General features: G+C 36.4%; 1 long non-coding RNA gene across 1 annotated transcript; it reads left to right on the top strand.

Annotated features, from left to right (window-relative positions):
* Window positions 1–3,438: 3,438 nt before the first annotated feature.
* LOC134508609 (uncharacterized) lies at window positions 3,439–47,044 on the top strand. Its single transcript, XR_010069104.1, has 4 exons — window positions 3,439–3,518; window positions 28,711–28,801; window positions 43,687–43,778; window positions 46,327–47,044. It is a non-coding gene; the product is annotated as an uncharacterized LOC134508609 (long non-coding RNA).
* The last annotated feature ends 25,045 nt before the right edge of the window (window positions 47,045–72,089 follow it).

A 72,089-nucleotide genomic window follows, 5' to 3' on the forward strand; every position in this document is an offset into this window, starting at 1 on the left:
TTTGCTTGGATATTTTGCCTTTCTGTGAATTGCTAGGGAAGCAGCAGAGACCCCTTCTTTTTTGACACATTGATTTAATGGGAAAAAAAATTGTCATTTTATCCTCCTTGATCCCCTTGAAAGAATATGTATAAAATCCATGTTGGGTTCTGTAGCCATGCCATAGATATGGGAGTGACAATCCACGTAAGTCCCATAGAGTATCTGTAAAATGCATCTGCATTTTTGTTCTATCTGTAGTGATCTAGCATAAGCGTCCCTTCCTGGTTCTCGCTCATGTTACAAGACAGATCCTCCAGGAGTCGTTCATTCTTGGAAGTGGCAGAAACACTTCAGTCTTACATCACTGATCTTTGAGCCACTGAATACTTCATCATGGAAGTAGCTGGTCAGTGTGTAATGTATAGTGAGATAAAATGAAAAAGTTTCTTGGCAGAAATCATTTATTTACCCTTATATCTCTTCCAAGATCCAACAGAGCCAGGTAGCCCATCTCGTCCATAGATTCTAAGGGTCACCAAGCCAGGGAAATACAATACCATCTCCCTGTACCGTCTAATTAAACCTCTGAGAAACATTTTAGCTTGGATGCCCCCCTGTCATCCAGTAACACTGGACAGAAAAATTTCCATCACAACATTTTGAAAACCAGTGCCATTTTCCAATTATTTTGAGGGAAAACTTATTTTCAGCAAGTAATGGCTGAAGAAAATATGAGGATTAAATGTCTGAGATCAATGGAGGTCACAAAAAATAATTAGCCATGAATGAAAACAGTTCACGTGAAACTTATTGGAAATTCTGTATTATTTAATTGAGTGAGGGGGTTTTGCTTGTTATTCTCTTTATTTTCCTTTCTTTTTTTTTTTAATATTAGTTTATTTCAAGGCTAGTAGAAGTGGAATTCCTGCTGGGGGTGGCCAACCTCACAGCAATGACAAAGGTTAAGGAAGTCTCGCTCCTGGCATACCTCTTTTTATATTTAAAGAAAATGTAAATATAATCCCATTGAAACATCATGCTTATCTGAAGCAAAACCACAACCTTTGGAACAATGTGATTGAGAATTTAAAAACTGACAACCTCTATTAAAACACAGTAGGGCTTCAGGGAGGCTAAAAAGAGAGAATATGAAGTCCACTTTATTATTTTTTTCTAAAAGTTAGAAGAAAAGCATTCAGAAGAGAGTCTAGAAGGGAAAAAAGTCTGTAGTATTTTATAAAAAAATTCTATCTAATTCACAAACACAGCTTTTGACTTAAGTTGTTGGTTTCTTTTTAAATTTAAGTCCTGTTTAAATTTTGCAAGTTACCAAAAGAAGCACACGCATTCTTGCCTTTAACTCTTGTATAGCCTTTTCTTCTAATTTTGAAAGGTGTGATAAACTCTTTTTTTGCCCTAACTGAGCAAGGCTACCTTTCAGCCATCCACTGGCAGAGTTGCTTTTAACTCTAACTGTCAGGGGAATTTGTATGGAAAAATCTTACCTTTCAGAATTTAGGAATTAATAATAGAGAAGTGTCCAGATGCCCAGTAAACTAATCCTATGATCCTTTAGTTTGACACAAGATATACACTTGCTACAGATGTGTGAATGAGTGCAATGCACAGACTAGTTGTTTGTCTTTATGCGTAAAACGTAATGCACGTTTCACTTCCCAGGAGAGCATGCACATCTGTAGGCAGGAATTTATTTAGAACGTTTTACAATGTACGTCCATGAGTGTTAAGAGTGATCAGGTATTCCCCACAGATAACACATTTTGTAAGATTAATTTTCATTTCATCTTCTTTTTCTTGAGTATATGCCATGATTTTGCTGTAATTAATTTCTTCTTAGAGCCAACAACTTCAACAAGTAACAAGGGACTTCAACAAAAAGGCCACGGTTAGGCTATTTTAATCATGTCATAAATTAAGAGGTAACAAAAAATTTAGCTTCAGACATCAGACATCATCTAAAATATTATTAAGTTTTAAAAAATAATTATTATTTCTTTTATTTTATTTGTCAACATTACTATTGTTTGCATTACTGGTATATAAAAAGTAAAAACCGGTATATAAAAAGTAAAAACACACCAAAAAAAAAAAAACCCTTTACAAATAGTTACTTGATTCAGTAGGAAATTACCGCATTGTTCATTCACTGGGAACATATCAAAATTGCTGCCTGTTAGTTATTTAGTTTTTGCAATTTTTAGTACATTTTGAGCCGTTGCTTTAGTACGAAACTCCCTTCCCTGGTGAAGTATTTCCAGTCTGATACTCTAGAGATTCAATTTTAAATTAATCAGTGTGATTATAGTTTGACTCCAAAGATTAAATGAAAATTTAGCTGAGATTAAGTTCACCAGTCTGTATTTGAAGGTAGTTTCCAATGAAGTGCTGAAAATAGCTATTATTGTTCCACTATTCTAAAATGCTGGATGGGTGCTTAGCAAGTTCTGTTAGAAAGTTCACAATTCTCGTTTTCCTTATCTCTCTCTATAATGCTATGCAGTTCATTGTGTTGCAGTTTATTGACAGGCATGGTAGCTTTGACCAACTAAATCAATACCAAGTGCTGGATCCAGGTATATATGGGCAATTCAGAGACTTCTAGGAGTTTTCTAGTAAGAATTTCCAGAAGGTTTGCAGTATCTTGATAACTAGAAACAAATCCTATACCTTAGACTTATCCTGACTCTAGGCAGGAGGAACTGGACATATGCAATAATAACATCTACTAAAGTATTTTGGACCAGAGAAGTGCACATTGTTCTTACCATACCTCCAAATTTTCTTCCTCTGCCTGTCTCTAGGCTTGACATAAGAATTTTTATTTCTTTTTCAGGGGAAAATGCAACTTAAATTGCTGTTTCTTCTGTATGCCAGAGTCCTTAGGTCAATGCTGATGGCTGATCCAAAAGAGTGCTTTACTTCCAGAATTTATGAACAACCACAATGATTTTTTAATCCTTTGCACAAAAGGAAGCAAAGGGTCAATACAAGAAATATTTTAATACTTTTTCTTTTTGGTAGATGGAAATAATTCTTTTTTTTTTCCCCCTTCTAGGATAAAAACAATTTAATGAGATAATTATCATTGACATTCGTATTTCATTTCCATAATTATTATAAAATATGCGTAAGCATGTAAGTGAATTAACCTTGAGATTGCTATGATTTGCTAAAAATCCTTAAAACTTTTAAGGCAGAAAACCTTTCTGTGTGAGAAGATATTTTTGAAGAAAATAACAATGCAGAGCAAAAAGTGGGGTAAGCACAGCGAACTCAGCTCATCTAGCCATAGCAGCTAACCATAAACCAAAGGTAACGACCTCTCTGCTAGGAGAAACCCACAGGGAACCAGAGCATGAATATGCAGGTGACCTCTGATCACAGCCAGGTTATCGTATAGCTGATTCCCGGACGCACTGGGTCATTTCAGTTGCCCACACCTCCGAGGGCGAGAGGAGAGCGTGTGAGCAGACAGTCCTGAAGGAGACGGAGGGGCTTTCCCGTACGATATTCAGGTAAGACAAGGATCACCAGGGGAAATTGGTTGAGATTCTGGTTTAGGTTCCAACTTTAGTGAAAAATGGATGAAGAAAGGGAAAGTCACAAATCCCTGATTTCAGTAAGGAATATGCTATTAATCTAAACTGTATAGTGCAGTAGATATATTTTTTTCCATGTTTTTCTCCATCACACAATTAGCAAAATTATGGCCATCTTTATCCCACCTCACAGAATTTTTTTTTTCACTGGGGCTGACTGAATAGAAGGCTACTTCAGTGAAAATAACCTCATTAACTCTGGATTTTGAATTGTCCCTCTGTTTCTTTGTTTCCTCATGGAGAAAAAACAGGTGCTGAGCCTGGATATCTACATTTGTAGTTTCCCTGGTAGATGGTACTTTCTGTCCACACAAGTGGCTTTTTCACATCATTTGTCTCCGGTCTAGTAATATGAGTTCATATTTAAATTACTAGTTTTTTTTTTTTTTTAAGTGTCTGCAAAAGACAGTAGGCTCCTCAGTGCTATTTGAATGCAACTCCAAACTTTTCAGCAAGGCTGCAGACTTGTGCTCTGTTTCGGCTGCAGCTGCTCCTCACTGCTCATCCTTCACCTTCAGATTTTCTTTTGAGCTTTTTGTTTGTTTGGGTTCCTCACTAACACTAGAATTAGCTGTGTCAGTTTTTAAGCTCTTTGCATTAATCACATGCACTTCGGGCAGAAAGTCTTCAGAAAATTACTGCAGGGAGCAGCCTGTGAGGGTTAACTTCCACCAGCAGGCAGTGAAAACCACTTGGACTGGCAATTTCAAAATTTGAGTGATATTGCTGATCACGTCAAATGCAGTTGGCATGTAAAAAAAATCTGCAAACTAGATTTTAAACACAGGCAATGAATGGAGATTCTATGAACAGGTTTTGTGAAAATGGGGTACCGAAATCTCTTAAGAGTAACTTCTAGATGTTAAGCGAAGTCTAATTTTATGGCGTTTGTATAGTAAAAGAAGCCTACGTTTCCTTAAAATTGGCTTCTGTGAAATGTCAAGTTACTAATTCAGTATTAGTGAATGCAAGGAAAATTAAAACCCGTGAAACTACACAGTTTATGATAACATTTTTTCCAATGAGGTCAGAAAAGTCATTGAATCAGACTTTGTAAATATTTGCAAATATTCCATTTGAGACAAAAAAAAAAAAAAAAAAGAAAGAAAAAAAGAGCTCCATAGAATATTTTTAAGCAGTTAAAACCAGAACTTCGTAGTGAAAAAAGGTAAACATTCTTAACTATACGTGCTCCATTATATTAAGGTATTTTGCTTTTATACTGTCCTTTTTATAAAATGTATAATAGAAGCACATTAATTTCTATTGGTTTCAGGGTTACAGTCAAAAGTTTTATTGCTGTAATTTTACAATGCATTTTTAACAATTATAGTTGAAGTATAGGACCCTTTATTTTCCAGACACTGCATTTTTTTTAATAAGTGGTTAATTTTTTGTTGTGACCTGAGTTAAGGGGGGAGGGCAAAATTTACCACTATTTTTACTGTAAATCTCATCAGACATTCTGTCAGCATATATTAAATATACTGCAGCTTTTCTACTGAAGAGATAAAATATTTCCCAAATATTAACCTGCTGCACTGCAAAATAATGACACGTAGAAAACAAAGTTTCTGACCTGCTGAATTGTGATGGCTTTGAGAGACCTAGAATAAGTGATGGCATTTTCTGTGTTTATCTTGGGACAGCAGGCGCCATATATGACAAAATGAATAATCATCAAAAGATTGCTTTGCACTTCTATGGTTTTGATTTAAAACTAGAGGTTTGGGGACAGGACGTTAACAGGAAGGGACTTTGACTTGGAAAATCTTGTTTTCATTTCAGCCTGATTGCTTGGCTTTAATGATGGCTAAAACTGTCTTCTATGCTTTTGCATGCAAGTTTTCAAAATCACAAAGAGAGAGAAGGTCTTGGGGCTTGTTTCATTTTTCTGCTGTGTTCATAATTTTACAGTTTTGTACTTGGGAGTCAAATTTTACTAAAGATTTATATGCCTGATGACATCTAGTTTTAAAATATTTACTTTTCACACAGATAAAAGGGAAAAAAATAATTTTTGAGCCAAAGTTGTACCACTTACCGGATTCCTTAAGGCCCAAATTTTGATCTTTCCCTTGGATAGAGAGCCCAAAGTGATGAGTTCTGCACAGGAGTTGCAAGCTTAATTCTGATGGCAAATCATTCTAAAATTGTATGTAAAGCAGCTAGACAGCTGTAAATTAATGTTCAATGGGAAGTGACTAGCTTCTGAAAACCATATATATCTCTTTTTCATAGGAGTTTACTGGAAAAATACAGTGGAAAAAAAGAACACTTAGCATAAATCAATTTCCTTAAAAGGATGACCTAAGTGATGTCATTTTTGGCACCTGTCTATTGGCCAGAGACTGATTTTTTTTCCCCTCTAAGGAAAAGTTTTTTCATAATATTAAGCAATTTAACTAAATCTATGATGCATTTCTGTTACGTCCAGATGGACTTGATACAGGAATCTTCATTGTCTAGGGATATTGAGATGCCAGGATGATATGCAGAAGATGCAAAACCAAGAAAATAAAAAACTTCAACCCACTGTGCTCCATAGGCTCAAACTTAATGGAGCCTATTCTGTGATTAAACAGAACTTTTTGTTATTCTCCAACACAGAATTTACACAGATTGTGAAGCTTTGCCAACAAGCTGGCCTCTGAATCTTAACTTGCTTCCTCATGGCAACCTATTTGTTTGAACTTGTCATAGAGTCCAGAATTTATCCTTGGTTAAGTCATTTATCTACTGCTGGCCACATATCATGATACCTTTTTCCATTCTGAAGAGGACAGTTAGTAATGCAAAAAATAATAAATGCGTGAGAAAATACAGACTTTATTTTAAAAAAAATTCTTGAAAAAGGTCTGGGTTTGTTGCAACTTCCTTTCTTCTACTGTCTTCTACCTTCTGATCTGAAATAAAAAGATAAAAATAGTTAAAGTCACTGAAGTGAAAAAGGGACACAGTCCATCAGAAGCAGAACGTGAAATATTAATTGTAAAAGATAATGTGGAAAAAGAAAAACTTTAAGCAAATTCCGTTTTTACATGGATGAAACTGCTGTCCTCAAACAAGATTTAATCTGAGTAGCTGTGCTGCTTTCCTTTCCAAACCTGAAAAATAACTTTGCAGAGGATTCAAATACTATTAAGGCTTTTCTTGATGGTCAAGTTATATTTGTTCTTTCCTTGGCTAGAGAAATTTGTATGGTAACATATTCCACTTGCTGCTTGTGCAAGAGAAGGGAAGGGTGGCAACATCTGTGTAAGGAGTGAAAAGCTGCAAAGAAACGAGCTCGGTTTTGCAACAGAAAAAGGCACAAGGTACAAGACAAACCTCTGCTAGATGGTGAGTGCTCTCTGCGTATCTAATTATTTATAAAATTTCCCATCCCTTTTTGGTCCCTTGGGAGGTGGTTATATAATTGCTGAATGTTCATGAATGAAAATTATTTTTTACTTCCTTCTTAAACTAATAAGTGATTGCTTCGTCTGCCACGTGTTTTATGAATATTAAAGAGATTTGCTCCCAATGTTACACTTCATTGAAGTAAGGAACACATACGGGTCCTTTACTCTGGGTTCATGTAATTTTAAATTTTTTTCTTTAATTACTTTGGAAACTCAACAATTCTGTATGACTACTTCAAAATGAAAAAATGCTTTTATGTTTTTTATCAGTAAGACTTAGCCAACTTGAGAGATCAAATGAGTCATAATCTGGAATTTAGTAAAGGGTTTTATTTTCTTTCTTCTTTTACCATAACAAGTAATGGAAATTTGTGTCTGTTTGGCTAATGAAAAATATATTTGAAAAGAGTAAATATTCATTGAAGTAATATGATTAAATGCATATAATAATTTAAAACAAGTCATGAGGATTGAGGTCTAACATTACAAAGGACTGCTTCCCAGCTTACTAAACAACATTGTTCAAAGTTAACTCTTGTCTATGGTTTCAATATAAACCTCCATTATTTTCGATCAGTGTAACTTTTGTAGCCACACAGACAATTCTTTTTTGGCAAAACTTTGTACTTCGTGCATTCTTATGTTATATATTCAATGTTATTTACTTATTAGTTTTCCTTGTTTGTGTTGTTTTGATTTATAAACAATACTTTATGTGTTTTGCTTGGCAGTTCACCCAGATGCTATTTCATGGCGATGTTTCAAAGTCCACTTTTGTATTAGCTTCCCATTTAACTACTGAGGTAAAGTAGTTTGCTAGTAGCTCAATTCAGCTGAACCGTTTGGTGTGAAGAACTTCCTTTAGGTAGAGATGTGTACACCACACTTCTGCACAGTTTCAAAGCCATAGATGGGTTTGGCGGTCATTGACAGAGGCACATGGGCCACTCTCAGTGGGCGCTGAATTTCCTTAAAACCCTTAGTTAGGTCATCCCTGCAATGGAGGTGTGAGGGCATATAGTGCCAATATGTTCTATTTTATTTTCATGAATTGAGAAGAGTGAAATGGCAATTGAGAGGTCTCAGTGGAGTACATGGAGGAATTTAGGTTTGTTTGCTCATGTATGATCTCCAAACTGTAAGCATTTTTTTCACAACTTAGTATTAGGAATTGGGGCAAGATATAACATTTTCACCCCTCAGAGTCACAAAAGTCATCAAATTAATTGTCTACCTGTTCATCCAGCACTGCATGTTCTGTGGTGGAGGTTACCCACATAAATAAAAGTTTGATCAGTAGTTCATATTCTTTTAAGAAGTCATTCAAAAACTGCGACAGTCAAAAAGAACACATGGCGCTCTTGACTGCATGCTCTCAGTAAACTGCATTATTTGAGCATGTTATCTAATCTTTTGAAAAAGCAAAAGTATATTTTAATATATACTGTATGTTGGTCACCTCTAAGCATAATGTTATTTGTGATTATGTACATGATGATAAGCCAGTAGATTAACAAGGTACTGAGATAAGATAATTTTCATATGGACTAAATAGTTGATATAATTTCTATATAGTTTTAATAAATACCATTACTTGAGTCTTAAAAAAGCGTAAAAGCCACAGGGGAGAAAACAGGAAGGAATAATTACTGATGAAAAATGGTGGGAAACTCCTCCAGAATGACAGTTTAATCATAAAATCATAAAAAAAAATATATGTTGGAACAGAGACTCTCTTGGGAAGTGGATAAAGCATGCTTCATATCTTACTATCTTATCATTTGCCTAATCTTAGGGCCATCAAACATACCATAAAACATGATATGAGATGTAACCAATGTTAACTAACAGATTGCTATCAAATTATGAAAGGTTCTCTCTTTAGACCAACCACAGGCTACACAAAAATGACTTAATTTTTTCTTTACACTCCATATCCTAAGAAAATGAAAAGCAAGGTTCTACCATAGCAGCTGTCCAGTCATTTGAAAACTCCCCTTAAGTATGAGACTATCCCACACCAGCCATTTAAACCAAGTTTAAAGCTAATTTTTAGTGCAAGAAGCAAGGACATTCAACCTTGAAGGTTGGATGCACTGACTACAGACAGCAGAAAGCTCTCCCTGCCTACTGAAAAAAAATGAGACATGTTTTTTTGTTTATTTCTTTTGATTTAAAAAAAAAAACCCAACACATTTTTTTCTATAATTCTTTGTGTAGTGTAACCACAATCACTTTCTGTGAAGATTTGCATAATCTATGATATATAGTCCATATATTTACCTTATAGGCATGTACATAGACTTAATTTTCAAGCAAAGTTTCACTAGTAAATTTACTTTTGTCCTGATATTTTAGTTTTTTATACACAATAAAACTGTGTCGAGGTTCCTCAGACTGACAAAAGTCTCTTTTTGTTGATTTTTTGCTGACACCTTACTAACCATTTGTCATGAAACACAACTAATTATGACATGCTTTTTGATGGACACAAAAATATTTAGACAAAGGTTTTGAAAATGTTCATAATCACTGATGAGTTTTTATTCATAAGTAATACTATGCTATGCTTCTGTTATTTGCAAGATCATTATTTTTGTGTATGGAATCATGATCACATTACCTTTGGAAAATACATAATTTAAAATGCATAATTTACAATTTCTTACTAGTTAGAGATATTTATTCAGAAACACATTTCACATATGTGTTTAAGGAATCAAAATTATAATCCCCTGTAAATTCAGAAATTTCATGTTAGTTCCCTTGATATTAATTTTATCGATGTACTGGTGGAGTACAGTAACATCAAGTTTTAAAGTGAAAAGCTTACAAGCAGAACGAAAGTTAAATTTCTACCTATTAAATAAATATATTAATGATACTTCTCTTATATTTGCTGAACATTTTGACATTCTCAGTTCAGTAGGAAAAATAAGGTGTTCTCATAGTATTTATGAGTCATGATATTTTTGCCTCTCAAATTTGGAGAAAATATTGCCTGAAAATTGTGCTGTATTTTGTATGGAGAACTCAGAATGGTTCTATTGCACTCAGATGTTATTTAACAAGACAAGACTTGTATCAGGAAGTCATATCCCCAGGAAGAAATAGGCCCTGTTACCCTAGCTGACAGATTTGAGGAGGGAGCCCAAAATCATGACTTCAGTTACCCAAACCCTTTTTCAGATTTGAATTGCAAACATAAAAGTTCGAACAAGTACATGCTGAGACCAGTCTGCTTCTACTATTTCAGATGTAAGGAAGAGCTTACACCCCTGGGAAATTTCTCTGACTCTTTACAGCTTTATCAGTTGATCTAACAAAAGATATTGCCTTGTCTTGTTCTATTGTTTTAGGCCATTGTGGCTACACTGGTGCAGCTGGTTATACACAGCACTCTGAAATGGGAGTCACAAACTACGTTTCCAGACCCTTTTTCAGTTTCCCACCACTTGATGAAACAATCATCAACTGCGCTTGCCTCTGCTATAAACAGTCTTGCTAATGAAGTAGGGACTCTAAAACGCCACGTAAAATATAGCTTTCCATCAAGACAAATTACTTAAAAATAGCTATTTATTGCCTAAAGGTGAAGATGTATTTCAAACAAACTTTTCTGGAGACACATGCATACTAGAGCCTGCTAGAGATAAAACAGTAAAATATCTACAGCCTAGTCAAACAAAGGAAGGACAAAATAGACTTGTTCTCACCCTTCTGGCTTCTGCCTAATATGTAGGCAGAATAACATAATGACACTAACTTCCAAGTAAAAACAGAGTCCTCTTAAGACTTCATAACACAGCGTGTAACTTAAATTAGCTCTCAAGCACTACAGTTATTGAAGGCTACCATATGAGAGTTGTGATGCCCAAGTATTTTTCATTGCTTATCAATTTCCTTTCAGTGTCCACAAAATATTCTGCAAATTTCTGTACAATGTCGTGTGGTCACAACAGTTATTGGAAAGGTAGTAACAACAACTGGTCCCAGCTTTAAGCAAAATACTCAAACTCCTAAGAAACCTTATTTTTTTTTGCTATTAATATCTATCATTACTTATGTGTTTGCTTATGTCACATTTACCCATTTAAACAAAAAATAATTAAAAAAAGGATATTATCAGACATAATGTTGCCTAAAGAAAATAACACTGTGGATCGCCATCCTCTGGAATACTATTCTAAGCTTTGCAGCTGGTTGTATTTATACTTGTAATTATGATCCCATAAGATAAGCTCTTAAGCACAGATACACAGCTGTGTTACTAGTTTATTAAATAACAGCTTGCGGTTGAGGTGGGCATTTTGATGTACTATTTGAATGCAGTGTTTTCCATAAACAGTCTGTTGTATTAGTGGGGCTACAACAGGCTAGAATAATTTTGGACCCATTCATTAGTGATTTCATAATAGAAAAATAAAATCTGAATAAATTCTACACAATACATTATTAGTTGATAAAAGGTAAAAGACCTAATCAGCTACATTCTGCATACATTCTTTAATAGCTATTAGAAACAGCTAGATGTATAGCTCATACTATTAAGAAATTGTCTGTTCCTTCAGATTGAATTAAAAAAAAAAAAAAAGTTGATATTTGAAAAATATGATGAGATGACAATTAACTTACCTGTTACCGCTAAGCAACAGGCGATCAGTTCACTTATGCATATCTTCTTACACTGACATCCTACTTTTTTTTTCCAGTTGCTGCTTATTAAGAAAGATATGTCTGAAGCTATCCTGATCAGAAAGCTCTCCTTAGGACCTTGGAATAACAAGTACTCACTCATTTTTTTCCATTTTCAGAGGACAGTCTAGTGTGATCATGACCTTGAGCCACAGAAAGGTACACAGCAGGTACACAAGCAGCAAAAAAAATATCATAGATAACTTCATATGTATAGACATTGATGCATGTGTTACTTGGCACTAGGGAATTAAAGAGAGTAATAAGGTGCCTGCTTTTACTTTTTAAAGACAGTGACATACAGAAAATGATTGATCACAATGGAGAGAATTGCATAATACATTGTCCTCCTGACTAGATAAATGTATTAAAAATGTGAGAAAGACCATTGGGTGATATATAGCAAAATAAATATGAGTTCACAGTGCAGGCACAGTGGAAAGAAAGCAAAAGCCTCTGCTATTTTCAGACACGCACACTGAAAGAGTTTCAGGTGAGAAAAGGGGGCAGAACACAGTTGTTCTGCATAGGACTGGTTATAAATTCACCTAAATATCACCATAATTGTTTGTAATTTGCACTGAAGTGCAAATCTTTAGTCCCAAAATAGAAGGCTAGAGCCTTAGTCCTAAAGTAGGACATAATATAGAATACTGTATGAATAACAGCAAAAGAGGAACTTAGAAGCAACTAGGCAACACTGGCCGCCTTGATGGTAGGTAGTAATTGCAATAGCAGGATTTCACATTTCGGTGAGAATTATGGCAAAGACCATTCTTCTTTCCCCCTTCCAGTGTTTCTTGGGAGCTGTAAGCGCCACGCGGGCAAAAATTGTGAGGATATTTGACTGTCATTAGCTATTTGGCGGAACTTCCCAGTATGCTCATACTGACTCGGATGTGATAGTTTATGAGATGGGCTCTTAGAAAATAGGAAAAAGTAGTCTGTCAGTAAAATATTACCGTAGGAATCATCCCTTTATCCTGCTTTTTGTGGCAAACAATGAATTCTACAGCAATATTTGGAACTGTCAAGCAGGGGTCCACTTTGATACATACTCCTTATGAATACTAAAAGACAAGGGTAAGCAAAAATATGGGAATTCTACAGGAAGAGGTAGTTTTTATTTCAAACAAAGAGAAGTGACAAACAGAGGATCACTACTTTGTTTTGGCCAGAAGGAAACAGGTCTGCATCAAGCAGAGAGATATTTTTTAATCAGTGTGAAAAGGATAGCTGAACTTGGTGGTAAATTAGGTTACCTAGTGATAATGAGCAGAAGTGAAAGGGATAATAAATCAAGCAGAGTGCAAGCAACACTCTCTAGATCAGATCGCAGGTTGGTGAGGATAAGAGCAAACTGAATTTTGATGAGGGACGTTTTGGCAGAGCTCAAGAAGCTGTACTGGAAACTTTGTAAGATGCCACTGAATTTGAACTTCATTAATAACTGAGAGATAGAAATCCAGACAGCCATTTGTAGGTAACACCTTTAATAAGACATGAAAAGGAGATAAGGCAGTAGTATATATTGGGAGATTTATATTGTCTGTCTATCCTTTTCAATTACTCATGCACATTCTCAGTATGAAGGAGAAACTTTCATTGCCTCCATAAATTATCGCTTCTTACAGGTATACGTCCTGCCATTTTTACACCCTGAGCAACCCCGCACTCCTGGAGCAATTCCCTTCATCTCCTTGAAACTTTTTGTGGAGTTAAATTTGACTTGCTGTCCCTGACAATGCTGAGGTGAGGAGCATAAACCGGAATGAACGTCAGTAATGCTCAGCTCTCAGTCGGTGGCCTCAAATCCTCCACATCAGGAAAGGTACAGGTACCTGGAACTCCAGGTTTCAGAGCATTGCAGAGAACTGTTAATCAACCTCCTGTAATACCCCAAGACTTTCTCTCCTCAGCCATAATAAGCACTTGGATTTGAATGCTATTACTGATTTGTATTAGAGATCTGACTGTTTTCTGTCTCCGCTGTTATGATCAATAATTTAAGAACATTATTTTCCATCAGCATTCCCAGTAGTGCTCTAATATCTATCCCTCAGCTGAGAAACAGAGTGTGAGATAGAAAGCAGAAAGATTTATTTATTTATGTATTTATTTATTTAGAAAGTTTTTTACGTATTTAATTATTTTAGAACATATTTGGCCTGGCAAAATATCTGTTTGTTTCCAAATTGCCTACAAGTAAATGAAATATTGGACAACTAGGAAGATCAGCTACAGGTTCTTTTTGAAGATATAATCTCAGTTTAAATGGTTTACCCTTTTGCAGAAGTTTGTAAAAATTTGCTGTAGTTTGGCATGCAGATAGTTCAGAAGTAATTCTATATCAATAATCACGTGAATGCTTGCTAGGGCTTTCATTGCATTTTGATCAGGTTGCCTGATCTTCCATCTTTGAGCAGAGTTTAACTAAATCAATATGGGCTTATATTACTTTTTATGATTACACAACTGAAGTAAATTGAGAGGAATGGTTTATCATATGACAGAAAATCAAGATGTAGAAAGGTCCTTGCATGAAGATGTTAATCAGCGGCTCTGCAGAAACAGACTGCATTTCATATTTACAAGTGGAAACTCAGCTGTCACCTCTCCTGAAACCTCAGAGCCATACCTGCTGTGGCCATCCAGTGCTTTAGGTGGCTGACCTTACCAAAAAATCATGAACTACTATTTATCCTTAACTGCTGCAGAGAAGAAAGACTGCACATCTAGCTATTATTTAATTTCCTCAGACAAACTGACCAAGGAGTTTTTGGGCTTCAGGAAACAGTTCAACCGCAGACTTCAAGAAAAAGAAACTTCCACTTTCAGTGTATAACTTTTCTCCAACACCACTCTGAAATTTCAGTCCTTATCTTTCTGACATTGTATTGAGGGTGGTAAAAGAAGGAAAATAGAAAGCAACTAAAAGTTAATTTTGAGTTTCCTATGTGAGTATTGTACACTGGAAACACTAAATGCTGCCTTTGCTGGTAAAGAAGTGACTGAGCCTTTAGAAGTACCTGTGTACTTTACGTTTGTGATACCAGTTGTGACAGAGGAAAAGACATGGCAATATATGTGAGATCCTTACAGGCAAGGGCATCAAGCCATGAAACAGGAAAAAAGAGATTAATTTTTTTCTCTCTCTGTTGAGATCATCTCTTGAGGACAAAGTTCATACGCAATTTTAGGAAATGGAGGGAAGGATTAGCAAGCAGGAGCCATGAAAGAACGCAGACTTTCTTCTAAGGCTTGTCAATTCAGCAATGCTTTTCTTGGGGGGATAAAGCTCAGGAATGTTGTGTGATGTTTATCCAGCTATTACAGGCAAAGTGAGTCAGAATTCTTTTTTTCGGTCTTCCCTGTCTACTTCTTTCTGCCTAAGTTCCTGACCCCTTCTTCTCTTTTTCAGTAAAAGAAAGATAACAATCAAGTTAGATCTAAAAATTCAAAATCTGAACTCTTGACAAAAGTTAACTAAGAATACAAGGAAAGAACATGTGGGTTTGTGGAAAGTAATTAATGAAGGGAGGGGAACCGATTGTTTATGTGAGAGAATTTCATTATATAAAATAGTGTAAAATTAGGGAGAAAACATGGACTGTCTGTTAGGGTAAAACAGCAGAGTTTACATGGAATTATTTTGATTCTACCTCAAAGTTTTAGTGCTTTTGGTCAAGATATTACAGTTTTTGTTACAATATGAGCCGATAAATAACATTTAGTAAAGTAGTGGTTGGTAATCTAAATATCTGGGCTCTTTATTCTGTCATTCTTCCTTAGAGTTGTATGTTGTCCTTCCACTAATCTCCATAAAAATATGAGAAAGAAACTCAAATCATATACCAGGAAAGCAACTTTTACTTTTCAAGGATTGTAATATTTTATTCCATCTAATGTATATGATTCCTATCTGTCTCCCCTTTTACATAGCATTGACCCACAGACCTGTGTTATTGAAGTCTCAACTTTTTCAAGAATCTCTGAACTCTGAGCTATTCTTTTCTTGTCTCTCGGGTGGTTCTTCATTCCTCCAAAAAGATTTCTTCTGAATTTTCCATATTGAACGAGTTATTTTAGATTTTTCCTCAACAAGATATGTATTAACGAAGGGAAATTGAAGCTCACAGTTTAACTTATTTACAGAGGATGGAATCAGGGATAGAATCACCCTAGGATGTCATTAATGTTTACCTAGGTATTTGTTCTTGGGCTGATTTTCAGTAACCAGAGTATCTCTAGCCCTGAAGAGTTTTTTTATATTGAGAGGTTTAGTAAAGCCCTTTTTGTTAACATTTTAGAAGTAATGTCAGAAAAACAGAAGAATGAAACTGGTAAAAAAATCGAGTTAGTAATGAAAACCTAATACCACTTACATGTTGTGAAATATGTCTGTTGTACTTTTAACTCTGAAGGTTTCAGATTTTCTGATTTGAAGCCTTTGGAACAGCGCAGAAAAGAACTAACTTATGTCTTATATTTCTTAATCTACAGCTCTGAAAAATGGGTATTGCCACTTTGATTTCCAGAATGCTTTTATTATGTTCTTTTCTTCATCTCTTTAAAAACTTCTCTGGAAATAAATGAGAGTTTAATGATACGTCCCAATTTACATGCCCACTGGCCCATTAAATGATATTTACCTTGTCAAACCTGTGGAAAACATGCATCTCGATTCACAGTTCAAGCAAATACTGACAGCTCTTTAAGTTCATTAGGCAGTGCTGACCACCAGAAGAGTCAGGAGTTGAAGACAAGCAGAAGCACAGATAGCAAACACCAACTGTAAACAATGCTATTTTTGCAAAATAGTGTGCTCTCTAGTTTATGGGATTACAGACATATTTTTTGAGGATTTTCTATGTTTTTACTACTCCTGTAGTGATGTAGTAAATAAAAACCCCAAGATTTTTTTTTTAAAGAATGTATTTTTTTTTTGAAGAATACTGAAAATAAAGCAGGATTTTATAGTAATGTATAAGTTTGATAATGAAATTAAGCTTTGTTCAGTTCTTCTGGCTAATCTGTATGTTAAATTCAATTTTTTTAAAGGAGATAGATACTTTTTAACATGAAAATAATTAGGAAGATGACACTGAACAATTTTGTTATCCAAAATATTCAACAAGTAGGCCAAAAAAAGGCCCATTTCCCAGAGGCTGACAGTTGTTTTTCAGGGAGCTTCAGGCAAGAGCTTCAGATAAGCCTGTGGACAAGTTTCCCAACCCTTCACCTGCAGGTTGGGAAGTTGCTTCTCTGGGCTTCCACCTTTGTTGTTCTGCCTGTGGCTCAAAACCTCAGAGACTGCAGCGCATGGAGGGCTTTGTAGCCAACACCATGAGGTGTTCCATTAACATCTTTTTAATTAGGATATTTAATTATGCAGAACGATTTTCACATTCTGGAATCACAATTATATGGTTGCACAGGAGGTTTTCTTCAAAGCAAGTGTGAAATGGGTAGCACTACTTCCCAGCTGAGGCAATTTGACAACCACCAGGCAAGTTCCTTTCTTTACCCCAGGGAATAGGAGAAAGGAAGTGCAGGAAGGAAAAGGAATCTAAGAAAAAAGACAATGGCCTATATAAAAGGGCTGGCAGATTTTTTGATTTGTCTGATTTTTCCCTTCGCCACCTCTAATCCCTTCTTTTTGCCCACCGTTCCATCCCCAGCTCCAGTTTTATTCCACCATAGGTCTCAGTCTCTTCCCGGCTTGTGGTTAAACCTTTCTAGATTTCTTGGAATGTATCCTGTGGCTCTCTTATATGATCTGTTTTGTCACATCTATTTTCATTGCAGGAAGCCATTTTCAGAGGAGTCAGTGTATTCAGCCTTTCATTAGTAGTAACAGATGTATGGTAATAATTGTGAGAGAATAAAGCATGCTCAGTTAAGAAAGACTTAAAAAAATTAGTTGTTAAATACTGGTGAATCTGTGCTAAGCTTGTACGAGGTATTTTTATTTATTTATTTATTTATTTATTTATTTTATTTTCCCAAGGTGTTACTGAACTGACAAAATACATTTGAATAGTGAGAGACTCAGCAAAAGACAAATCTTTGAAACAAAAAACTCTTTCTAATCAGACATAACACTCTGAATCCCAGGGATTTAAACCCTAGCTCAAAGCAAGCGTGAGTCTCCTAGATCTTCTGTAGCTGAAAAAACGAGGCATATGACATTCCCATGACAGGTATAAATTTAGGTAAATTTCCAGCTCAAATTGTTAAAATGCTAAAGTTTATAAACCACTAGGAAAAAAAAAAAAGGTCTAAAAGAGAACTATTGAATTACCTAAAAAATCAGCTTTGTACCTAGTAACATAACAAAAGTTAATTATTTTATTAAAACACCCCCCCTACCTACCCCAACCCCAACGCCAAAATTCTGAAGTTTGGAAAAAAAGCTACTGTCAAGTCCTGGATCCTGGAACAATCCTGTGCATTGTATAAACTTATTTAGGAGATGCAATCAAACTAAATATCACCAATGACAGCTTATTTATACCTGTATCGAAAACTATCACAAAGTATATGACTTTGAAATTTTCAGTTGGAAAGTATGCTTTCATCAAAACCAAAATTTTCTTCGGGAACTTGTTTGAGAAATTTTAATTTATAAAACCAAATCAAAACAGGACATACTGAAAATGTCAAAAGATTTTGTTACAACTTCTAGGAACATGATTTCCTTTTATTTGTTTGAAAATATATTGTTTTGGGACGTATCTTACATCATAAAGTGTTATATATTTTAGCATAGTATTTTTTTTGAGATCCAGGAAACATATACAGATCCAGATTCCTCATCTAACATTTTTATTTTGGATTGAAAAAAAATGATGGACACTTTGGAGCTTTATGCAGCGCCACACTTCTTGCATAAGCACAGGCCTGGGGAGTTAGCTTTTAAAAAATAGATAGTTGCCAGTCATTGTGGTTTCTATGTTAAGTGTACGACCTCTTAAACAACATGATCATACACAGTTCAGGACACTGTGGATAGGACATGTTCTGCTTAACTTACGCAAATATCCTATATGTAAATCTTCTGACCCTTAACTAAATAGCACTTACAAATGAAACGCCTGAGGAGTCCAACTAGTCGTGAAAGCATTCATGGCAGGGAAAGTCTCTGAACTGCAATACTCTCCAGGTTGGACAGTTTTCCTCTCTGCGGAGACCTTTAAAGGCTCCTTCTCTCCCTATTACAGGAACACTTATTTCACACAGGCTGCTTCATTCCATACATAAAAGTAAATGGACGTTAGATGCTTAGATTAGATGGTCTGGATCCTGTTACACCTTTAAAATTTCCATATGACTTGTAGCTACAAACCTACCCTTTTTCTACAGCCTGTGATTTTATGTCACTAATGTAGAAAAGAGACCATGCAGAGGATAAAAATTAACACGTTGCAATTTCTTTAGCTTCTTCTACACAGTCACGGTTTGGGGAAGTGGCTTCTTATTTGATAGTACAGTATGTACCAGTAATGAAAACCACACTTTCTTGTGCAATCCCCCTCTTCCCTCCCTCCCCACTCACAGCACTAGAGAAGGGCATGACAAGATGACTGTGACTCCTTGTGTTGTTCTTTAGACAGGCAAACTATTAAAAAGATATAACTCATCTTTGTCTGAATGAATTTTGTAATAGGTCTCTGGAACAAGAGCAAAAACTGTTTTCCTAATGGGATTGCATAAATAATGGCACTGCAGGTGAGCTAACACACATGCAGAATATAACTAGCACTAGAACTGTGTAAAGTAGTGTGGCGGCTGACTGTTACTTCTTGTACTCATTCACAAGATGGATAGGTGAATTAAAATCTCATTACCTGCGTTACATTATGTAGCCTTGTTATGTGTAATTATCAAAGTCAATTTGCTGCTATAACTTGATGACCAAATCGAAGGAGAACTTCTTCAAAATAGAAGTACGTGTTAACAGCATCACAAGATTTCAGATTATAAACCTTGTGCAATTTACTGGTGTTGTCATGCTATTGTTTTTAAATGTTTGTCCTTCATTCTACTGGTATGCAGCCGTAAGTCAAAACGTGCCTTCACAGAATTAAAAGCAATTCAGGAGATGGATCTTCATATTCTTGTGCTAACTCAAAGTCTTGTTTAAGACACTTAGAGTCAAGGAAAAGAATGGGAAGGAGAAGTTATATTTGATGTCTGATTTTCATTTACACTAACTCTGAGGGCCCTTATGGCTACTAGGAAGAAGTACACTGTCCTTAATAGAATGACACTTGAGCCTTTTCTTTAAACTTTGGGACATCTGCAGTGGTGTGAGAATACTATTAGGTCTGAATTCAGAACAAGACTAGAGGCAAGATTGCTTTTTCAACATCATCGCTGGCTTCTGAGCATGAAGTTCGGAGAATGAAATGTATTATTATGATCCGAACAGCATAAGTTGAGGAGAATGCCTTATCCTAACTCAATATCCTTCAGAATAATAACCTTTAGAATTACTTCCCTTATAATCTATAAAATGTAATATTTCCAGAACTATTACAAAAAATGGTAGAAACCTTACAACGCACATCCCCGTACGTTTGTTATAAAGGTGGGTGGGTTTTTTTCAGCAAATCAACAACAAACTGTTAAAAGTTCAGGGAAATTCTTATATTCAGGTATAAACCTGTCACCTGTGAATGCTCGGGAATGAAAATACAAAATGAACACTTAACTCGTTTCTAAGAGGTGACTTGGTTGCTCTTGCAAGGTCTTTGCTGTTGCTTTCTCGACACCCGAAGGGACTGGTGGGCAGGTGAAGCAGGATGCAATCCAGGTGGGCCAAAAAGTCTGCATTCTGTTGCCACTGGGAAACATCCTCTCAGCCCAAAGCTGACTGTTTTGGATATAATGGTACCTGGGATGCTTTTAGAGAAACCATGCTGTCAGTGTTGCATTTGTTACCTTTTAAAGGGCTTTGTGAAGCTTTGACTATGAAAAGTACTTAACGTGTAAAAAGTTCCCTTTTATTTTTTTCTCATAGACCTTCATTAGGAATTACTGAAGCACAGAGAAGGAGAGCAAGACTGACACTGATAGCTATCTCTGCTAAAAGTTAGTGGAGATAATTATCTCGTCTTTGTCACTCTAGTCTGTAGTTCAATTTGCAGTGCAGAAGCTGAAGACAAATCTATGGGCTATAGTACATATTTAAGTATTAAATTCTTCAACCTTCATTCTGAGTGAAAAGTCCGTTACTCTTCAGATACAGACCCACAGTTTTCATTAGGGCTACTGGGTTTTGCTCACCAATCCAACAAGATTTGTGGTGAAAAGGGAAAATCATGATGGGTTTTCTAAGGAAGAGGGTTCTTGTGGAACAGGAATTTGTTGTATTGGGCTGTGTGTGAGCATGCTTTCAATTCCCCTGTTTCCCATCCAGTGATATCACAGATGGGGGCAGTCTCATAGACAATGGTGTTCCTAAAAGTTCTCAGAGAAGACGAAAGAGAGAAAATAAATTTGCTGTTTCCTACGAGGAATAGGGGGAAGGAGACTCTGCTTCCCATTGACAAGAGGCAACTGGCCAACCTGTGTGCATAGGCGTGGTGGCCACCACACCTGCAGCTGCAAACAGGCTGGGACACTAGCTGTCCCTTGCAGACCAGGAATTTCGTAAATTTTTTAGATAGAGAGGTGAGATTATTGTGGCATAAATGGAAAATATGTGTAGGGGAGAAAGGATACAAATGTGTAGCGAAACAGGCTTCCAATTCCAGGCCTTATTCACCACACTCTTGGCAGGGGGGAGCTGATTTTGTTATTTCTATTTATGATGCACAATCATAGGTAAGACAGCTTTGTACAAGGCACAGTATCCCAAGTGCTTATATAATCTATATCAAAATTGTGAAAATACTAAACCTCAGCACTGTGGTCTACCTTTTATACATCTGCTTCCTTCTGCTGTTCTTCTGAACACTAGTCAATCTCTGCATTTCCTTCAAAAATCAGCATAGTTCTGAGAATTATTTTTTACCATTTAATTTATTTTAGAAAATTATTACATTTTTTCACAGAATCATAGAACAGCAGGTAGGGAGGGACCTCAAGGATCATCTGGTCCAACCTTTTTTGGCAAAAACACAGTCTAAACAAGATGGCCCAGAACCCTGTCCAGCTGAGACTTTTGATTTAGAATGGGAATAAGTTAAGTATGTATGTCACTGTGTAGTCACCAGTTGTATCTTGCCATGCTAGAAACAAAATTTTCCACTTACAAACAGAATTAAGTCTAGATAAAAACACTACCTCTGTGCACAGACCCCACTGAAATCACATGTATAATCCAGAAAGGGGACCAGAGCTTCTACAACTGCAACTTGAATTATTACGTTTGAATTATTAATTCTTAAAGTGTTTTATGATCTTTGTGACAGTAGCACAAAATTATCGTTTCAACTTATACTGGTAATTAAGCTGTTTATGGACATATTGGCATAAAATATGAGTATTACTTACAGTTTCCAGTTAAAATTAGTATTACTTTATTTTAGTCATTTAGCACATACAAGCTATACTTTTGCAGAGGAGAAAAATGTGAACTGTTTTGCAATGAATTTATTAGCAATGATTGCAAGAATAGCTGTACTAATATTGAATTACAATACTTATATTTTACATCATTAACCAGTCTTTTCTACTGTAAAATTGAGGTAGAAGAATAATGCATTGCAATTTTGGCAATATCCTTTTATTGTAACCAGACTACCTGCTACTGCATTGTTTATGAACTGATGAGCCTTGCACTGGATGGAAATTTACATATAATAAAACATCCTAGAAACTGTTTCTCGCATAGTGAGAACAATGCGGTAGAGGAAAAAAATAAAAGCTTCCATTGATGTTTCTCCTGGACACAGTTCTTGCAGAAGTGTACACCTATCTGTTTCACTGGAATTAATGATTTATCTCAGACTGAATTGAATGAAAACTAGACATTTTCTTTCCTATGATGGAAGTGCTTTTTCTTAAATTAGACTTTATGTAGCACTTCGCTCAATTGAAATGGTGAAAGAAGGACTGAACAACCGTGTTTTGTAGCTCTTATGCCTTTAAACATAAATTAATATGGAGTGTATTGCAAGACAAACTTACCTTGTAGAATAACCAGCTTTAGTGGTGCATTATTTACAATTCAAGTTTGTCAAACAGCCAGCACCATGCTTTTCTCTAAGGACTCAGAAGTCATTTGCTGTGAGGTATCTAGAGAGAGAGACCTCACATTCCTCCTAAGGCATTGAGTTTGTCGGCATTTCCTCTGGTAGTGAAGTGAATGGCAAAAGATTAAACAAAAATCCTGCCTTGCTTTCATATTTGTTAATATAGACAAATGCAGACGTATATATATGTAGTCCTGCAGAGGGCTCAGGGTCAGGGTTGTCCTTGATGAACACAATCTCCACCCCAGGGGTAGTGCAACTGCATGGACTTAGGCATTTAAATGCTCAGGAAGCAGGACAGCTCTCTGCAACGGCCCGCTGGTTTCACCTGTTGAGCACGTCTGATAGTCAATGAGTTTTAAGAGACGGTCTCTTTGTCATTTTACCTACCGTGATCCGCTGCTTCTCTGAAGTTCTGGTTTGTCCTAGATATTTCAGTTTTTATCTTGAATACTTCTGTGACCTTGCACTTAGTTTTCAGATTCCAAAGCCTCAGAGACATTCATACAGTGAAGAGTAAATAAGTGTATAATATTAAGGATACATTAGACTGCATCTGAAACACACTTTTTGTAAGATGTAATTTCAGTGTTCATGCTACTAGACTTCTCTGACACAAATTGAGTGCGAGTCATAAATTGACATGGGGTCCCCAAAACAGTTTTGTAAAAACAATGTCTACTGCATTCCACCAGTCCTTCTATAATAAAAAGTGAAACAGATTTGATCGCTTAAAATAAATAATGAAATGGGGATGTCAGTTCCATTACTGTCCACATCTCTATCTGACATAGGATACACACTAAATTCTGACTGAATAGCTGATGTACTCTACCAGATTAAAGTTGAAGCTTAAATGGTGACATTCAATTTGGAATATTCTGCTGCAGAGTTACCCTCCAAAGTTGTTATTTGGTTTGTCACCCCGCTTTTCCATTCAGTGCTCTGACTGATCACTTGTTTCCAAAAGATGCTTCATAAAGTACCATCATTTAGATTCCGTATGCTTACATATTTTATCACTGTATGAATTTGTATGTATGTATAAAAATATTGCACAAAACCCTCAAAACAATCAGCATTTTAAAAATTGTGAATTCAGAGAGTTCCTAGTTCTTATAGCTCAGCGGCTCAATACCCAATATGAATATGAAATAACAACAAATAAGGTACTGCTGTGACTGCAGATGTGGTTGACTGAAAGTGTAACCACATTTTATAATAATTAAGACTAGACTTTATGCCATACAGTTTCATATCTCTTTTGTGCTTGTCTAGAGCACAGTATTGTTCTGATGACACTGATATTATTCCTTGTAACATGCACAGCATAATGACTCAAAGTGTATACAGAGAGTGAACTAGTATCTGATTTACATTCCTATTAACTGAAGTTTGATTTTCTGAACATAAAAGTTTCAAGCAATCTGACTTTGTTCTTTCATTCTGTATTAGTAATCATTGAAATATAGTCTTTAAAATCTTCAAACTGAATGAAACACTGCTACATGTCTCATTTTCTTTTGGTGTTCATTTGTAAGGATGGTGATGAGTTAATTTGATGTCGATGGTGGAAAAGCCCTGCTGAGATTTGTATCACTGGAATCCCTGACAGGGTTTCTGCTATGTGCCCTTGCCAAAATAATAACTGCGTCTGATTCCCAAATGTACTCATCCAGAGTGAACTTGCAGATTTTCAACAGTGCATGCAAAATTGAATTTTCTTGTCCCAAAGGCAGGACTCTGGTCTGGCTGGGGCCAAGTTCCTGCTGTATGGGAAAGCAGAGGAAAATTACTGCGTGAGTGGAAAGAAGAGCCAGAGCCCCTTGCGAGCGGGAGGTTTCCATTTCTAGTGCTTCCAACAGAGCAACAGCACAAACTAATGTAATAATAATAATAACATCAATAACAACAATAATAACAATAATAATAAATAATACAGAATTAATCCCTCCTGTTTTCATGGACTCTGTGTGTTGCAGACGTTGAGGAGCTATGCTTGCAGGAACCTCCTCCAGAGACCATCACAAAATGATCATCACTTCATTGCCCTACCCCAGAGGGGTGGACGAGTAGGAGCGGACAGCTGCTGCATCCCTGAGAAGAAGAGAGAATATTTCCTGGGTCTGTTGCAAGACCTAGGGTAATTTTTCAACTCTGAATTCTCAGTGGTTTGTAACTTGATTTGATTTAACTTCCAGTCCCACAAGAAAAACAGGCAGAGAGAAGCCAAAAAGATAACGAATATAACTCTATTAAGGAAGAAAAAAACTCAACACCACCAAAAAAAACAAACTCCCAAAAAATCTCAATGCCCTGCCCAAAACCAGATTCACATATGGCAGAGTAATTTATACATTAAGTCCTCGTTGACTCGATGTGTGTGTGTGTGTGTATGTATCTGTGTGGGCAGGCAACGCTGTTATTAGGACTACTACCAGTGCTGACAACAGAATTAAATTTTCTTAACTGGCCCTTCCCCATGGTGGGAAACGAAAAAATTCCATGTTTTAGATATCTCCTGCGTTCTTCAGTAACCACCTGAAACACTTGTTCTGCAGAAAATTTGGTCCTGGAAAGCAGGATGAGGAAAATTCTTGCAAAAACCAAAACTGCATGATAATCTTTTATTATGGAGGTTGATTTTGCTTGTTACTATGGAGGAAAAAGAAACATGCTAACCTACATGAAATAATATGGTATTCACTTACAGACTAGTTCAGTATTTTTTTTCAGTTTTCTTCACTAGCTACCTCTTTCTTGTTTGGGTGGGTTTCTTGTTTGTTTGTTTGTTTTTTTGTTTGTTTGTTTGGTTTCATTTTGGTTTTGTTTGTTTGGGCTTTTTTGTATTTATGTCATATGGGAACAGAAATAGGATATTAGTCTCACAGATGGTGGGGTTTTGCTCAGCACTATCTTTTAAAATTATGTAACTTAAGTCAAACAGAACACTGCAGCCCAAGCTCCACAAGGTGCCAAAATATAAGAAAATGAGTAACTGAAGCCAGGCTTTTGTTGTTTTTAATTAAGTAGTGAGAGATGAAAATCAGGATACTCTTATTTCAAATAATTCTTATTACCTAGGGAAAAAAGACATTACCAGCTCATACAAATGTTTTGCTTATTGTCATATAAGTATCTGGGGGGAGGGGATAAGAAGGAGAGGAGAATGAGATTTCATAATGGCAATATCCATATTTTGATGTAGATTTTTTGCCTGGATGGAATTAGAATAGCCAGCAGAAAAATATTTTGCTCAATGAGCTGTACTAACTGCACTTTTTTTGCTGAAATTGCCCTCCTGGCATTTTACTTTCTTTCAATAACCAGCTCAGACGAATGCGAAGCCAGAGGGAAATTTTAACAATAGAACAAATATTGAAGGCTGATCGCAAAGCAATCATTAGCTGCGATGACATTATTGCAGGATGCTGACTTGCTATCATCAGAAACTTGGGCTTGTGGTAAGCATAAATCTGGATTTATTCTTAGGAGGAAATAAAAACACTTTAACTTTAAAAGCCTGAAATTTTCCTCACACCACACTGAGCAGAACACCTGTTTCTCTATTGTACGTCAGAGAAATATCAAAAAAAAGGAGGGTGCACCCATATATTATTTCAGTTATTCCCTATACCAGAGCAATGATGCAGGCCCATTCTTGGGTTTTGCTTTTTTGAGACAGAGACAATTAATTCATCTTCCTAGAAGCACAGTCAAAAAAGACAGAAGTTATCAGGTCAAAATAAATGCTAAAAAAACTTACGTGGTCCTCAGTTGAAGCCCATGTAAAAAAATTTACAAGGGCCGCATCTCATTTCAAATCACCTCGTATTTACAGCTTAGAATTAAATTCTAATTAAATGCTATTTTACAATAAACCAAACAAAACTATTATATAGCACTGAACAATTTTAAATTACTTAGGAGGTAAGGGCCAGCAAAACAACAAACATGGTAGGTAAATCACAAAAGAAAAGATAAGTATCAAATAGTACCTTCAATAATGAAAGATATGTCTCACATTTGAGGTTTTTTCCTCCTTTAGCATGCAAGAATAAGACTTTTATAAGATCTTTAGACCTGTAGGTGATTAGCATGTACTGGGAGACTTGGGCTTTAGTGTTTTTATTCCTTGGCTTTTGTCCTGTTACAGGATCTTTAAAAGAGACTAATATAACCTTAAAAGAGTCATCTTCAAGGTTGACAGGTAGAAACAGTAACTTTCCTGGAAAACAACCTGTGTTTGTAGTTTGTTTTTTTTTTTTCTTCCAAGTATGACATGCTGATGGGAAAGAAAAAAAAAAAAAAAAAAAAAAGAAGCATTTATCATTCTCAAAAGAACATTCTGTTTGATGGGGGTGAACGTCTTGGCAGAGTACCTGGAACTCGGCTCTGGATCAGCAAGGAAAGTTTCCTGTTTTTATTGTTAGGCGGGTGGAGCGTGGGGCCTGTTAACCATAGCAAACGATGCATAAAATAAAATTGCTTCAGCACAACCTGAAATTGCTGTGATGTTCCTAAAGTAGATTAAAGCCGTTTGCAGTGTCCCCATGTAGTTCAGTGACTGCATGTGGAAAGGTTGCTCACGCAGGAAGGTGAACTTTGTAGAAGGACTCATATCATATCAGATGCCTCATACTCCAGATCCCAAGACCAGCCTAGACATATCCTGTTTGTTTTCCACAGTTATAATGCAAAATATTCATCTTATAAATGTACTTAGTTACAGGTCAGAGCTTCAGTGTGGAAATCCACTACAGTATCTTGTCTTCTCCATCTTGCAATGTTTTGTGTTTATAGGTGTATTAGTTTGTAATTTCATGTCACATTCACACACATAAGTGACATGCTACTCTTACTGCTCCTGCTCCCTAAAGTCTAATCTGGATTTGTTTTACGAACAGGTCCATCACCAGAAAAGTTGATATATGATGATTATGATATGCCCTGACCCTGAGGGTTCAAGCCAGGAAAGGAAGAATCCATTTTGGTCCAGTAAAAGTACACGGCAAAGATACAAGTTTATCCTGGACTTTAGAGCCTCAGAAATGACCAACTATGGACATACAGTATTACATTTAATTTCATAACTGGGATACTTATAGTCCTGAGGGTAGCACACAAAAGAGCTATAAAAACCAGTAGTTTGGTAACATATGTCTTTTTATGCATAGCTGGCACAGGACCCGTGCCGTAATTGTGGTGTCGATAAGCAAGACCTCACTCCCATTTGCTGGTGAATGTGCAAGCTTAATTGAGTTTTTCTGTCTTACTGCCTGGTATGAGTTTGGCTGTACCTGCTTCAAACTTGAGACTCCCCAGCATCCAGATCCTTTGTAAATGTCCCTGTGGTAATCATCTGCTTTGAGCAACCCTCCATGAGCTATGGGTATGAAGAAACCTTCAGCTTTTTGGCCCAGATTGCTTCTGCTCCAAAGGGAAAGAATAGAAAATCCCCCAATTTTCTCTTATCTCAGTGAGGGCTATCGTGTCCTCTTCCCTTTCATATACTTCAAATGTAGTTGAAAACAATTACAGAAGAAGCCATGAAAATTGATATGGAGTGAAGCAAGCTTTCTTAAAGCTAAAGGCAAAAGTTAGGGATTGATATATTCTGCCAAATCAGTTTACAGACAGTAACTGTGCCCTTTCAAAAAAAAAAAAGAAAAAAAAGATGGGTAAGTGGAGGATGAAGAGGAGAAAAAAGCCGGTTGGAAGGTGAGGACTGTGAGCTGTTACACCTGGGTGACTGAAAATTTTAAGCCATCCTACACATCTGAATTGGCACAAACCTTTTTCCAGCAGTCCTGTAAATGGCAGTCTCCTAATTCACCAGGCTCAACTCTGCAAAGATCGCTGACCTATAAAAGAACACGGACGAGTCAACAGACTGGTAAGTACATCATTTTTATGTGAGGTTTGTCTTAAAAATATGGGTAGCAAGGATTCAGTGAGGAGAAGAATAAAGTTCTGGGAGGGGAAGGTAAATTCAGAAAAACTTGGATGTAGAACCGTGTTTGGAAAAAATAGTCAATTCTCAAGCTTTGTTCCTGTTTGACAGCACAAAGAGGGCTGAGGTCATCCCTTATTCCATCAAAACTTTCATCAAAGCAACTGGCCAAATTAAAAACGCATTACTAGGGTAAGGACACAGTGGATGGTCTGCTATGCTGTGCACCAGTTTACAATCCAATCTCCAGATACCCTTGTTTTCTTTTTTTTTTTTTTTAAATTTATTTATGAATATCTGGACTGGGGTCCAAGCTGTTGCTAGACATTTGAAGGACGATAAATGAATTTAAATAACTCCTTTATCTCCCCTTGAAAATACTAAAGAATGAACCAAACACATAGTCAACATAAACCTGCCCATACTGGGGGGAAAAAGTAAGTTTGAAAATATAATTTTCTGACAACACTACAATGATAAGAAATCATTATATAACAACAAAGAAATGAAGAAGAACCAATGAGAATCAAGAAGGAAAATAATTTATGTGTATTTGTGCATGTGTGCATGTGTGTGTCTGGGGAGAAATATTGTTCTTCATCTGCTCCCCTCCAACATCAGCTGCCAACATGAAAGACTGCAAGTTCTTTTGCAAAGGACTTAAATGGTGCTTTGCTCATACTTGCAATAAGAAGAAACTAAAACGCTAGAAAACCCCAAAAGCAGATCACATTCTTCGGGATTATTTTTGCTTTATTCTACTGTTAAAGACCACTTACTGGCTTGATGTGGGCTGAACTCTTACCATTTCACAAAATGGGGAACAATAAGTTTGTAAGTCAATTAAAAAAGCTGCAGTCTTGGCTTTGCAACAATAGCCAAGAACTGGTACCAAAGAACTAAATATCTGGAATGAAATTTTACTTTAAATATTTGCAAGACTGTCTCAGCTCTTTGCTCTAGCAAATGGGCTTTATAGCCTAGTTGAGGCATAATCAGCTGGATTTATTGTAACAGCTTTACCCCAATGCTTACCATTTCTCATTTCAAGGAGCTATTTCTGTAATGGAAAATGTTAAGAAGCAGTGGAGAATATTCTGTTCTGTGTGACTCTCAGTTGCGTCTCATGACTTCCTCTGACTAATACCGGAATTATTTGGCATCTAGCCACTAGACTGTGCGTATATTATTTTCTGTGAAATTTTGGTCTGCCTGTCATCACTCCGGCAGTACTCACCCCATGTCATGCCGAAATCTAAGAATACACAACAAGTGTACACAGTATATATGCCCCGTATCTTGTTAATTCAAGTGTAGATGCAGATATCCAAGCAGTTCTTACTTTATCCAAGTCAATTTATACAAACGGAAGTCAGTTCAGCGCATGCTCAATAGCTGGTTTTACACATAATGATTATTATAATAATTGCATGCACAGGATATGCGGTACTGCATATTTCAAAGCATTATATTACTTTGCATTCCAATACAGAATGCAGAACTAGGGAAATGAGGTGTTAAAAATTTAATCAAAAATAGGCACGTTGTTTGATGGCATTCAATTCAAAACCACAGCGTTTCACAAACAAGGTATTTTATGACGTATGATCACATCTAGGGTAATTATGCTAAATACTCTAATTGCCTTTATAGCTTTCTAAATCTTTTAGTTTTGTTCAAATTCTATTTTAAGTAAGATATAATTATTTTACCTTGGTTTTGCTAAGCACGTTAATGGTGTATATGCGCGGAAACATTCAGGACAACAAAACTACGTACACTTTCACTAAGCAGTGCATAAGATTGTTTGGAAATAGTCTAAGTAGCCACAGTTAGCTGTTTTCACAATGCTTCTTACTTAAAAAACGTTCTTCATTTGTTAGGCAAATGAACAGAGGTTGGTAAATTCTTGCAAAGTGCAACAGAGTATTCAGATTACAAAGAAAAGAACGGTCATGGTCTGAAAAAGAGGACACATTACTATGAAGTCACTGGACTAATTTGGGGTCAAGACGGACATTTAAATGTGCTTAATTATGTTACTCCATTTGTTACTTTAAAAGAAGCTAAGTGGCCTAAGACTTCAACAATGCCACTTTTTTTTTGATCTAATGCTTATTTTGCCTTACCAAAAGATGCAAACAGAGATAATGTAGTGAAATCAGTGGGTATATGTCTGTAATAAGACACAGTACGACCACGTGGTGCAAGTAGGGCTGTCAGAATCTTCTACTTGGGATACTGCAAGTGAGAAATTGGATTGTGTCGGGTCTACGTGGCAAGGTTTTAGTAGTGGGGTGGCTACAAGGGTGACTTGTGTAAGAAGATGCCAGAAGCTTCACCCAAGTCCGACAGAGCCAACGCCAGCTGGCTCCAAGATGGACCTGTGACTGGCCAAGGCCGAGCCCATCAGTGACAGTAGTAGTGCCTCTGGTACAACATAGCTAAGAGGGGGAAAAAAACTGCTGCTCAACAGCAGCTGGGGTAGAGGAGTGAGAATACGTGCAAGAGACAACCCTGCAGACACTAAGGTCAGTGAAGTAGGAAGTGCTCCAGGCACTGGAGCAGAGGTTCCCCTGCAGGCTGTGGTGAAGACCATGGTAAAACAGGCTGTCCCCCTGCACCCTGTAGAAAGGATATACACTGGAGCAGTTCAAGGACTGTCTCCAGTGGGAGGGACCTCACTCTGGAGCAGGGGAAGTGTGTGAGGAGTCCTCCCCCTGAGGAGGAAGGAGCCGCAGAGGCAGCATAGGATGACCACAACAACCAGTTCCTGTCCACCTGACACCTTCCGTTCCCTGCACCACTTGGTAGGAGGAGGTAGAGAAATTGTGAGTGAAGTTGAACCTGGGAAGATGTTAACTGATACACGATCCCCCTGTCCTTATCTCGACCTACGAACTTTTCATCATTTTTTCTCCCCTATCCTGTTGAGACGAGTGGTAGAGCATCTTCGTGGGCACCTGGCGGCTAGCCATAGTCAACCTGATATTGTATTTATGCCTTTTTAAAAGCAAGATGTGCAAGCTCCCACCAGTTCCGCTTCTCTCCATCCTAGGAAGCTGCACACTCTCTCTGTGTCCTGCTGCAGTTCATACAGCTTAATTCTACTTCTGACAATTTGACTCAGGTCCTGAATGGGGAAAAGTCCACACAAATTAGAAGTTTGTCTTCAATCACAGGGAAATCACAAAGAATATAAAGGAGAGGAAGCCCAAATGTGTAGTGGAGATGAAGCCAATCTGCACCAGAGGGGGATGAGGTTCAGGCAGTGGGGAAGTCCGTAATACTTGGAGCCACAGAACTCAATTTATCTGGCAGAAGAAACACACTCTTGTTCTCTGTACGCACCCTAATATGCCATCTAGCTCTTTCAATAAGGTATCTTCACGTTTGTAAACTGCTACTCACTCCAAAATTGATGTTTCAGTATCTTTCTCCACACTAATAGCGCTGCTTGATCATTTGTCCATCCGTTTGTTGCGTGCCATTTCTTCTACATGTTGTCTAAATTGAATAGTTTGTCAAAAATTTTATGTCAGAACAAACTTTCTTTATTATTACATGTGATTCAGAACATGTGGACTTTATATCTTTGTAGAGATACTAGTGACAGCATGAGATCCAGGGCAACAGAAGATCAGCTCTACTTTCCCAAGAAACTCACTCATTCATTCCTTTCTTTGACGCCAAGGAATTACACAAATCTCTGCCCTTAACTTTTTCAGATCCTGTAAGCCCTAAGATCTCCAATGGGAAAACCTAGCTGTGTCAATGCTTAAAAACTGTGGCAGATTTTCTTTATTAACAAAATTATCACCAACAACATTTGCCATTTCTGTTTTGCCCTTTTGTAGCCTTTACTCCTGCCTTTTATGTCTTCAGCAGTGGTAGAACAGCACAAGGTGAGAAATTATTGTTAGTGCCACACACATCTGACAGCATTGCTGTAACTCCTGTATTATAAAACATGACATTTCTTTCAGAAGGCAGAAGAATTCGGGACACATTGCAGTTAAACTCCTGTCAGTCTTTGTGTATCTCTTCATTTTGTTTTATTTTCAAATGAGGACAGTTTTCAAAGTGTCATAAGATTATGTGGGGAGGACACTGGCAAACAGGGTGATATTCACACTGATAATGGAAGTTGCTGTGGCAGCACCTTCCAAGTCCTACAGCAACTTCGTAACAAGACCTATTGTCCCATCAACAGGGAGAAATATTCGAAGAAACAAATTATTCTCTTCCATTTCTCCACGTTTAAAGGGGGGTTCTTGGTCTTTACATCGACAAAATGGTAGAACCAACTAAAGGCAGAAATACCAAACTGAAAAATGCAGACGCACAATGAGTTATTTAAATTTAAGAGGCAGCAAAGTATATGCCATTGAACACGGGCTTGTGAAGAAAAAATCACGTCGCAGTGTTCTTACTCTCATCTTTACATCCACAACAGGCCTACAGACCTTACAAATAGGAATGAAACAGCAACTGCCATTTTGTTTGACTTCAGTAAGGCTTTTGACTGCTTTGTGTGACATTTTACAAGCAAACTAGGGAAACACAATCTACTGAAACAGACATATTTGGGTTATAAACCTTCTTGCAGGATTGATTGTTTTTTCAAAGTAATTATTAATATTTCACTGTCATACTAGAAAGATGTTTCAGATGAGACCTATTCTGGTCAAGGTACCACCTGCTATTTTCCTGATTATTGAGTTAAACACTCTAGCTGAAGGGAGCGTTCGTGTTGCACTTGCAAACGGTATCAAATTAGCAACAGTTGAAAGATAAGGTTAATATTTAAAGTGGTCTTCACAAATTGGAAAATCATCTAATGACAGAACGAAACTCAAAAGACAGATGAAGCATTGTATTCTTAGCAGAAATAAGAAGATATACACAGGCAGATTTAACAGCTGGAATGTTTGCAAGGCCCTTTCCAGATGGAAAAAAACCAGGATGAAAACTTGTAAGAAAAGATTAGAGAAAAAAGATACAAAAAGAAAAAAAAAAAGTCTTGTTTAGTCTGGGCAAGTGAAGATGAAGGGGCAACGCAAAGGAGGTCCACAAATATTGGAAATACAACTGCAAAGCAAAAGGATATGCAACAGATAAGTTGCACCTTGTAGACAAGATTTAGGTTGAACACAAGGAAAATTAAAATTAATCATAAAGACAATGGATGAAAACTGTTTAAGGAGGACAGTGAATCTCCACAACAGGATGTTTTTAATTACAGGTCAGACAAAGTTTTCTTAAAAGTGACTTGAGTGCAGCCGGCATTACGTGGTCCAAAAGAATGGATCACAGAAGCTGCTCAGGTCCTTTCTAATTCAAGAACTTTCATAGCAAAAAAAATGATTCCTGTAAGAAGCAGCTTAACTCTCACCTTGCTAATCCTTAATGCCATTGGAAGCATTCCAAGTCCTGTCATTCATCGCTTACAAAAGAGAATATATTTATTTAATTATGCAACCTGAACGTCTGTAAAATGTTAAATCTATGCATGTGCACGTGGGAGATGAAAAAGCTGTTCAGGTAGCAACCACATTTTTAAACCCTTTAGTCTTTGAATTACTAGGAAATTTTTTCACTCTTAGGGTAATTGTTATACGTTCTTTGCATAAACCCAAACGATAAAAGCAGCAAATCTGGCAGGTAGTTGGGAGGGAAGTAAGTAAGGAAATTGGCTGAATATTTTGAAAGAGTGTAATGGTTCACAGGCACAGGATTAGAGGTGCATCAAATTCTTGCTTTGATGCTAGGTGCCATTTCTAAACAGCATGTGGGTTTTTGTTAGTTTTTTGTGTTTTTATTGATGTGTCTGTGTGTGGGGTTAGCGCAAGACTGAAATCTTAACTGGGAACTCTGACTTAATATATATATCTGTACGACGTAAAAAAAAAAAATGGCATTGAGTTGGGCATTTTTATACAAGACATCCAAAGTTCTATATATGATAGGGAGACTGAACATTTTGAGCATCTGGATAAGTCTTAGTATGCTAAAAACAAAGGTATTTTTAATGATGTCCTTTCGAACAGCAATAGCTATGCCAATCTGAGTGGTGTGAGCACTAAAAAAAATGTTGAACAGACTTAAATCTGTGCAGAGCTGAAAATCCACTGAACGTATTAAAACAGACCATTTCCAAACACATGTAGCTCTTTGTAAGGGCGATTTCGTGAGAAAGGTGGTTTATTTTTCCATGGTCCTCAGAAGTATTGAGGTATTCATGATGCTCTAGCTATTTCTGCAAGATCTCATTTTAAAAAAAAAAAAAAAAAGCTTTAGAAAGTCACTATCACTGTCCACATAGCCCAGCTACTCACACTGACATGAAATCTCTTGAAAAATCCCATTCTCATTCTGAGGAGTCCTACATCTGAGGCGTAATTCCTTCTCTTCATGTATCAAGACTTTGAGTCTTACTTGTCGCTACTTTTATGTATTTGTAACCATTTATAGATTTTTGTTGGATGAGTTGTTCAAAAGGGTGTTAACTCTGGAAGACAGTAACAATAAAGACCTTAAAAATGAAGCAGGCCTGGTGAGTAATCAGGAATGTATGAAAAGAGGAGAAGTGCTGCAAAGCTGAAGCAAGAAAGGAGGCAGGAGAGCTCAGATGGGCTCGTGGAGCTAGCAAGTACTTTGTGTGCCACCGGGAGAAAAATGTAAGAAGTGGTCCAAGACAGGGATTGCTCCACATCTATTTAGTTTTGGGTAAACGATTTATTCTGTGCTTGTGAAATCCCCATAGGCTTAAAACCATTTTTTTAAAGTGAGACCAATTATAACAAGGAAAATATAATATAGCATGACTCATGCTATAGCATGAAATAACTCTAGTTAATTCAAAACAGAGGTCAAATGTAGTTGTGCAGATTTATATGCAGGCTTTTCTTTTTTTTTTTTGTTTCACCGTCTGGGTGGGACGGGCGCCCTGAGGACTCAGGGCAATGTCCTTCTCTCAGTGGAGCCAACAGGCATTTTTCCTTTGACTTCAGCGAGGCCAGTCACTTTGAAGGAAATTATCAGATCAGCAGTTTTGACCTGACAGAAGGATATTAGACTGAAAGAAAATAGATGAGAAAACAAGTTTTAATTAACAAACATGAGTTGTTCGGAGGAATATGCTGACCGTGTGAATTATTTCTTTTTTCTCACTTTGTGGAATGGAGGAGTCAAACCGAAGTTGCCCTCACCTTGACCTTGAAGTATGTCCACCTTTTAATTGTGCTCAGCACAAAGAAAATGGAATCCTGTGAAGCAGCAGTGTGAGCCTGCCAGCTTTAGTGCTCTGTCTTTGTGTAAGACTCAGTCTACAGCTACACTTCAGCTTTCTTGTTTATTTTGTTGAGCATTTCATTCTGTGGCTTCGACCTTTTTTTTTTTTTTTTCCCTTCTTTTTTTTTATGGTCTGATCAGTCTTTTTAAAAATTCATCTGCTCCTGATCTTGCCCTAAAGCTGAATAACAGTTCCAAGAACACCTCCTGTGTCATAGGCTTAAAACTAAAAATCAACCAGGAAATAACAAGATTTGAGGAAGACTATAAAAATAAAACTGCTTGGGGCCGTAGGGTGGGGGGTACTAGGACTTAGATGGCTAAAAAAGAAATGAAGACAAAGGCTTTTCCTAGAGAGAAAAAAGGAATCAGTGTATAACCCAGCAGGATAATATGTTTAAGGAAAAGTTAAACATTAAAAAAAAAAGCAAACCAAACCCCCAAAACAACCAAAACCAAGAAAAATCAGTAGACAACAACAGTACTAATAAAAGCAATGATGTTATATTGCTTCCAAACATCACCTGAAGAAAGGACCTTTGTCAGAGCTGGGATTTTAATTTTCCTATTATTCTGAATATTCTGGAAAGGGATAGAATCTCAAAAGACAAAGCAACATGGAACAGGATATGGGATATTGAGAAAGGGAGTTGATTATGTTTTATCACACACTATAAGCAGCAAACTGCAACTTAGCTCAAGTTGCTCGCAGTAACATCCATATCTGTCTGCGAGACTGCAAAATTGTGCTACAGAATTTACAGTGAATATAGATCCAAATTAATGGAACTGATTTTCTTCTATAAAATGATGTACGCTGTACCACCGACAACCTGTATGAGATGATTCTCTTGGGTTTTTATGGTTTCAGCTGTTTCCTCAGAACTGCAATGTGAACAATGCTTGGCACCCTTACAGCAGTTAATAGGAAACACTGTCCTCTCTTACTGTGAGAAAATTCTTATGTTTGGACAAAAAGTGATTCTACTATGAAGCAAGAAAAGACTATAACGGACAAATCCTTTTGACAGTCATAGAAGGCAAGGTGCAAACAGTGCTTTCTGTGGGGAAGAACAGGACTTTTTCTCCATCGGGTAGGATGTTTTTAACATCATGAACCTTTTTTATTTATGGTGCATTAACTTTAAACACAGGTTAGTGGTTGTCCACTTGCTACAAAAAAAAAGTTATGACATCTTGAATAATGCTGTCAATTGGACGCCATCAACTGATGTAGGGTGACAGAGACAGAGCTCAGAAACACTCTCCATGTCACTGTAATTCTTATTGCAGATTGTTTATGCTAAAGTCAGTTACCTGAAAGGAAGCTTTTAATCAGAGAACCTTGCGTTTTCAAATTTAGCTGCCTTTGTGTGCTGTTGTCGTTACTTCAGTACACTGGGAATGCAGTCTTGGCTCAGTTGAAATCAATTGCAAAACTCTCATAGATTTTAACAGTGGCAGAATTTCAGTTGATATGATTTTGAACAACATTAATGCCCCAGGGTGTTTCTTTTTGTTAATTGATGGGTTACCTAAGTGGTATGTATAGGTTAAATAAAAATAGCAGGAAAGACACAGCAGTTAACAGTGGTAGTAAGTGGCTGGGAAGAATGGAGAATAAAAACCCAGAAGCTGACAGAAAGCAAGAAAAGAGTATTGAGGGGCTGGGCTGGGGGGGGAGGGGGGAGGAAATAGTGCAAGTATGCCATGAATAATATTCTTGTAACTCTGAGCTGGCACTAGATATGTAGAAATAAGTAGTACTAGGAAGATCATCAGAAAGAGGTGTAGGATTACTAGAATTTTATTTATGTCTCCACACCTTTTTTTCCCCATTTTCCTTTCAGAAACTAATATTCTAGTTGGACTCTGCTGTGCTTCTGTTACTGAGCTCCATCAGGTAGATCCTACACTTTAAAAATGAGTCCTGGGGAACGTTTGAGTGATGGTCACCCTCTTGCTACACTGCTGTGGACTGATCTAAGAAATGATTTGGAACTGGAAGGAGAAACACCTACGTGTTCAGCTAGTGAAGTGGGTTTCAAAGATGAAACTCATGTTCTTTGTAGATCACATAAAAATGGAGAAAAATTAAACAAATCGAAAAATGGGCTACACTTGCAAAAAAAGTATTTCAACGAGAGTTCTCTTACCATATTCCTGGTTTGCTGTACATAATTTTTAATGAAAAGACTTTCATAAAAATGGCAGCATATATTTTTCTGTAAACAGGTGCAGGTGCAGTTAGAGAATTTTTATGTGACCAGAAATTTAGAATAGGTACACTTTAAAATGTTTGGGTTTGACAGGATTTTTAGACATCTGAATAAATACCAGGTCCTTGTTGGCACAACTATATGTGATCAAGAAATATAACCCCATCAAAATTACTTGAAGAAAACATTAATGCTTAAAACATTCTACACAAGTAAAGCTTAAAAATGTTAGTAAGTAGGAAAATAATTCTGGAGTTTAATTCTGGAGTTTTCTAGATTTATTTTACTGAAGAAACTGTGAGTGGTTTTTTTGTTTGGTTTGGTTTTGGGCTGTTTGGGTTTGGTTTTGGTTTTGTTTTTTTTTTTTGAAACCCATTCAGACGTTTTCAAACCACTTCAATTAGAACTATGTGATGTACATATGTGGAAAAAGTTATCTCCCAATTAAGTGTAACTAGGCCAAGACATTATTCTGAATTTATAGTAATTCTGAAATAATCTTAAACAAAACAGCGAAATCAATGGATTGTCCAAAAGAATCATATATCAGAAAGAAACAAACTGTCTTTAAAAATGTGAGGTTAGTCCATAAAAGATCACTATTTGAGATATTGATTTTTCATGAGTATTATAATAACGTCACAAGGTACTATATTCAATTTGATATAAGGTCTTGTTTTCTGTAGGCTGGATGAGAAGTTATAAAGACAAGCAACTATTTCCCAGTGTTCACTTGTAAAAATATCTATTTCTAGTTGACATGCAACTATTTCTTGATGTTTACTTGTCAAAGTATCTATTTCAAGTTTTAGGTGGACAATTGCAAATCCAGTACGGTAATGAAGTTAAAGTTCCTGGAATACGGCCTGGCTTATGTCTGAAAGCAGTTTATAAGATACACTTTGAACTTGAATGCTGACAATTGTTTCTCCCTAAAGACTTCTGGCTTTGATGTTGTTTCTTTTTGGTGCAGTGGGTTTTTTTTTTGTTTGTTTTATTTTTGCTTGGTTTTGCTGTTTTTTTTTTTAAGGATTCATAGCTTGTTTTTTTCAACATACGATTTGTATGACTGAGACATGTTAAACATGAAAATGTGCAGATTTTTGAAAAATGTTTTCCTAATATCATCGTGACTGAGAAATTAAATTCATTTTTTTTTATACGTATTTCAACAACAAACCATAGACAACTTGATCTGGTTTTTGGTTTTGGTTTTTTTTTTTTGAAAGCAGAGATAATTTTTTTTATATACTCTTCATTTTTCTGCTTTATCAGAAAGTCCCTGGAACTTTCTGATTTGGCTTTTGTACATCTGATTCATCACCTGTCTAAGGCCTTGCATTTTGAGAATCCTTGAGGAGATGAAACTGGTAAGAAGATCAAGATCTATGGTGTTAGTGTGGTTACTTTTAGATGTCACGTTGATTTTATTGTCATCAATCCAGACAACATGATTACTTTACATGGAAAAGCATTCTACAAGACAAATTCATCTGCGAAGTTTCTCCACTGAAACTGGTTAAATAAGACTTCAGACAATTTTGTCCCACAGTGTTCTAATATAAGCTTGTATAGATGCAACAGAAGCTTGGAATCCTTTAATATAACATAAGATAATACATAATCATTTATTTTCATCATTTGAACAAAGCTGCAAGATAAACATGCTCGTTTTCCTTAAATATTTTGTCTATTCTGAGGAAAAAACATCAGGAAGGGGTAGCAAACAAAATCTGAAAACCATATCTGCAATTTTAGGAGATACTATTTTTATGTGGTTGGAAATATATCTTCCTTGCTTCATTTCCTTTCAATACAAGAATATATTTGGCAGATACACTCTCTTACTGATGGTTTATCAAATACAGAGAAAGGTTGGGGAGGAGAAAGAAATGAAGTAGAAAAATCTTTAACTAATTCCAAATCTGTGCCATCATCAATAAGAAAATCTAACTGCAGTGTCATCATGATTTTACAAGAAATCTGTATGATTTTAAATTTGGTGGGGTTTTTTAGGTAAGAAAATATTTCAAAGGATGAAAACACAGATTTTCCATTGCTAACTACTGTCTCTTATTAAGGACATTAAACGAGTATGTAAAATTGCCACAAAAAGTTAAGAAATATAAAAGTCTCTGGGAGATCCATATGGAGCTCAGAGGTCGTAACATTAATATACAAAGAGGGATGCATGAGAACATGAGACACACATGCTGCAAAATCTGAGTTATTTAAGATACAAAGAAATTAAAAGAATAGCTAAAATTCAAAGAAATGCCTAATGTTGTAAAATCCTGATTGACTTTGTAAAATCTGTTCACCCTTTACATCTTACTGATTTCTATTAAAATGAAATACTCCTTATGCTTACTGACTGCTTTTAGTGTTCTTACTCTGTCAAACTAAAGCAATTAACTTCCTCTTGTTAATTCACTTACCAAAAAAGAGGTGTACAAGTAACTTTTTTCATACCACCAAAAATAAGTCCCAATCAAACCTTAGAATTATCTGCATAATTTAGGTGTCATATTTCAATATTTAAGTATGCATAACCAGAAATGTAAAAATACAGCATTGTCCTCACCAGGCTCAAAATACTTAAGGATGGAAGCTCACGAAGCGAAATAAGCATTTCACACCTTTAATTATGCTATTTGGGTACTCTGAAGTGTTATGACGTTATTTTCAGCATTCTTGTTTTTCATGGCAGATTAGGGACTAATTTACTAGTTAACGGAAACCATCGAGATGCCAGTAATGAGACTGTCATCTGCTTCAGCCTGGCGACGCTGCCTCTCTGTTTCTGCCTGTCCAGGCAAAGACAGTGCAGGGGCAGTGCATTCCCAGCCTTTCTTTGGTATTTTATTTCACAGTGCTAAGCCTTCGTCACTGGATCTAGACCAAAGTGCCTGGAAATCATCTAGGATGTGCAAGATATGTGTGGATTGCAACGGAAGTCAGAATCAAAAATGATGCTTTCAGCATTAGCAAGTGATAGAAAAAATACATCTCCCTGGTATTTTTTTACCTTCGTACCTGAGTGTCAAAACAATTATTTTCATAACTAATATGTGAAATTGAAGGGAGGAATGGCCTCTCCTGCTCCAGTAAGATATGTGCTTGCATCATACTATGTCTGGCTGTACTGGCAAAGTTGTTTTCGGCTGTACTGGATCCAGGTCCTTCCTAGGTGATCCCTCAGTCTATGCAGATGGTAGAACCTGGGGCTGTTGTGGGAATGGGCAGAAGCTGAACTCTATAGAGGACTGAAGAAATTCATTCTCCAAGAATTTTGTGCATCCCACTTGCAAAGACCAAAGAAGTGGTCGGCGATTCTGCAGTATTTTCACTTTACCCAAGTGGTTTTTCATGCTTTAAGGTACTGTCTTTTCCTGCGGACTTTAGACTTCTTCAAAGAAGATTAGACAAGCCTAAATGCTCGGAGTCTGGATTTGTGGTGTGGTCTTACATTGTTTTGGGCACGTGAAATTACAGTGCAGCAGTAGCCCCATGGTAACCATGTGCAAGCTTTAAATCATAGGATCATAGAAATCCTTTGTAAATGCAAAATAACTATCCCACTTTTTACTGGGGATTGGTATAATCTTTATTTTTCTTGTGCAGAGCAGGAATGTGGAGAGTTGCCAAGAAAAAACTGGAATTTGTTAAGCCTATGCACTGGTTTATATCGCAATAGTTAGTTCATTACAACTGTATCTTGTCTCACATTCAGATAGAGGTACCTCCTTCTCTCCATTATGTTCAAATTAAAACGTCCCAAGATGAAAAGTTTTGTGTTCAGTTTAGAAACCTCTCTGTGTCATAGTGAATTATGGGGGTTTAATTGGAACCTAAGCACCGCCTAGTTCAGATCGAGGATATTGCCGTTCATCTAATTTCCTAAATCAGGTTAACAAGGGAACCTTGGTTAGACTTTGGCACATTGCTGCCTCCCTCCCACGAGTGCACCCGGTTTCTTAGAAAAATATTGTCCAAATGAAGCTGCTGACAGAGCTTAGATACTGCAAGGCAGGCTATATAAAATGAAGAGTAGCTGTTTCGACTCATTTCCTAGGTTACACTCCACCTTCCTTCACTTCAGGCTTCTGCAGCTGGCCATCACAGTCCTGCTCTGAGAGTCACTGACGAGCGCCAGCCACACACTTCAGAAATACGGCAATCATCTGCTCGTTGATGATAATGAAAGTATACTTTATGCAAAATGAGTAGCTGGCTACACATCCTTTTTTTTTTTTTTTTTTTCTCGTCACAGCTGTTGTGGTAAAGTGGATATTTTGCCTTCAGTTCACTTCTAACTATTCTCATTTTTGATTTTTATTACTAAAAGAGGAGAAGGTGTAATTTAGAATTTACAGTATGAAAAACTGATTGGTGCCATAAGCGTGTTCAGTATTGCTTTTCTTTCATAAAATACCACTAAAACAGAATTTCTAGCTGTCTTACAATTTGTTTTTTAAAGCTGGACATCACAGCTTGGTCAGCAGGGAAGTCTACCAATATAATTTTGACAATGTAGCATCATTTCAATAGGCACGCTCTGGGATTGGTTTTATTTTATTTCAACTTATTATTCATAATTTCTTCTCCATAGACTTTCAATGACATTGTTTTGTCTTGACATTATAACATAATCTGCATATATTTGCATAAAATAATCAGACTCTGGTTGAGAGTTTCAGACAAAAATCATGTGTGCTCTGAAGTAGCATCTCAGCTCAAAATGTCTACAAAGTTTATTACAACTGTAAATTAAAATCTCTGGATCTTTAATTGTTAGCTCCTGGGATCACAAACTTCAGAAGCTGAACTTAAATTTCTAAAATGTATGTTTTATAGCATCTATGTAATCTTTACAGAAGTTATTAACTGTTATCAGGTGTAATTCCTACCTGTCTCTGAATAGAATAATTAAACCATATATTCTCTGAATCTAATTCTTATAACTGAAATAATACCATGTGCATATCTGAACTCAAACTTTCTTCATCCCTTTGGCTTTTTCCAGGATTTTTCTTAGAAACAGAAAGTGTTCGTGCATTTTATCTCCCGGTTAGAGCTATCGGCCCCAATAGGGTTTCACAGAGTCTTTATGGAGGCAGTATTTACCAAGACAACTGTTTGTGCTGAATCTTCAGAAAAAAAAGAGCTTGATTGTGTAGCATTGATTCTATACATGGACTGAGGCATGAACTTGCTGAATTGAAAGAAAAATTGTTCAGAGCTGCGTGTTGTGGCAAATAAGAGATATAGTTATAAAGGCATACGGTAATGTATTCTACATTTTTACATTTGCAGTGCCGTGATCAAACTGGGACCTGTTGGTCCAAATCAGCAGTAAGACAAACTTTACAATGCTGTCATTACCTTAAACTGCTACTTCAACAGAGGTGAGCAGAGTTTTTGATTCATTTGCTAACTTGCGTTCATGCAATCTATGGAAGTGGAAAATACACTCGGAAATATAATCACAGGAAACCTGGTATCATAGCTCTTATCTCTTATTGGAGATCATCTTGGGTATTCAATTTATCAGTGTTATGGTAGAGTAAGGTTTTGGGAGCGAAGATTCATAACAGCTCTTGATATTTACAGATGACTAGTCAGATCAGCATCTGCAGTTCCTCCATGAAAATGCCCAACTTCAGACAGGGCGGTGATACCTGAAGGAGGAAATCTGTTTTGAACTTACATTGGAATCTTTGAGCTTCACTCCAGAAATGTTAAATGAGACGCAGTTTTCTTTTTTTCAGGCTGTGAAGACTAATTCTATAATTTTACACCTCTTAATAAGAACAGAGCCACTGAAATTTTTTTGGTTGTTTGTGTATGGATCCATTTGCTAGAAAAACATAGATTTCTCTGATTCTCATTGTTTCTTCCTTTTTTATACATATTTATTCATATAAATATAGGCATATGCAATAAATATAAGTAGGTGCATATGTCACAGTATCACTTATCCTCTTGCTTTTTGGCCAAAAAGTGAAAGGGTTCAGGTATCTGACTTCAATATATGAAGTTAGACTACTTTCTCCATGTTGGATAGTTAGTTATACCAAGGACGTTCAATTCAATTGCAATTTTTGTGTAAGAAGAGGACCTGAGACTTATAAGTCTTTCTGTTGACTGTCACATCATAATAAAAACTATTGCTCTGAAGTTTCTTTTTAAGGAGCCAGAGCACTTGAAAAAAGCTAAAAGTCAGAAAAAAAAGAACATTCTAACACAGGGAGGAGTTCAGATAAGACACAGAAAAAAACTGTCATTTTTGTGTGCTAGAAATCTTTGTCTTTCATCTGGCTCAATGTGGACTTAAATTGTCTTCAAAGAAAGGTTTTAAGAAACATCATCCCAGGTCACCTTCCTTTACTCTCAGCTGCTCTAACTCAAACTTTTTACTGACACCATTACATTAAATAAGTAGAAGGTGACATTCTGTAATGAAAGACAGACCTGGGATAAAAAGAAAAAAATGTCTGTCTGTCCTGGTGTAACCTCCTTGCCCAAACACCTGTTTGTGGGTAAGATAAAAGTAAAAATTAAAATAGAAACAACACACCACATCTGAAGAACATGTAGTTAGTATCACCATTACTTAGGCAAATTCAGAAAGGAAGAAACATTCTTAAAGGTATTTTAAGCATCTATGTACTGATGATTTCTTCAATAATCTTCTAGCACCATCAGAAATTTTATCCCTTTCCACGTTTATATTGCAAGATCTTAAGCTTTGCTATTGATGCCCTATTGATCTATATTTTACAGCGTCTAGCACAGTGCAGATTCTACTCTATGGTTAGTGTTTCTAGGTATCAATAATATAAATAATAAATACCACTATAACGCTATACAAACAAAGAACATTTTTTTTCACCCTTGATTTTTTGTGGTTCGTTTGTTGGTTGGTGGTTTTTGTCTGTTTTTTTATGACTTGTCTAAGCAAAGGATCTAAAAGGGTATTCAGCTTCAGTCGCACCTTCATAACACTGTTCCAGCCATTTAACCAGCCAAATGCTGAAATGCATTGTTTGCAAGCATAAAACCCTTCATAATCAGGAAGGTAACACTGCAGCTGCATGTGGACTGATTATTGCATTTTCCAGGTTTTGAACAGGCAATGGCATGGATACAGTTCAGTCAGGCTGCTTTTCTTGGAGAAGATTTTACAAAGTTAGCTGGTTTGTGGGGATCCATACACTGACAATATTCCGTGCTTGGTGCTGGCTGTCTGAATTGTCTTTAGATGGGATTTTAGTCTTTGACAGCTACTCACAAACACCTAGGAAATGTTTAACATAAGAACTATGAAGCTACAGCTGTAGTCATCTGTCATCCATGCTTGCTTTAAACTAGTTAAAAAGCCTGTTGGTAGTTCTGGGGTGGCTTTATGGTAGCATTTCTGCAAGACAAGGTCATGTGGAGATATCCAACCCACCCATTTTCAGGTTAGTTCATGCACTACACATTTGCAAATGACTTTCCCAAGCGTTTGCCATAAGAAGAGTCGTGATGGAATTCAAAAACTTTCTTCCAGTCCAAGGATGTAGGATCCAGTACTGGACAAAGTCTTTTATCATTATTGATTTATTCATAGTATTTTGCTCTTAACCTCATGCAGGGTAGCAGCATGTACCTACTAGGTCTTTTTCTCCAGCTTAAATGATAAATTTGCACAAGAGTTCATGAGACTGCAAAACTGATTAGCTACAAGTATGTATTTTTTTTCTTCAATAAAATCCCGGAAGTTAAATAACCTAGAAGTTAATATGCCCAAACTATGCTACACAAACATTATTAAGCATGAAAAATGACACATATGAAAATCAGGAAAAGTCGGAACCAAGACTATGTATTTGAATGTAATTTAGCCATATTTATACTTATATTATGACGCAAATTTAAGAGAATTTCTCTCTGTCTTGTTATGTTTATTAGGTGGGGATCGGTACCATTGCTCCAACGTGTGCCTGAAGCTGTGATGGACTTCCTGACGGACACAGGTGACTGAAAGTTGAATAAGTTGACCAATGTGATCTGCTCCCCATCTCTTTCCCTGCCACAGTTTTCCTGTGTGACTCTAAGGTGGGCCCTAAGTTCACCATCCTCAGCTTACATGAGGTCCTGCAGACTCAATCTCAGGAGCGCTCATCATTTAAAGCTACAGCCCATACTGAGCACAGAAGCACCTTGTTTAGCAGGCCCAAGAGGAAAGAGCTGTAATATTCTCCTAAATTGTGCCTAAACTTCACGAAGTGTGGAACCGTGGCTAAAACTTTGACTCTCCGGAGAAAGTATTAGGAGAAATCCTGACGATAGCTCATTAATCTGGTATCAGAACGCACCCAGTCTCTTCCAGCTCAGGTGCTCCTTGTGAACTTGTCCTTCAGATCTGCTTTTCCCAGTGATTGATCTTTATGGCTGTCCTCACTTTCACATTAATGCTTATCATAATCAATATTTTTACTTGGTTTTATGACAAGCAAAACATACTAAAAGTATATATTAGACATCACTTACATTCTCTGGGCTGCACATGAACAGTCATACCAGTTTTACTTGCTTACTTACTTACTTACTTACATATATATATGGTTTTAATATTATTATCTTATCTGGTTTCCTTATTTCTTAGGCACGATCTCAGTGTAGGACAAAGATGTTCAGGACTATATGTTTTCCAGACATCTATCCATTCAGATACACTCATATTTGAAGGATTTTACTTAAAATCCACTGAAGTCTTTGGAAATTTTGTTATGTTTTTCTTTCTTTTAACCAGCATTCTACAGAATAGAACTCAAAAATTTAGCTGACGGATTCCTATTTGCATAATTTATTTTTTTTTTCCCACATGGATAGCAACACTTAAACAGTTTTCAAATAAAGGTATAGAACTTGGCCATTTCAAGGGTCCCTTTAATTGCTATTTGCAGCAAAGGTGTGTCCTGTATATGGGGAATCATATGAACCTGACTTCATAAATTTTCTTTATTGTATATATATTCACACATATATAGATATATTTATGTGTGTGATGCATTTCTCATTACAAATATATAGGAAAAAATAATTTAACATTTCCAGTTTGACTTTCAGTTTGAGAGAGAGACTTTTTTAAGCTGCCAGATTGCCTATTGCTTCAAAGTAATCAGCTCTTACAGATAAGGGAGATTTCGATCGTTGTACAATTAATTTTATTTTAGCCATCATAGCACCTTTGAGTAACTATTTCCCATTACCACTATCTGAGTCATTTAAGAAGGAAAGTTTTTCTAATAGATACATGGAAGGCTAATTTGCAGAGCTGGAAAGGCAGATATACCAGTCATGTTGTAATAAATATGATATTATTTTGTAATTCCAGAGCATATGTACGGTATTTCTTCACATACAATCCATTATTTGTTTCTACAACACCTGTTTCCCCCAAAATAAGTCCATATAAAAGCTAAACTCATTTATATTAATCATTTCCTGATCAGGGTTTTTTTTTTTTTATTTCCTACATAGAAGACATAGATGTGGAATATCCTGAATTTTCTGAATATATACATATTTTGATTAGCGCCATTTCCAGGCTAAAGTCTTTAATCTGTGCATTTATATACACTTACACATAGGTTTTCATATATATATTGTTACAAGGAGAGGTCTGGCTTTTTTTGTCATGAAAAAGACATGGACTATTGTCTCTTCTGCTTCAGTCCTTTTTACAGTAACTTTCATCTACACCATTTCAGACAAGGCTCTGCTCTACTGGTGGGATGGAGTACCTGAAATAAAAGATATTACTTTTATCTGCAAACCCAGTTCTAACTGCTGCACTTCTTCTTCCATATTCCCTGTCCTTTTTGCTTACTAGAGGATAGCAAACATTAGCAGTAAGATAGAATGGCTGATACAACCTAGCTAGGTTGTTTGGGTCAGTGATTCTCAACTCATCTACTGCAGGTGAGAAACTTTGCCTGATTTGCCAGGCTTAACCTATCCTAGCCTGAGATAATAATCTGATTTTCAACCAACTGTTCAAAAAAAACCTGGAGAAATCAAAGCAGAATTAGAATTTACAACTAGATAGGTACGTAATCGTTTAATCACATGTTTACTCTTGTGGATTACATTCTTCATTACCAGCTGCCCCACGAACTTTCTACAGAACCAAATATCCAAATCAGGTCATGAATATTACTAGAGGCATCAGGCTGAAAGATTTACTCTAAAAGTGCAGTCACATTGCAAGGTTCCTTTAAACACAGGTATCTGTGAAGAATAATTTGATACTTCAATGCCCTGGAACACTGTCCTGGGTTGAACGACACAGGACTAATTTCTTTTCCAATGCTGGGGAAAACTGCACTTTTAGAAGACTCTAGAGTCTGAATTTGTGAAAATATTTACTTTAGAGTAATAGCTAGGCTATGTGGGATTCCAGGTCTCAGTGTTTTCAAGCCTTGCCAGGTGCAGGGATGAAGAGGAGCGAGGCTTGGGCATTTGACCCAGGCAGCCAACAGGATTATCTCATACCATGAACGTCACATTTGGTATAAATTAGAAAGTTTGCTGTGTAGTTTCTCTCTCCCTTGATGGCGCGGTCCAGAGAGCTTCTTGCCCCGGTGCTGGACCCCTGAGGTGTTCCCTTGCTCCTGAAGCCATTGTGCTCACAGACATTTGCTGTCCCCTGGAGACAGTCAGGTGCTTTTGTAAACACCATTGACAAAGAACATCTCAGTTCACAGGAAAGATAAACAAGCAGCTGTTAGAAAATGCTCTCCCAATTCCTCTTTCCTTCAAAAAAAAACCTGTCCAACCATTAAAAGAAGAGGTTTAACTGTCATGAAATACTGCCAGAAATGTGCTTTGCCCTCTTAATTGTTAGTGGTAAGAAGATCAATTTTCATTTTTGCTTTGTTCTTTTGTGAATTATTTTCCTCCTTTATATCAACCTGCCACCCCTATATATGTATAACATCAATTTAAAACTTTCGGCCAAAATTCCCCCAAAAGATTCAGAACGACTTTTAATGGCTTTTATTTAGCAAAAAAAATGAGAAATACATATAATGCAAAAGTAGTTTGCGCTATCAATCTATAAACTGTAAAACTCAAATAACTAAGTCCTTCAGAGTTTTGTATCGTATAGCTTCCTTTTTTGTATATTAAATTGCAGTGCCCTTAACTAAACACGAGTATTAGAATATTAATTTATTTTATCTTCTACCTAAATCATGGAGGGGGGGGTGACGGTGTTATTTAAAGACCTCTCCATACAATATATTTATTATTCTATGTTTTTTAAATTAGTCTTGAAAGCTACTGAGTGTATGTAAAGAATGTCTTTACATAACTTATTGCATATTCACATCAAACCCATCCAGATAAAATTAACAAAGAAAACAAAACACTTGTAATTTTTAGGCATTATTTAAAAAGCCTGATTAGTGCAAAATTAATTCTATTAGATAAAATTGTTCCAATTTCTGTCACAACAAAATTGTTCAATCTATGTATTAAAGACACTTTGCCCTCTCTAATGTAAATTAATCAAACTACAGTTTTCAACTATCCCTTTGGGAAACGTCTGAAAAGAGTTCTTTGATGAGACATTTCTTCATGAACAGCTTAAAATTTTCTCCTTTTTTTTTTTTTTTTTAAATTTTCTTCAGATTCTTATTAGCTTCAAATTCTCTGGTATGCTTGAAGTCATTCTCTTCCTCTTTTACAATTAAAGCCTAATTTTAGGCTTATTAGAGCAATGGGCAACTATTTCTTTGAAAAATAAATTTTAGACTGGGGCTTAACAGGTTTCAAATAATTGTGTATAAGTCTCAGTATGAGATTCTGATGAATTGGTAGCTAAAAATTAGCAAGCTTCTGAAAAGACAAATGTATAGCTCCATGTTTCCTCTCCCAGACAAATATTGAAATGGAAAATTTGACGTATTAAAGAAAACACAGTTCATGTTTTGCCTGTTGTGAAATGACAGTGAATTTGCAAATCTCTAAAAGGCAGTAGAAAATAGGAAAAAAAATCATATAACACTGCTGTCATTAAAACATCAGATTTGACTAATGGTGGTTTCTAAATGAGTGTAGCATGTAACAAGGACATATAGTAAACATTATATGTCAATATATGAATGTGTGTCAATGTAATGTATACGTGCATCTATATACGTAAGGCAATAGGAAAAACTGGTGGAATTGAATCCCATTAATGGATTGATGGAATTAGATTTCATAAGTCAAACTTATCAATCACTTTCAGTGTCATCATAAAAGAACAACAGGAACACTGCACTTCAAACCTAGACAGCTTACTAAAGTACTATGAAGTATTTTAGCGTGTAATTTGGTTTTTGAGGTTTTATTTGTCCAAAGAAATAAATAAAGGTCTCAGTTATACAAAGACATTTATGAGTAATATGTATTGAAGTTTAAGAGGCAATGCTTAAAATTCCAATTGTGTTAGGATATTTACACGTCTTTGGGTTTTATTTCATGATCCTGAAGACACTTATGCGCTTATATAGCTTTATTCATAGAAATAATCTTATTTGAATTCTGAAAGTAAAGCAATGTGTATGCTTAACATCTGCAGAAGCTGAGCCTTGAGCAGTGACTAAGGTCTGATATAAAAAAATAAACAATTTAAATTAATTCGAATCCTAAACCCTTCAATATGTCTCCTAAATCCATCTTGGACTCAGGAATAAATGGTGTGATTTTCAGAGCTGTTGATTTTCATGTTGTTCAATGAGTTTAACATCTATGAAAAACAGTACGTGTAAATCTTCTTTGTTGGTTTGGATTTTGATTATTTCCTAAGGCCAAATATGACATGTATGTTTTCTTTTTTTTCTGATTCCCATGCTATCATTACAGCAACTTTAGAACATGTTTAGAGCTATGAAGTGAAGGCAGAGGCTAGATACTGGAAAAAAGATGTGATCTAAATTAAAAATGTTACAGTATTTTCACTACTATTTATTTCTAAATCCTTTCACTAGCCAATTGAAGCATGCAAAATTCTTACCTAACATTAAAGATAAGCTATTCTCTATTAGAACATTGTGTTGAAGAAAAGCACTTCTCTTTACTGTTTCAAATCAGAAGACATTAACAAGCAAAACCTGCATATTGGTCCAGACGTGATATATCTTCCTGTTTCATTGTTATGCTTTTGCAACACAGACCAGAAGAATTTCAATAGCTGATCAAAACAGAGTTCATCATTCAAAAATCCATTTTGTTTCTGCATTTAAATAGTTATTAGAGAAAGAGCTTTACAGGATTTATATTGTATGAAGTAGTGCTATATTTGACATTTCTAAGACTAGTGAAAATTAAAGTCTAACTATTTCTTGGATTTTTCTTAAAACTTCTTATTATGTATAACTTTTTTTATTTTTTTTTGGGGGGGAAGGGTAGGAGTGGGGTGGGGAATTAGAACTAATAATAGCTTTCATTTAGAGTCTAGTACGAAATAGGTCAATAGAGGAAGTATAAAATTAAAGAGACCATGATAACGAAAGAATACCCGTGTTGTGGAGCCCTTACACAATATTCTGTGTAAGATAATAATACTATTAAGCCATCATATGGCCAGTTGTAGAAGGAATTTTACTTGATGGAAACCATAGAAATCTGAATAGGTCAGGAGGCTACATTGTCTCCAAGTGAGAAGTTTCTCTGATCACAGAGCAGGGGGAACAGAGGGCAAAGGTAACCCATAAAAAATAATGACTGAGAACTGATAATTCTAACACCATATACACACATTTACTCCTCTGAGAACTGCTAAACAAAGTGCAGATAAGTATTTTGCTGCACAACCCCCAAAAATGCACAGGAGCTTTAATGAAGGCATGGCTAATCAACAGACCTTATCTATAATGGATCATGCTTTGGATTCAGGGACAATAAGCATGTATTCAGATTATTTTTATTCATGCAAGCGATCACAGTTTATCTCACATGAAACAGGGTTTCTTGCTTGTCTGGTAGGTAGCCTGATTAAATATAGAGTTTGGTTCTGACTTTCTCATGGAAACTTACCCTTCAATTTAAGGTTCTGGAGTTGACCTGAAGTTATCTCAGGAGTTATTTTGAACTGCAGAATTGCAAAATAGTCGTTCAGTGAGACGGATTCCAATAATTTTTTTACAAAAGAATGTTTGTAAAAACAAACAAAAACTGTCACACGAAAACAATGCACCTATGTAAGTGATGCCATCATTCAGTGGTATTTGCTTTCTGAACTGCAAAAACTCTCATCAACAACTTTTGGGTATCATCTTTTAACATGCCTGATAGGATTTACATGGTTGTACTTAGACATCTCCGCTATAGATACTTACATTCTTTTCATGACCCTTCGGGTGAAAAAGCCACTTCTAAGGCATGTTTAATTTCATCCTCATGATGAAGTCTAAAAAAAGCTGGATAAAACAAAACAGGTCTCCACTCATTGAGAAGGGAGCCTTGGCTGACAAGCCAGGCTGTAGACATCTACAGCGTGGAAGTTCAAACTGTCTTAACTAAAGTGAGCATTGACTGCTTCAGTTATTGCTGGACATTTTGCATTCTCAGAGCCAGAGTTAATGAGACAAACAAAACCATGTTATTGCTATGATACAATTTTAATTGAGCAAGACCTTTTTTATTCAGGGTGAGCATCATCACTCCTCATTTTTAAGCAGCATCTGCCTATTCTTAAAGTGAAGAAAGCTTCTGGTTCTTCTTTGTTTTAGTTCATTCATTTTCTGAAGACCTGTGATCTGTTAGAAACAACAAGTTTTTGTTGAAATCTTCATCTGTTGAACACCAAAGGATGATTCTTATATTGTATAACCAATTCTTTACCAACAATTATTAAAACCAAGAAAGGCCAAGGCTTTCTCCTGCTATTTGTGATGCAGACCTTTCCCCAAGTAAGACTGTTTTACATCCTAAGTCTGAAACACGTTTTGTACACTGGAGTTGTTTGCCATAGTGGTGGGGATACAGAAAGTCTTTTTAGTGTTTTGGTTGGTTTATAATTTTTCAAGTGTTTAAGAGAAAATTTACCTTTCCTAGATTAATAATCTGGACATATAAAGGAAATAAACAGATTAAAATAGTTAATTACTTCAACTTCATTGTAAATGAAAACCTGCTACACCAGTGGTCTCTCAATCATGGACTCTCCCTTTTAAACTTAATTCTATCAATAATAGCTCCTGCTTCAATAAATAATTAGTTTTTTCTTTAGCAATTTTTCACACATATCAAAGTTCAAGAAAAAATCCTAATAAAAATCTTGCACGTAACCATTTCTAATGATAATAGCAATGTATTGAACACATAGAAGGCTATCTAAATTATTGTTCATATGCACAGTCTTAAAAAGAGGAAAATGTAGCATATACTGTCAGCAAGTGTATGAGCTCAGGAACAGGCACAGTCTCCTAGAGAATTTTCAGTTCTACAGGGCATAAAGTAAGCTAAATTCAGATGAAAATGCATGATTCTTTGTTACCCTAACCTCCAAAGAAAGTCAGGATTTTATTTGATTTTTCTTAGTCCCACGATTCAGCAGGAGACCTTAACTGTGCTTTTCTGATTCACCTGGTATCCAAAGAAAAGGGTTTGGTGTCAGTTCTGTGGGACGAATTAAACTTATCCTCAGGGATTTTGAAAACCCTAAAATAAATGTGATATAGTTTGAAAAAGGACACTAAAAATGTTTTAAATATATGCATATTTTAGTTTTGGGCCAACATTGACCCCATGTCAGATTCTTGTATCAACATCTCAATGGGATAGAAATTAGGTATGTTCTTTTATTTTACACTACTCTATTGTGTACCAAGTCATATATCCTTATAAAACTTGGAAACTGAATCTTTGAATGGTTTATCTTTTTAAGATAACCAAAATACTGTTTTCCTCTTTCCAAAATTATTTTTCATTTTCCTTATGTTCTGTATTTACCTCTTTCAGAGTGGCACAACCCTGTTTGATTTATCACATATGAAAACCAAACAGGAGAAAGATGAATCTGTGTTTCAAAAAAACCCACACAGATTTCTATTTTCTAAACCTGCATATTGTCAATAAAATAAAATAAAAGTTTGTTTTGACAAACTATATGCTGTTGTATTGACAATTAATGAAAACTGGACAGGTAGAGTATACTACAGGTACTGTAGCATGCAACATCATTTAAAATGAGGGGGGTTTTATATAATGGGAAGAAAAGCTCCATTTATAAATTGCAAGTACAAGATTGTTATTGAATGGACAAAAAGGATAGCTGAACAAAGATGAACACCACTCCTCTGATGTACCTCAGAAAGATGTAGCAGATACAAGTATTTGCTAAATTTAGAAAGTCTTTATTAATTATATGATTTCTACAACTTCATCATCTAGCCAAATCTGAACATAGCAATAAGGAAAGTTATATTTAATACACGAGGGTCATATCCTTCCACATTTCAGTAAGGTGCTGGAGATTCTTACTGAAATAAACACATATATGTTCAGCAAAGGCAGAATAATGTATTTCCACTTCGTTTTATCCTCAGAATCAACTCTGTATTTTCTTTTTGTTTGTTGTTTTTTGTTGTTGTTGTTTTTGGCTATTCAGCATGTGACACTTTGGAGAATTAATGTTTATAAAAAAAAAAAAAAAGGATAGTGTTCCAATGAATAGGGGTATACAACTCTGTTTTGATAAGAAATGTACACCAGTAACATGAATAGGAAAGACACAACAGTCCAAAAATATTACCATGTCAAAAATTAGTGTTAGAAATTAATTTCTAACATCACTTGTTAAGGATGAGTAAGAGTAACTGTGTAACTTCATACTGAATCTCCTAACCTCAGGCTGCCTCCTTTAGCTATACAAAAATTGTTATAGTGGTATGAAAGCAAAATGGAAATAATTTTATTTAATAGCACCAACTACCAGTAAAATATTACTTTTTCTGTATAATTCAGCAGATCCTTTCAAAATTTTAACTCAGAAACTCTTCCATTTTACTTATAAAAGAAAGCTATTATTTATAATTGATTGGTAAGGATTAAGTAGTTAAAGTTTGACAAGGGTCCTAAATTTGTGACATTTTTCACATACTTGAAAGTATTTGAATACAGTAATGATAAGATATCATTTCCTTGCTGAGCTAGATAGTGTGAATTTGAATTTCAGGTTCTTATTTCTTCCATGTCGACTCTGCTTCAATTGTTAAAAACAAAGGTACTGTTAGTTGTAAAACTGATGATCTCACCTCCTGCCAAACCCTGTTTTTAAATACGCTTATTTCTGAGTCAGGAACTAGGTAGGGACTATCTTTTTTAAAAGACAATTTCGTGGGTAGAAAGTTGAGGCAGAGGGAATGGCTGGATATACACCTACTTCAGGTTCATCATCTTCAAAATGTTTTTATTGAAAAACCTTTTATTAACAGGTCGTTCTTTCATGCCTTTTCACTTAAGGTATGACTATTGGATCAATCTGAAAACAGTACTTTGTTCCATTTCTTCACTGCTCTATCTCAAAAGGACATTAATTCCTATAGAGCATCAGTGAAATATGGACCCGAAGAACTACCAACCCACGCTACAAATGAGACATACAAGACAACATCTCCCCATTTCTCATACACATCATAACCATGTTTTGCTCTTGTCAAGGTATATGGATAGCTATTTATTTGTGTCGTGTGAAATGAGTTTTGAAATACAGAATGAACTCAAAGCCATGGAGACATTAGGTCATTATCAGGTGTCTCAAGCATCCTTTCTAATTAGAATGGGTATAGGGAGAATATTCATACTGTCAAGCATGAAAATATATGGAGCAAACGATGTGGAATGCACATGCAACAAAAGAGATGCATATTAACAAAAACCAAAAATGCTGTTTAGAGTTGAGGTTTTATAATCAAAGTTAATTACAGTAAGAGAGAGTTTTAAGTTCAGCTTTTGTTAATTATGCAAGTGTTGTGTAAAAGAACCAGAGGTTAATTTTAATTACATATTTGTTTTCTACCTAATCTACTATAGCTAAAATTTGAATATCATCACCACAGAACAGATGCTGTCCACTGTCATAAAATAAGCTTTCATTTACGATGTTGGCATTTGAAATTTATTAGTGTTATGGTGACTGACACTTTGTATTTATGTTGTGATTGATACAGTAGAAAGATAAGACTTGGCAGTATATTAAAAAAAAAAAAAAGTATTTAATGTGTCCTAGTTCATTCAAAATAGGCAAGTCAATTTCGGAGATCTGGAATTTCAAATCATGAGAGTCTATAATTATCAGAAGACACATAAGTATCACTTTAATCAGGAGAGAAAAAAGCATGTCAAAATACAGTAACATGGAACATAACTGCTCTCTGTAGAATGTTTTTTTCTTTTTCAATTTTTATTTTTTTTGTAATATTGTTTTAGAACTTTACAGTATGACTTACTTATACATGCCCAGAGACCAATAACTCTAAATTACTTTGTTCGGGTGCCATCTTGAAACTGAGCAGAGAACTAGAGGAAGGATTTAAAAGCTAGTCTGCATGAGGACAACAGCAGCAATTCTGTGTTCAGCACATGCTACCAACTGCTGTGCCGAAATCGACAGAAATCGATAGAAGTCAAATGTGGAAGTGCTAAGGAATAGGTCCAGTCATGTTCACACTGGTCACTCTCTCGTTTACTTGATGTAGAAATGCTAAAGCAAAAAGCAGTGTAGTTTTAAAAAGTGACAACAAAAGCCAACCACACTGACCCGAAAATGAAATAGTGCCATTTGAAATGCTTTCTCTTTGCCAATTGCATTAAGTGACAAAGCTGCTGCCAACTTCAACACTGCAGAATAGAGGTTTTAAAAGAGAACCTAAGTCCTCATCAGGTTTAATTTTATGGACCTGTTCGGTATAGGGATATATATCTGCACAACACAGAAACACACATACAGAGCAAGTTGAATTGAAAATTTTCTTGGCCACAAAGCCTGCTGATTTGTCAAAAATGAAAGGTTTTGTAGAAATGTTAAGATTTTATTAAAATTTAACCTAAAATAAAAAACATGAAAAGGAATCATATGGTCCCATTTTCCATTTTGAAATGGTTTTAGTCATTATTTAATTCAACTCCATTTCAAATTAAAACTTAAATGGTGTTTTTTTCTATTAACTTACATATTAAGTTTTATTTATGACAGAAAAGAAAATGTCTTCTCAGAAGAAAATTTTCAATTTTAGCACAAAACCAACAGATTAAAGTAGTGACCTACTGAATTTGTTTATCATGCACTTCTGTAGGCATTCGTAAGTATGCATTAATGTTCTCAAAACTTTAATCTGTGGATCTTAGTTCATTATGTGCCATCAAACATGAAATCACACAATCTTTGAATACTTTTGTTAATTTTTTTTTTTTCATTTTGGGTGATATTTGTATTTTGTTCTTCTGATGAAACCAGCATATTGTTTCTTTTTCTTGTACAACCATATTTCTTGGATTATTAAATTGGGTTATTCTCCAAATAAATTATAGACCATATGATATTTTGGACCTGAAAGAAATGATATTCTAAAAGATTTGAAAGATTTTCTACTCTTTAAGGAACTGGTAAATATGGGTATGTGGGAGGCATCCATTTGTTGCAATTATGTTTTAAGCATCTGATAGCAAAATCTTGAGAAATTCACACATTTGTGGCTTTCTGGTTTTCTCTCAAGGCTTTCCTATTCAAAGATGGTTTTTTAAAGAATATTGCTAATTTAATTTGTGTCCTACTACATGAAACACAGACTTGCACTTTTTTGTTTTTGTTTTTGTTTTTAATTCAAAAGGACAAATGTTAACAAGAAAACTTTTCAAAAACAATTTTTATGGTAAGGAGGTCATCTTCAGTTCAAGGGATTGGAGATATAAAACCTAATTAGGATGCCCTTAACATTTTTCTGACGCAGGACAAAAGCGAAATGTTCCAAGTTCCTTGCAAAACAGTGGAAAGATAATTTGGTAATACTATGAGTGGATTATGCTGCTTCTCTTCGCCTGATATGATCACTTGGTGCATCCCTTTCCTTTGAAATAACAATTATTTTGGTCTGCTGTTTCTAAGAAAAGACTGATGAAGGTTGGTGTTGTTTTTCCTCTCAATTCTGTCAGCTGCTGATTTTTAATACCGCAGTCCCACCGCCAGTGACCACTCTCGGACTCAATTTGCACATGCTCAGACTCTCCAGTGGCATCACTTCCTTTAGGAGGTAAAATGTTTTACAGATAGGGCCCCGCTTGGAAGAGTTTGATCCATAAACTGATAATGGAAATGAATAATTAGCATGAAATTCTTCATCAAAGATTAAACCTGTGACAAAGAAAATGGATGTTTTTTCTTAATCTCAAGTTTCCCTGTGCTAGCTAGAAAGGCAAAAATAATGACAGTGATACACAAGCAATCTGTATTCGGACATAATTTTCAAGGGCTAAATACTGATTACACTACCAGTATAAGAACAGTTGTATGGTTATGACATCTGGATTTCTCTAATAATACTTATTATCCTTACTATTGAGAGTACAATTCTTTTTCTGTGTCAGAAGTATAACATTTTTGAAGGAGCATGTAGTCATATAGTTTGTCTTTTAGTCTTTCTTATTGAATCCACCCTTCCAGGAGAGAAAAAGACGTGATTGTCGACACAAAAAGGAAGAAACAGCTACTTGGTAGCGCAAAGAAATAATATTAATTGTCTAAAACTCTTTCCCACTTTGAGGACTAGCTGTCATCATCCGCTCCTGCAGTGAGCTGCAGTTAAATATAGTCCTTGTCACACCAATAAACCCCTTTACAGCCCTATTGTCAAAGGTAACACCAAGACGTGTTACCAATTTGTAGCATCCGAGTTACAAAACACACTGCTTAAATTCCCACCAGTTTGTTACGTTCAAATTCTTCTTTGCCGGCAAAAGCAACACATTGTGCATGCAGAACCAAGAATTCATTATTAGTCTAACTGGAGCCTCAAGAGCCTAATCCACTATTAGTCTCGTCAAAATGGCACTAACACTTCTATAGTTCAGGTTAGAGACAGTTGAAATGGTATGCGAAGAAACATTCCAGTATCTATCCCTTCTCTTCTGGTGCTATATTCACCTCTGGGACCTCTGGCAGATGGCCTCTGCATGGATATGAAGAGTAGTCATCACCTGTCCCAGAGGCATTTGGATGTATTTTCCAGCACGCTTTAGACCTTCCTCTTTCATCCCAGGTTTGCAACCACACCCTACATCCAGTTTTCTATATAAAGTGAGTTGGGTGCCTCTATGCATTGAGTAAATGTTTTGCAGTCTCTTTCATACTCCTAGTTTGCTCAGCCTCTCAAGGTTGCATTGCTCTCCTGACCACCAGTTGACTACTGATTAGCTTTTTATATCTTTGGGACATCCGGTATGATCTTGTGCCTGCACCTTCAAGTCCTTTGCTGTCATCCCATGCCTGTGCTCCTCCGTGCTGTGTACATAGTCTTCAGCAGTCTTCCAGATGTTCAGACTAAACATAGTAGTAAGAATTAGACAATTTCTGGTACAGCCAAAGAAGACAAGCCCAGAAAAAGTCCCTGGCTACTTCAAAGCAAAGCTCATGGCCTCCTGCCAACAATGGCAATGCCGTATTTTCTGGGCTACAAGGCCATAGAGTTGAGTAGTTGCTTCAGTGATCTAGAGTTAAGAATACACTGGGGAGCTGAATAAATAGGATAAATGGAAGGACTGTTTCTGCTTCTGTGTTTTTGTAGTGCTCTTTCTTTTCGCTTCTATCCCTAGACTCACTTGTGCTAAGCTAATTGAGAGAAATGAAAGATAAAAATTAAGGAGCTGGTCCAAAGTGTTTCAAGATTAAGTCAGGCATCTCTGTCTTGTTTTGAAGGGTGTGTGTGGGGAAGATAACAAGGACATGAAGCAGACAGTTCATGGGAAAAAAAATAATAATAACCCCCCCTGAAACAACGCACAATTAAATAGGTCAAATAGAGAAGACACAGCTGTGGAGGCAGAGAAGAGAATTATGGTACAATTCACGGGAATGCGTGACTACATTAGCAACAGCCTTTGGTATTTTGGAGACAATCTCATGAAAAAATGTTTTTCCACCTCCCAAGCCCAGACATATGAATATTTCCTCTGAGCAGTCCTCCCTGTGCTGTGGGAAAAGGTAGCAAGATAATCCCTTGCAATACCCGCCAAAGGTAACACGATCACTGCGCAAGAAGGCACACTTGGTAATGCAAAAGGCAAGTTGGCAGCTTTCTGTGTCATATCCTAACTGTGAACCTGCCCAGCTGGAGGTCGTCTCACAGTATTTATTTGCTTAAAATCCCTATTCATTTCTAGCCAATATTTCATTACAGTGATAATTCTGTAACTGACTGCTTGGAAAAAATAAGGAACAAATGAATCCTTATGCAACTGATGGTATTTAACACATTTGTGTAATGTATTCCAATTTCAAGATGCCACAAAAACATTAGATAACAGTACAGGGAAAATGCCACTATACACATGATGATCCTAAGTGTCTGCTTATTGTTCCCTCCAAATGGGAAACAAACTCCTTTTCATTTTCAACTATTTCAAAGTCCTTTGCAAATGTAGAATAACAAATGTATATCATGCTAATATAGGTAAAAGAAGTATAAAAGGCTTGATCCTCTAATTCGTACTGTCTAAGGCCTGGGAGCTCTTCGTAGTTTTGGTTGGGTTTAGCGTACAACGGTCTAACCAATTTTTACTAACTACCCAGTCTTCTTTCTTAAAAAAAACCACACCTTTTAATAATGGGGTGATTCAATGGACAGAGAGACACTTTTGCTGCTTTCAGGAAATAGAGTGGTACCTAATTGGTAACGTCGCAAGGTATCCATATAGAAGTCCTGTTTGGACATAATTAGGTATGACAAAACCATCTACCTAATGGAAAAAAGTTGTGATTTTCTCTAAGAAATGGGAATCAGCTTTATCTTTACTTACACGGGAAGAAGCTATTAGGGTTAAGAAGCGTCTCATTCCGCAATAGTCAGAACTAATTTACCAAAGTGATGGGAACAAGCAATTGCGAGGTGGTGTCTGCAAAGTGTCTTTGCTTCTTTTGCCCTTGCAAAGACTTCTTGCACAGACTTCTTGCACAGTCTGTGCCACATGGTGATACCACTTAATTTTATTTTACTTGAGGGTGGGGAACAATTTGTTTTTCCAGGCAAATTTGAGTTTCTACCACTTCCTGTGATCTGTAAGTATCTGAAAAAAATATTTATTGGGAATTTCTTCTTTCCTTCTTGGAAGGTAAGCATAATTTTCTTTAAGGAGTGCCTGGGTAGCTCTGAAATCAGTGCTGTAGAGAACAGAGGAGGAATAGAAAAAGATACAAATGTTCATAAACTCTGTGTCACTCAGTGCTCTGCCCTTCCAGTTCGTTCTAAGGATAGATTGTCATTTGAACAAATCTTCCAAAGTTATTTCTTCAAACAGATACTCCTTTTCATGTCCATATAATAAAAACTTTGCTAAGATATATACATATTTTCACAATTGGAGTCCATTTAAGCAGATAAATTATTTCCATAAACACTTGTCCAGAATCTTATAATCACCCTTTGATTAATGTATGTTATTATAATGACAGCTTTTTCCAGAAAATGTCAAAGATAAGCTTTTTTGAATGTGCTAGAACTAATGTTGATTCTGCCTGATTAAGAAACTAAAAAGTTGTCTCAGAAAAATCTAGATATAGGGACAATACCGTTATAGAATAAATACCTTCTGGTAAAGAAAGAATATAGCTAGCGAGCTGTTACATAGATGCTCAGATAATGTCGTCATCATTCTTAGAGATGATATCAGAATTCAGTTTCCTTCTCTAAAAGCAACTTAAATGGGTAATACTAACTTCAGTGTTATGTAAATTGACAGCACATTTTCTGCTTTTTCTTTTCTGCTTATTCTTACTTGGTGTGTCTGTATGATAACACCGAGGGTCTCAGCTCTCGTGGAAAGCTGGTGGGTTCACTTGTTCACTTGGCAGTGAGAATGCCAAGCTGGAGTTTTAGCTTGAAACCAGTTTCTAAGTTACCTATAAAAAACTCATCATGTGATAACTGAGGGTCAACATCTTTTTGGTGAGCTCAAAGGCAAAAAGAATTGAGAGAGAAGTAAAATAGCTTGCTGGTATTATAAACTAGGTAAGGAGAAAGGCATATGTATAGCCCAGCTCCTCTCACCATTTACTCATGGCACAGTTTGGGTGAGCTCTAACAGGAAAGCCCTGTGCTGCCGCCCTAGGCTCCAGCAAAGCAGAGGATGAACGCTGAACCTACTTCTTCCTGACTACTGGGAGACAATTTTCTTTAATCTTTTTAAACAGAAAATGGGAACGGCATTTTGCCAGCCAGTGAAGTCCACGTCTCAATTGTCTTGTGTGATTAATCCATCAAAAATACCTTTAAAACCCTACCAGTCTGCCATCAGGTCTTTGTGTCTGTCATCAAGACTAAAGGTAGTCCCGTAATAGCCCACTACCAGAAAGAGACTATAGTTAAGTCGCAGCCAAAAAACAGGCTTTAGGAGATCAGTGACCTTTTGTGCTTGTATTTAGACACTTCATTCTGTGCCTTCCTTAGTTCTTTTGTGGATTTTTCCCGTAATAAACAGCTCTGAACCTTTGTCACCTTTGAACATGCACTTACACTCCTTAATTACTTGGAATCTTTTGGAACCCGTTCATTAGCACAGGATAGAAAGTGATGAAATATAAAGAATATGTAAAATCAGTTTTGCAATGCATCACACGCAGTTCAGTGTCAGGGAACTACAAACAGTTCCTGTGAAAAAAAATAATTACATGGAAGTGAATTTTAGCAGAACAAGAGATATAATTTACAGAGTTATTTTGAAGTGAGACACTTTGAAGATCAAAGAGTTACCCCTTTATAACTTTTAACAGAAGAAGAAGAAAAAAATTCCTTTTCTAAACAGGTATTTTTGAATGATAGTGCATAGCAAATCCTGTGCAGAAACTATTTTTATTTCCCCTTAGAAATAAATTAATAAAATATAATTAAAAAGTAATTTTATTTGGAAAAAGAAGTGACGAAAGGAAAAAGAAACTGTCAGCTGATAGCTAAGCGAAATTTAATCTGAAATCATTGTTTCCTACCATGTCAGGTCTATCTCGTTCATTATGAAATACTGCTAAACTATGCTTATCTTTACCATTTAAGATAGACAGTACTGTATAATATAGAGGCAGACACTAGTACAGCAATGCATGAAACACAGCATGAGAAACACCAGATATTAGCATGAAAACAATCCATGCTTTTAAACAAAATGGGTACGTTATCCAATGCTACCTACTGCTGGTTTTAAACCCACTGCATATGCATTCTAACTGACTAAACTGTCCTTCTGAAACCTACACTCCATTCCAAACATTATAGATCATCACAAATTTCTCCAGACCATAAGACAAGATACTTATTCTATCATTCAGGTCACATTAGAGAGCTGGACAATTTTCCCAAGTCGTTGATACTTTTGAGGAGGGAGTAGTTACAGACCCCAGTGAAAATCTGTAAAACTCTGATGTCTAAATAAATAAATAAATATACGGATAGGTAGATCGATAGATACAAATTAAACCCACCTTAAACTCGTTAAGCTGGCAGCTGAAAACCACCCCAGAATTACAGGGTCATTATTTTGCCACTTAATTCTAGCGGTATAACAGGATTTTTACAGACTGTATATGAAGGCAATGAAAAAAGTCACAGCGTTGCAGGATACTATGGGTAATTACTGGTAAAGTTTATAAACCTTCTGATCAGTTTGAGCCTGCACAGAGGCAATAAGCCCCAAATAGTGCACACATTGCAGAAAAGTGAAGGGAAACGTGAACTCTTTATTGCTCAAGTACTCATTGAACTCATTTCGAAGGTTAGTATTTCTTGTGTTGTCCTATAATGCCTGTGCAAAAAACAAAACCAAAAACCACCAACCAAAAAAAAACTCAAAGAAAGAAACAAACAAAAAGATCTATACTATGCTATCGTAAAGCATAGGTTTATCCTTTAACCTATGGACAGTCTGTGGCATCAGTTAGTCACCTGGACCTTGTGGTGTTTTTTGGAGGGGGGCGGTAGAAAGACACAGCACGCTGCACAAATAAAATGGCAATGCTGGATTATATGGCCTTCCAAAAAGTTTGGAGCACAAATCTGTGATTACTTTAAGAGTAGTTTAGAAAAAAGAAATAAAAAAAATACCAAACCAAAGCTGACCAAAGTAGCTTTTATATCTTTAGACATGACAACATGCTGTGGATGTCTATTACTGCAGGGGATTTGGGGCACCTGCAAATGCACAGTTGGTGATTAGTTTTGCCTAAAAGAGATTTTATCCCACGGATTGTTATTTACCTAATGTTGGCAATAAGCACAGAGGACATCTAGTGTGCATGGGGCTGACTGCGGTTTGGTATTCATGCATACGCAATTAATGCAGGAACATTCTCTTACAGGCCCCATGAACGGACAAAATACCTGCCAATGCTTCTAATTTGTCTTCATTTTCCAACACTACTAAAGTGCCTGTAAAGTTAAATATTTAACCACACTATGATTTCCAGAAATGTGTAGGTCAATGAGAGGAAAATTCAGGCAAAGAGTGAAAGATTATTTCCACATGATTATATTTAAAACAACAAGCTGCTTTTTATCTTGTGCTCGTCAGCTGTGCCACAATGCTTATTGGCTATTAGATTTCACAAGTTTCAAGTCACATTATTTATTCATCTTCTAAACTTAGTCCTCTGCGTCTGCTTGCCTGTGTTGATACCATAATCTCACAGCCTTTGCGTTATGCATAATAGATGCCTGTCAGAAGGTGCAGCGCTGATACGCACAGGTGTTTCTGAATGCAACTATACGTGCGCTTACTCTTTGCCATGGTGACGTGCGATGTGCTGTGTCTTAAATCTCCTCTTGTCATAAAAGAAAGTACTAGCACAGCATCTAAACAGACATTTCTTCTATACTGTTCACCTTTCTTTAAGGAACAGCTAAGATTTTCTCTTTATTTTGCAAGCTTCTGTCAATCTGATGGATGGTTTGTTTTTCCATTTGGGGATAATTTCTGGGATCTCTCATGTCTTTACTCCTTTCTTTTTAAGTTCTAAAAGAGAGGAACACGTTTCAGAAATTTACAGTCAACAGATGGCAGGAGAAACCGAAACAGAAGGAGAGTTGTGATCAGAGGAGCACCATAAGACCTCTTTGTTATAACACAGTGCTAACTCGCCTTGGGATGCTGTATCTCTTCTTTATCCCGTAAAATCGCACAAGAGCAAAGAGCTGCCACCTTAGTGTTATGAGCAAAACAGATACTCCTTACCTGTAGTCTGTCAGACTTGAGAACCTCCAGCTAAAAATTGTCTTTGAAAGGCTGTGAGCAGTCTTTTTTTTGGGAAAAAGCCAGCTCTGACAGGCAAGGACTGCAGCAGACCACTCATCACCGCACATTACAGGCTTTCTGCACAAGTAGCCCCCATGCCAGGACTGAACAGGGTTTACTGTGCAGGTCCTGCTCATTCATGATATAAGAAAAGCATGGTATATGAGTCTTTATAGGGAGAAATAACATATTAATTAATGGGGATATGGGGAGCTGACCAAAGCTGGAGTAGGGGAACATTTGCAGAGAAACCTCAAAGGAAGTCAAAGGTCCCATTCAGCCATATCCTTCTGCTGGGTTAACATCAAAGAGGATTACACTGGCAAGTCACTTCTGTTATTGCTGACATTAACACAAAGGAATGGAGAGCTTCAGTAGTGTATTCCTTTATTTCGTAATTATAGTTGTAATAACAACTTCTGGGCTGGGTGAAGTCATGCCCTAGCAGGGAGGTGAATCTGCCAAAGCTATGGATTTGGGGCCATTAGCGTTTTTTTGGAGCAGAAAAGTGTCTACTCCAGGGTGGGAATTACTGACAGTCTCAGTAGGAGTTATTTCTTTTGGGTCAGAAGATGGGCTGGATAAACTAGGGATGTTCATTCTGGATCTTTGAATTGCATCACATCATACAATACTCTGTTCATCTCCATCTTTTTTTACTATTAGAAAAACAGAGACAAATAGACCAGCTACCAACTGGTAACAACTGAATTTCCCAATTGTGTTAATGATTTCAATGATTATTAAAATTTTAGGCATGCTGCGCACAAGGAATATGACCTAAAATATGTTTTTTATTCTTAAAAAGAGACTTTATGTATAATGAAATCTTTTATAAGAATACTGGCAAGGCAGTAAAAATCATTAACAGAAACTGGAAGTAGTTCAAGATATCAATCAGATACTCAAAAAGGATTCCACGAAGGAAAATGTTACACTGGTCAGGAATCTATCCTGTTCAGAAGAAGTCGTGAAACCTTCTATGTATAATTTTAAAAATAAGTGTGTAAAAGGTGGTTACTAGATGGCAATGTGTATCAGCCACAGAAATCAGTAGAAAGAATCAATGAAATATCAATAGTGAGTACAAGGAGGATAACAATAAGATTATAATTTTTTTAAATGTTAAGAAGGAAACCAATAGTCAGTACAATGTTCTGAGTTTACTCACCAGGAGGAAAAGAAGGCTGATAGTCTGTACTGGAAAAGCAAAACAATGTGCGATTTTGCCACTTTTGGGCAAGCATTAGTTTCTCCGTGTTGTGGGAGCACACAAAAGCTAGCACACAGTTGAACACAGCTCCAGTTTTTTGCTGGTAACTTTTGCAGATGTGCAGTAATAAATAACAAAGTGAATGGGTTATTGGTAGAGGCATTTCAGCCATCTGGTTGAATGAACATCATCTGACAAAATATTTCACTGAAAAATCAGGAAGCAAGATTCTGGAGAAGGTGTGGCTTATGGACTCTCAGAAATCTGGAAGAGAAAATGTTTTAATACAATTGAAACTTTTAAAAGTGGTTGTAGAGAGTGGAAATGGGGTATCAGCCTCAACCAAGGCACGGGAAGAGGTTTTAAGTGGAACTCTGGGAGGGTGACTACTGACACCCAGTCCCCAGTCATTTGTCATTTGTCATCCTGTTTGGTTTTGCTGCTGTGTCCTGGATGTCTTGTTTTACCTTTCATTTCGCTTTTGTTGAGGCTTCATGCTGAAGCTTTTACAGTGCTTAGCTATTTAGAGGGCTTGATAAAGAAGACTGCAAACTAGTGTGAAAACATAATACACGATGCAGGAAGGGTAGAGCAATTAGAAAGGCCATATTGTGGTATTTCTTTGTATGGAAACACTCAAATGCCAGCTAATACCACAGTCTTGCTCAGGGAGATTTGTTACATGATGGACATCAGTACAAAATCCCTATAAAACCCTATCTTAAAAATGCAAATGTTTATTTCTACTTTTGGTAATTACCCAGTAGATTGGTCACGCTTTTATGTGTATTTTAGCTTTTTCCGAGTTCTTGTCAAGAAATGAATTTTTGCTTTATTGCAAGCATTTAACTTGAACAATATGCTTCAGTCAGGACAATTTTCTTTTCATTTTTCCTTTGTGGAGCGCTCACTACTTCTTACACTGTGAACCTTTGATCTCCCTCCCCTCCAGTTTCTCCTAATTACTACGCCAGCTAGAACAAACCAATTTGTTTTGTTGCAAGCTCGGTGTGATTATCTTCCACGGGCATGCATGTGAACACAGCCAAGCTACACAAAGGCTGATAAATGAGCCATTTATTTGATACAGTAATAATCAGATTTATCAAAGGTCTGTGCATTGGCTGCGTTACAGATATATTAATCAGAAAGCTTGAACTGAACTTCCTCAAGGTGATAACTTGCTAGGTCCTTCCTGAAAGCCTATTTTCTTCTGTGCTAAGTATAATACTTTGATAATTGTAATCTCTTGTGAACAACATTTAAGCCACCTTGAAAAGACTTTATGTTTGTCTCCGACCATTTTTTCAGGCAGCAGTCAGGTACTGTCTAGGGTTTTCCAGATGAGTGTTTTTGTTCTCGTTGATGAAACTTATTGAGTGCCCTTGTCAGCATTTGTCCTCTTTACCTGCCATTTTAAAAAGGGATGAGAAATTAGCATAAGATTCAAAAGGAGGGCTGTGCTTGCATGAACCTTGCTTTGGCAGCTTGTTTTTTGATACCCACGTGATCAAAAACCCTTCCTTTGTGCTCAGAATTTTTAGATGATCAGTATGGATGGGTCCTTAGTTGTTACACTGAATTTTTTGCTCCTTCTCTCCAAATGTGTTAGAGGAGCCTGCGCACCTCACCCTGTGGATTCTGCTGTGGCACCAGGTGTTGAAGGGACTTATGGAAGGACCCTGCAGCTTCCAAAGGAGATCAGCACCTCAGATACCTCTCCAGCCATCAGGTTTCACTTCTTTAATTTGGGGAATCTTGAAAATTTTCCAGCTTCTGCTGGCTTGCAAGGGAGGCAAATTTCGATGTCTCTGAACTCTTTTGAAGTAGAATAACCTTGTCTGTTTTCTTCTATGTAAGGACCAATATTTTATTAGCTGATAATTAAAGATATGCATCAATTTAAATGCTGGCCCTATTTCCACCTGCTGTTGTCCCACGTGGTTAGTTTTCTTAAATTTTGTAAGATTGACTGGAAATACATTATATACTGAGTGTCTTGCAGTATGTCTAGAGAAAAAATGAAAGATTATATGTTGGGAAAACTTTTCTCTTGTTATTGTAGGTGACCCTCAAACTAGCATGTGATAGACATGGGACTACCTTCATATTTTTATTGGGATTACCTTCATAAACAGAAAATAAACTAGATTATTTAGTATTTTACCTGTAACATCTGCAATTTTTGCCATTGTAAAAGGCAGCCTGACTTTTCCTTCCTGTGATGAGTTTCAAATACCAACAGTGAATATGGAAATACGGTCTGGTGTTGCACTGAGAAAACAATATTAAAGTCTTTTTGTTTTTACGGGCTGTGTGTCTTGCTGTCTCATTCTACTGCATAAATTGAAGAGCTGAAGGAGATTTCTTTCTGAAAAAATTTACATTACGCTTCATTACTTATATACAGAGCTCTTTAATGTGACACAACTCTTATTTAGCCTCTCTAATATGATGCATAGAAAGGAAGAATACCTGCAGCTGAATTTATTAGGTGAAATGTTAAGTTGAAAGGACAATTTTTTTCAGTATCTTATGGCTTCTATTTCACAAAGCTACACTATATTTGTAAATTCAAGTGTATGTTTTTCTTCAGATGGAGATTGTAAAATTTGTCCAAGAATAGAAATTAACTTTTAAATGTTCTAACCCTGACACAAATGTGCAATTGCTAATGAAGTGCAATTCATAATCATATGCTATCACATCATATCATTCAGAAGACAGTTTAAGAAAACGAAGGCCCTTCTTTTAGAGAATATATGGAACCACAATATAAATAAATTGTACTTAGGACTATTTCCAAAAGATAAAATGAGACCCAAATACACAAGTCTGGGGTATGAGGCATGTCAGTCTGAAACTGTGATCTCAAACCTTCCCAGTCGCTCCCTAACCTGTAAACATTTTGATTAGAAAATTTCTTTGCAGGGCTAGGTTTCTGCTTCTACCTGTGTGCAGTGCTGCCCATGTTTAAGCTTTACCTAAGCTCCAATAAAGTCAGAAGAAGCCGATCATTAAATTCTCTATAGTCCTAACTTAGAGGCACCTATGTCTTATACTGGTCCATGCTTTAGTTTTTAACGTGTAGATTTTTATCCAATTAATTAAAGCATTTTACATCTTAATCTTGGCTTTGCAGCCAGATAAAATGAAGCATCAGAAGAAAAAAATATTTGTCAGGTCACCCAGAGAAACAGTAGCAGAACATGACGTTCAACACTTCAATATTATGTCTTCACTTATTGCTGTCTACTATATTACTCTACTAATAAGAACATTTCTGTCTTTTGCACACAAATTAGGTACAATAATTTGACTGTTCTCACCACAAGCTGTATGGCAGAATATATTTCTAAGCTTAGATGTGACAAGTGTAGTTCTGAAACTGCAAATTGTAGTTAATGAACACTATATTTTCCTCTGCATGGAACTTGTTTAAAGGCAGTATTTTTAATAGTCTGTGTGAATGTATTTGAAGGTCAAAGTGTATATGTGAACCTGCTCTCAAAATGGCTTAGTAGAAAATTAGTGAGCTGGTATAGGAACGTGTGTGAATATGAAATGTCTCTCCAGTATTATGGAAGACTAACTGTGAAAGACTTTGATAGATTGCCCTGTAAGTCTGAAAGCCAAATGTATAACTGTGCTCTGTAATCTTCTCTGGACCTATTATTGAACTTTTTCGTGGGTTTTCGCAGCTTAGTAGGAACAATGAGACTTTTGGCCTGGTCAGTTTCTGACTTTTTTGTTTCTCTCATTGCTAAGCCACAGAGTAGTGGCACCATCATTTTATATGAAGACCATGTGCTTTTGTGTTTCATACATCAATTTTATTCAATATTTGGTAGCAAAAAGGACCCACAATGTTGTATGTGGAGACTCGTTAAATGAACTCATCTCTTTTCTTTCACTAGTCAGTTTTAATATTTAGTCTTCATACACTGACCCAAAGGAAGTTCAAGTGAACATTTTTCTATCACTTGAAGAAAATTAGACACATAATGACAGTAGGTTGAAAACAAAAACAGATGATTAAATTGTTCTGAGTGCCCAAATTTCCTAAAGGATGGGATAGGAGAAGTATGGCAATAGGCTGACTGAGAGGCTGGGGAGCTTCAACCACCGGAGTTTTAAAAAACAAACTTTAGTTTGTATTTAATATAAGAATCATCATTCTTGCCTTCGCCCTTGCAGATAGCCTGAGTGGCCTTTTGAGTTTCCTCCTAGCCCTATTCTCTTAAGATCCTAAGGTCTCTACATGAGTTCTTCTTTCTCCTGTGAGTGAGGCCACCTGCCCTAACCCTACCCAAGAGCTGTGTGAGGCTGCCTCTGCCTTGCTGCTGGCTGTAGACACTGCATAAGACCAGGAGGCACCGTGCTCTCTTATTATGACAATTGGTCATGCCACCCCAAGGTGGCCGAAATATCCTGCCTGCACCATGCCGAGAAGCAGAGAATGCTGTCCTTGCCTTGTGTAGCTCTGACAACACGGCCCTGTAATGAGGTGGGGCAGACATCTACCAAGATACACCAGCCTGAGTGATTTTCTGCCTTCCTCAGGTATTTTTTAAGTCATACTGGTTTTGCTCTGAAGTCCTAAAGTCTCATGATAGAACAAACACAAATGGCAGAAATGGTTAAAAGACATTTTTTCAAACTTAACATGTAATTAACCTTACAAGAAACCCAAGTATTGGCCAACAATTTATATTGCTTATCTGCTGAATTAAAAGGTTGAATACAAAACAATTATATTTCTTGCTCTCAGATACATATGAAAAGTTTTTTCTCCTAGTATTCAGCATAGTCCTTCAAACAACCTCACATATAATCACAGGCAATTGTCATTAGTGACCGCACCTTAACCTTTCAATTATTCTAACAGTGATAAGCTTCTGTATTGTAAAGCTTTTGAAGTCCTTAATTTTGTATTATTCAACTAACTGCACTTAAGTCATAAAATGGTCTGCTTTAA

The sequence above is a fragment of the Chroicocephalus ridibundus genome, chromosome Z, assembly GCF_963924245.1.
Source record: "Chroicocephalus ridibundus chromosome Z, bChrRid1.1, whole genome shotgun sequence".
Lineage (NCBI taxonomy): Eukaryota > Metazoa > Chordata > Aves > Charadriiformes > Laridae > Chroicocephalus > Chroicocephalus ridibundus.